The sequence below is a fragment of the Peromyscus eremicus genome, chromosome 2 (genome assembly GCF_949786415.1).
Source record: "Peromyscus eremicus chromosome 2, PerEre_H2_v1, whole genome shotgun sequence".
In the NCBI taxonomy this organism is placed as follows: Eukaryota; Metazoa; Chordata; class Mammalia; order Rodentia; family Cricetidae; genus Peromyscus; species Peromyscus eremicus.
The window spans coordinates 144,415,016-144,478,714 of NC_081417.1; the positions used below are offsets into that span (position 1 = coordinate 144,415,016).

At 48.6% G+C, this 63,699-nt stretch overlaps 3 protein-coding genes and 1 long non-coding RNA gene across 5 annotated transcripts; 3 read left to right on the forward strand and 1 right to left on the reverse strand.

Annotated features, from left to right (window-relative positions):
* The first annotated feature begins 14,670 nt into the window (after window positions 1-14,670).
* On the forward strand, window positions 14,671-25,053 carry Kdf1 (keratinocyte differentiation factor 1). 2 transcript variants are annotated; one of them, XM_059256162.1, is made up of 4 exons: window positions 14,671-14,710; window positions 22,235-23,299; window positions 24,079-24,153; window positions 24,562-25,053. In XM_059256162.1, exons 2-4 carry the CDS (start codon window positions 22,267-22,269, stop codon window positions 24,642-24,644), a joined length of 1,191 nt encoding a protein of 396 aa, XP_059112145.1. In that variant the 5' UTR covers window positions 14,671-14,710; window positions 22,235-22,266; the 3' UTR covers window positions 24,645-25,053. The 2 variants fall into 2 exon arrangements, with proteins under 2 accessions (XP_059112145.1, XP_059112146.1); XM_059256163.1 differs by lacking the exon at window positions 14,671-14,710 and having other exon boundaries at window positions 21,481-23,299.
* A 2,023-nt stretch (window positions 25,054-27,076) lies between these two features.
* On the reverse strand, window positions 27,077-42,405 carry Nudc (nuclear distribution C, dynein complex regulator). Its single transcript, XM_059255127.1, has 8 exons — window positions 42,203-42,405; window positions 37,308-37,385; window positions 30,511-30,714; window positions 30,353-30,418; window positions 28,995-29,309; window positions 27,965-28,048; window positions 27,753-27,871; window positions 27,077-27,334 (listed from the first exon to the last, which is right to left on the reverse strand). Exons 1-8 carry the CDS (start codon window positions 42,281-42,283, stop codon window positions 27,283-27,285), a joined length of 999 nt encoding a protein of 332 aa, XP_059111110.1. The 5' UTR covers window positions 42,284-42,405; the 3' UTR covers window positions 27,077-27,282.
* On the forward strand, window positions 32,081-42,866 carry LOC131904148 (uncharacterized). Its single transcript, XR_009377685.1, has 2 exons — window positions 32,081-32,236; window positions 41,735-42,866. It is a non-coding gene; the product is annotated as an uncharacterized LOC131904148 (long non-coding RNA).
* Window positions 42,867-50,085: 7,219 nt separating this feature from the next.
* Window positions 50,086-53,117, forward strand: Nr0b2 (nuclear receptor subfamily 0 group B member 2). The gene is made up of 2 exons (XM_059256165.1): window positions 50,086-50,737; window positions 52,606-53,117. Exons 1-2 carry the CDS (start codon window positions 50,197-50,199, stop codon window positions 52,845-52,847), a joined length of 783 nt encoding a protein of 260 aa, XP_059112148.1. The 5' UTR covers window positions 50,086-50,196; the 3' UTR covers window positions 52,848-53,117.
* Window positions 53,118-63,699: the final 10,582 nt, after the last annotated feature.

Genomic DNA, 63,699 nt, shown 5'->3' on the forward strand with positions numbered 1-63,699 from the left:
AGGTGCTCAAGCCACTGCAGCATCCATCAGATTTCTCTTGGTTTCCCAGCTCTCCTGGTTCATGGGCTTCTCCACAGATACTTCTGTGGGAGTCTGCCAGAGTCCAGCTCCAACCTGCTCCCACCTATCCAAGGGTTTTTGGGTGGAGGAGAGAGAAATGAGGAAATGATAGAAAGAGACGGTAAGAAAGATAGAGACACAGGATAGCTTCGGGAGGGTCCTGGGTCAATACCCAGTCGCCCAGAGTTTTATTCAAAAGGGTATTTTATAATATGCCAAGGGGAGAGGCAAAAGACTCTCCTTGCAAGATCAAAGCGCACCGTGCAGCCAAGTGTAGACCCTTCCAAACACCTGGTAAACATGCCCCTGGCCAAATCATCCTATTATGCAGCCCTGCTGGGTAAAGCAAGCTCAGATTCTCTGACCCTGAGTAAGGTCTCACTAGATAGCCTCTGTGGACCACCACACACTTCCCTTGTGGCCACAGGAGTACAGATCCTGTAGCTAGTTTATAGTCCATATAGTCAGCAGCTCCTAGACAGAGAGTTTCTCTTGCCCATTAGTTCCAGAAAACATCTTTGTATAGCTTCATTGGTCAGTTCAGCATGACAAGCCCATTCCTGAAGAAGGACTTGAGTTGGCCCCACATGCACTGAGTACGTTAGAGAGGTGGATCCTCCAAACAGAAAGACACAGGTATCAAAGGCAGGACAAATGGGGCTAGGGTGTATGTACCTCAATTGCTCAAGGCCCTGGGTTCAATCCCCAGCGTCACATAAACAAGAAGTGGTGGTGCACACCTGTAATCCCAGCACTCAGGAGGTGGAGGCAGGAGGATCAGAGGTTCAAGGTCATCCTCAGCTACCCAATGAGTTGAAGGTCAGCCTGGGATACAAGAAACCTGTGTCAAGAAAAGGGGGGTTATATTACCCCTCTGTGGCTGGGATAAAACTCGTAACTAAAAGCTACTTATGGAAGAAAGAGTCTCACATCTGGATTAAGGTTTGGGGAGGTGAGTTCACATCTGGATTAAGGTTTGGGGAGGTGAGTTCACATCTGGATTAAGGTTTGGGGAGGTGAGTTCACATCTGGATTAAGGTTTGGGGAGGTGAGTTCACATCTGGATTAAGGTTTGGGGAGGTGAGTTCACATCTGGATTAAGGTTTGGGGAGGTGAGTTCACGTCTGGATTAAGGTTTGGGGAGGTGAGTTCACAGTGGTGGGAAGCACGGCGGGAAGCGACGGGCAGGGCATCCGGAGCAGGAAGCAGAGCACTCATTTGAGGGGAGAAGTGATAAGACTGTGTAGTCACTCTGTAGCCCAGGCTGGCCTCAAACTCACAGAGATCCACCTGCCTCAGCCTGGGAGTGCTGGGATTACAGATGTATTCCACCATGCCCAGTTTTTGTTTTTCCTCTCCTCAAGAACGCTCACCTTTTGGTTTTACCGCTTCCCCTTGTCATGCCTGGATGGGAAGTGTTGCTATTCTTGTACCTTGGGCTGTAATTAAGTAAAAGAAGAACTATTCCCGCACAGACTCTGCAATATAGAGACAATAGATAAGAGGGGCTGCCGAGTGACTAAGGAGAGAGCGGCACACACACAGTGTCACAGGGCCAGGACAAAACACACTACTCAGAAGAGCACCTAACCCAGCCAGACAGTGGTGGTGCATGCCTTTAATCCCAGCACTCGGGAGGCAGAGGCAGGAAGATCTCTGTGAGTTCAAGGCCAGCCTGGGCTACAGAGTGAGTTACAGAAAAGGCACCAAAGCTACATAGAGAAACCCTATCTTAGAAAACAAAGAAAAAAGAAAACACCTAACTTAAATGTAGGTGGATTTTGTTGTCCTGCCTGCCAGCTCCCAAATAACCACACAGAGACTTATTATTAATTATAAAAGCTTGGTCGATAGCTTAGGCTTGTTACTAACTAGCTGTTATAGCTTAAACTGACCCATTCCTATTAATTTGCATTTGGTCTCATGGCTTTATTACCTTTACTCTGTACTGCCCACGCTGCTTCCTCTCCTTCTGGCAATGACTCTGGTGTCTCTGCCCTTCTTCTTTCCAGCATCTTCTGTGCCTGAAAATCCTACCTAGCTATTGGCCATTCAACTTTTCATTAAACCAATCTGAGTGACAAATCTTCACAGTGTGTGAAAAGATTATTCCACAGCACTTAAACTCATTAATTGGCTGGAGAGATGGCTCGGTGTAAGGGTATATAGTGCCCTTGCCGAGGACCAAAACTCAGTTCCCAGCACCCATGTTGGTTGGTGGCTCGAAACCACCTGTAAGTCAAGCCCCAGGATATCCAATGCCCTCTTCTGGACTCCATGAGCACCTGCACTCACACATGCACACACAAACACCCACACACGTATACACACTATTTAACAATTTTTAATCTTTTAAAAAATATTTATTATTTTAATTTTTAAAAATTTCTTAAAATTTATTTAGGTGCATTGTATTTTGCTTACATGTATACATCTGTGTATCATGTGTCCAGCAGAGGCCAGAAGAGAGCTTTGGAATTGCAGACAGTTGTGAGTTGCCATGTGGGTGCTAGGAATTGAACCCAGGTCCTCTAGAACAGCAGCCAATACTCTTAACTACTGAGTCATCTCTCCAGCCCTTAAAAATATTTATTTAATTTTATGTGTATGCATATTTTGCCCACACATATGTACGTATGTGCTCCACGTGCATGCATTGTGCCCATGAAAGTCAAAAGAAAGCATAAAATTTCCTGGAACTGGAGTTATGAATGGTTCTAAGAATGGGCGCTGGGAACTGAACCTGAGTCCTCTGCAAGACTAACCAGTGTTTTAAACCATTGAACCACCTCTCCAGTCCCAACATTTTAAATATCTTTTTAAAAAACTCATGGAATGTTTATTTCTAGAATTTGTTCTGTTTTTTGTGGGGGAGGTTGTTTTGTGTGTGAGTGTTTTGGATTTTGTTGTTGTTGTTATTCATTATTTTGGTTTGGTTTGGTTTCTTTTGAGACTCAGTCTCATGATTTAACCCTGGCTGATCTGGAATGATGCCGATCAGGCTGGGCTCAAACTGGCAGCAATGTGCCTGTCTCCACCTCTTGGGTATCCTGGGATTATAGGTGTAAGCCACCATACTGGGCTTTATTTCTGAATTTTCTCTGTGATATTGTAATTGACCACAGGGAACTGAAATTGTAGAAAATGGAGCCGCAAGCAGGGAAAGGCTAGCATGCTACCACTTTACAGATATGTCAGAGGCACGGAGAAGTTCAATAATTTAACCAAATTCACAAACCCAGTAAGTAATAGAGCTGTGCAGTGTAGGGCCCTCTGTCTTCAGAGTTCACACTGTAAACAATGTGCTGTCTTAACCGAAACTGAACTCGACTGCTATGAGAAGTACCAAGGTTCAAAGCCTGTCTTCACACAGCAGCTACATAGGTGTATACCTAGAAATCCAACTCAGAGCCTGTGAGCCAAGTCTGGGCATTTCCACTGTTGTGTGCTGCCCCCTAGTGCTGCTATGAGAGAATTACAGCAGAAGCAGGCAGCCCTCAAGGGAAATTTGCAGAGCTGATTATAGAGCCCATACATCATCCACAGTCCCCTGAGCCCCCAAATCGCTGTGTGTCAGCTTCAGAACAGTCATCCGCGTGTACAGTTGTAATGTGCTTGGCAGCCTCACGATGGCCCTCAAACCCAACAGGTCCAACCTAAGTCAGCATCGGTACACCCGAAGCTCTCTGTCCATCCAGGTGCACAAGGCCAGGTGCCGGAACTAGAGACCAGAGAAGGTGACCGGAAAAGCACAGCAGAACAACAGAGGGTCAGCACAATGCCAGCAGCCCAGAGGAGGTCAGGAGGCCCTGGCTACAAAGCCAGTGCTCCCAGGTGGACGGGATGGGAGTGACCTGGAGGGTCTGGATTCCATATCTGACATTGTAAAAAAAAAAAAAAAAAAGCAAAGTGATTTCAGTGCTGTGGTGTAGAAAGCTCACTTAGTGTGTGCAAGGCCCTGGGTTTTATCTCTAACCCTAGAAAAAAATTCTTTTAGTTAAAATAGAAAGGATGCTTTTGTTAGGAGTGTAGCTCAGTTGGTAGAGTGCTCACTTACATGAAGTACTAGGATCCATTCCAGTGCGGCATACAACAGGCAGGTGTTTAATCCAAGCACTCAAGGTGATCAGAAGTTCAAGGTCATCCTTAACCAAATAGAGAGTTTGAGGCCAGCTTAGGCTACCCGAGATTCTTTCTATAAAAAAAAAAAAAAAAGGTGTCTGTTGTTTTATAAACTATAAAACACTTAGGGCTAGAGAGATGGCTCAGTGGTTAAGAGCATTGACTGGACTGCTCTTCCAGAGGACCTGGGTTCAATTCCCAGCACTCATATGGCCACTCACAACTGTCTGTAACTTCAGTTCCAGGGGATCTGACACCCTCACACAGACATATATGCTGGCAAAACACCAACACACATGAAATAAAAATAAATAAAACATTAAAAAAAACACTCAAGGAAAAGGGTGTTAATCTAGGATCTTCCCCCAGAAGCCTCTTCTTAGCTTCGTCTTGCTGAATTCTAGGCCAATGAGACACTCTGTTTTGTTTTCAGGATATCCTTTTTTTTTTTTTTTTTTCTTGCTTTAACGAGAAGTAAAATTGTGCATATTCTTTTAGTTTTTGTTTGTTTATTCACATTTTTTATAGTTTTTGAGATGGGGTCTCATTATATAGCTCAGGCTGGCCTTGATCTCAAGATGCGGGCAGCTAGGGCTGCCCTCAGGCTTGAAATTCTCCTATTTTCAGCTGTCTGCACACCTGGCTGAAACCATTTTTTATTCGTTTTGTCCTGTGTGTGTGTGTGTGTGTGTGTGTGTGTGTGTGTGTGTGTGTGCATGCAGAGGGACCAGAGGAGATTTGAACTCAGGCCCTCGCGATTGTGCAATCAGTGCTCTTACCCACTGAGCCATCAATCACCACAGCCCCCTTAAGCCACTTTGAAGCATCAATTTAACTGCAATAATTACATTTATAGTATTACGCAACCTCTATTTCAAAAATGTTTTCATCATTCAAACAAGAACTCTGTACCTATGAAGCAATAGTTGCCTGTGACCTCCAACTTAGCAGTGAATAACATCTACTCTTTCTGCCTCTGTGACAAATTCACATTCACAAAAATTACTATTCTTAATATTTCACATATTCCTTTTATTTTCTTTTAGGCAGCACTGGAAATTGAACATAGGGCCTGGTGCACTTTGGACAAACATAATACTACCACTGAGTTACATACCCAGACTTCAATATTTCATATTAGTAGAAACATATAGTGTTTGTCCTTTTTTTTTTTAGTTTTTCAAGACAGGGTTTCTCTGTGTAGCTTTGCTCCTTCCCTGGAAGTCACTTTGGAGACCAGGGTGGCCTCGAACTCACAGAGATCCGCCTGGCTCTGCCTCCCAAGTGCTGGGATTAAAGGCGTGCACCACCACCGCCCGGCTTTGATTTGTTTTTTAATCACAGCAACAGGAAAATTAATTAAAACAACACTCTGTGAGGGAAATAAAATCGCCCCCTGTTGTTTTGAAACAGGGTCTCACTAGATAGCTGAGGCTCACCAGAAACCCATGATCCTCCTGCCTTACCCCCCTGAGTATTGGGGTTATAGGTATGTGCTACCACACTCAGTTATTTTCTCATCTATTTAGCTGGGCATGGCAATACACACTTTTAATCCAAACACTTGGAAGGCAGAGGCAGGTGGAACTTTGAGAGTTTGAGGCCAGCCAGGACTGCATAGTAAGACCCTGTCTCAAAAACAACAGCAACAGGGTTTGGAGAGACGGCAGAATTAAGAACAAGTACTGCTCTTCCAGAGGAGCAGCACCCAGGCCAGGCAGCTCACAACTGCCTGTAACTACAGCTTCAGGGGATTCCAACTCATCTGGTCTCTGTGGGCATCTGCATTCACATGCGCATACCTACACACACACACACACAATTAAAAACAACTTTTAAAAATTAAACCACTACTAACAAAATTCATTTACCTATTGATTTAGTCATTTAAGGGGTATGCCATGAAGCACATGTAGCAGTCAGAGGACACCATACTTCCATGGTTCTCTCTCCATGACTGAAATTCAGGTCATCAGGCTTGGCTGCAAGCACCACTGCCCACTGAACCATCTCATCTGCCCCATTGCTCCTGTTTGTTTTATTTATTTATAAAATAGGCTGGACTATATGAATTTGCTATTTTTTAAGTCAAAATAGCCCAAATAACAGAAACATCTTACAATTCAGCCTAATATTATGCCAACTATAGCAATTCTGGTTGGTTGTGGACTCTATGGAATGGACTCATTTCATATGGAATCTTCTAGTACATCCTTCTGCTCTCTACTTGTTTCCTATGCATACCTTTAATCCCAGCACTCAGGAGGCAGAGCCAGGCGTATCTCTGTGAGTTCGAGGCCAGCGTGGTCTACAGAGTGAGTTCCAGGAAAGGCACCAAAACTACACAGAGAAACCCTGTCTCGAAAAACAAAACAACAACAACTAAAAAAAACCTTCTCTGCATGAATTTTCTGCATTTCTTTATCTCCTGTCCATGGTGTTTGTATTTTCATTTTGAGGCTACCATGAACAATGTTTTTGTTTGTTTGGTTGGTTGGTTTGGTTTTTGAGACCGTCTCCTGTAGCCCATGATGGCTTTGAACTACTGATCTTCTTGCTAGGATAACAGGCTGTGGCAGTTGAATGGCTTCTTCCTTCCTTTCTTCCTTGCTTTTTGTTTTGTTTGGTTTGTTTTATTTGTTTGTTTGTGTTGCTTGTTTGGCTGGTTCTTTGAGCAGGGTTTCCTTGTGTAGCTTTGTGCCTTTCCTGGAACTCGCTCTGTAGACCAGGCTGACCTCAAACTCCCAGAGATCCACCTGCTTCTGCCTCCCGAGTGCTGGGATTAAAGACGTGCGCCACCAGACTCAGGTAGCTGAACAGTTTCTCCCAGCCCCCTGTCCACATTTCCACCTGGCATAGCCCTGCAGGAACATCTTGGGAATGTGGCCCAGAACTGGCCTTCCTGGTCGTAGAGTACACAGAAGTGCCACTGTACACCATGGGACTCATTTTCTGAGCTACAAATGGGAACACAGTGTGCCCCTTTCCCAAGAAGAAAATGTGGAGGAGCTGTGGTGGGAAGGCCTGCCATCAGGTCTTTGGTGGGAGCAGCACACCTCTGTGTATTTGCCCCAGTGATCTCCTCCTGAATCTTCTCTCTCTCTCTCTCTCTCTCTCTCTCTCTCTCTCTCTCTCTCTCTCTCTCTTCTCTCTTTTTTTTTTTTTTTTTTTTTGGTTTTTTCGAGACAGGGTTTCTCTGTGTAGCTTTGTGCCTTTCCTGGAACTTGCTTGTTAGCCCAGGCTGGCCTCGAACTCACAGAGATCTGCCTGACTCTGCCTCCTGAGTGCTGGGATTAAAGGCGTGCGCCACCACCGCCCGGCTTTATTTCTCCTTATATATCTGTTATCTTTTTTCATCCTCACCGGTCTGACAGAGGTTATCTTCTTTTTTTTCTTTTTCTTTCTTTCTTTCTTTCTTTCTTTTTTTATTTTTATTTTTATTTTTGTTTTTTTGTTTGTTTGTTTGTTTGTTTGAGCTGAGGATCGAACCCAGGGCCTTGTGCTTGCTAGGCAAGCACTCTACCATTGAGCTAAATCCCCAACCCTATTTTTGGTTTTTTTGAGACAGGGTTTCTTTGTAGCCTGGAACTTACTCTGTAGACCAGGCTCTGCCTCCCATATGCCTCCTAAAGCATATGCTACCATTGCCTTGAAGAATCTTATCTATGTATCTATCTGTCTGTCTATCTATCTATCTATCTATCTATCTATCTATCTATCTATCTGAGACAAAGTCTCTCTACCTACGTAGCTCTGGAACTCACTACATGGACCAGGCTGACATGGAACACACAGAGATCTGCCTCTGAAGTGCTGGGGTTAAAGACATGCACCACTATGCCCCACCCAGAGGTGGCCAGGGTACTTTCTTATATCTTGGTTTTGGTCTGGTTTTCGTGACAAAGCCTTGCTGTTATATATCCCAGGCTACCTGGAAATTCATGACTCTTCTGTCTCCTACTTCCCAAGTGCTGGAATAACAGGACTGCACCACGACATCTGGCTAGACATGTTCCATCATCTACAGAGGGAAACTGCAAGTTTCTACATCAGCAACGATGTGTGTGTGTGTGTGTGTGTGTGTGTGTGTGTGTGTGTGTGTGTGTGATAATCCCTCACTCACAAATACTTCCCACATTCCTTTTCCTCCTGTCAGTGGTATTTGTGTGGTTCTAGTTTGGGGCTACCATGAACAAGATTTCTATCTCATAGATTAGTGGAAGATTGAATAATACAATGCAAGTGAGGGGTTTAGCATGGACCTTAAAGATCCTCCTTAATGCTCCTGTCTATCAGCACTGTTGTCTAGTTATGGAGAGCAGGTAGTCAGGGAAGAGTAAGCCTTGACTTCTTGACACCCAATGCTGTCGCCATTTATGGGGCCTTCCTAGGGAAAGCAGTGGTCACTGTGCTTTTGGGTCTCTGCTCATCTCCCACGTGTCCCTCAGGGCCACACAGCCTGACCAACTTCTTCAGTCTACTCAGGGCCCAGGGTAACTGCCCCTGAGGTGCCATTTTCTGTGGTGATATTTTGTTGTACTCTAATAAAATTTGCTTGATGATCAGAGGACAGAGCCAGTCACAGAGTTAAATGTAGAGGCCAGGCAGTGGTGGAACACACCTTTAACCCCAGTATCTGGGAAGCACACACGCCATTAATCCCAGCACTAGGAAGAAAGTGAAATGGCTGGGTGGAGAAAGGCATACAAGGCATGAGGAGACAGGGACTAGAGACCCTTTCAGCTGAGGACTCAGAGGATTTCAGTCAGATGATTCGTGGAGTTGGTGAGGTGAGAAGTGGCTGTGGCTTGTTCCTTTGTCTCTCTGATCTTTCAGCATTTACCCCAATATCTGGCTCTGGGTTTTTAATTATAAGACCATTAGGATTCGTGCAACACCTGGCCCCCAATGTGAAGCACAAATCCACGAAAAAGCTGCTTGCCTGGGGCTCTGCAGCCACCAGCTCAAGCTAGAGCTACATGAGACCCAAGTCTCCACCCACCTGGACCAGAGTTCCTACCCTGCCAGCTAAGGTTTTGTTGCAGATTCTCTGCAGCAAACTCCATAGGTTTGGGGCTCAAAAAACCACAGGAGCTTTTGCACATTTTCTCTCTGCAAGACTCCACAAGTGCAAGCCCAAGCCCGGGCCCGGGCTCAGGCTCAGGTTCAGGCCCGCTCAGGCTCAGGCTCAGGCTCAGGCCCAGGCTCAGGCTCAGGCTCAGGCTCAGGTTCAGGCTCAGGCTCCAAACATGCCAGAATTCGCTGCTTTTCCATGTTCACCTGTGCAGATGGCTGGATCTTTTGCTTCTTTCCTCTCCCAGTTGGTTTTGGCTTTCCCTGGACCCCCTCCTCGGGCTGCTGCCACACTAGGTAGCTGCCTCACTTAACCATCATCTGAATCATCATTGTCAGCAGATTTGGTGAGTCAATTGGGATTTCTTAAAAGGGGGAATTAGTTAGAAAAAATAAAAGACAGAGAGAGTTTTTTCCCACATTAAAAAAAAAAAAACGGGAGCCAGGCGGTGGTGGCGCATGCCTGTAATCTCAGCACAGGAGGCAGAGGCAGGCGGATCTCTGTGAGTTCAAGACCAGCCTGGATTACAAGAGCAAGTTCCAGAATAGACTCCAAAGCTACACAGAAAAATCTTGTCTCAGGGGAAAAAAAAAAAGGGAAACATTTTTATAATGGGGGGAGTTTGGTCTATGTTTGATAATATAACTGACAGTCTGAAAATGGAACAATTAAATGAGAGGATAATTAACTTCAATGGGATTGATGTAATGTCAATTATAAACATTATCAGTTTGATCATTCTTATTTTATCCCTAAAAAAGTTGGTTTATATAAGTGCCAAGTTGGTTGATATGAGTGCCAAGACACAAGTCTTAGAAAAACTTATTAAAACAGATCATAGAGAAATTCAGACCCAGACAGAGGAATTTAAAGGAGAACCAATCTCAGCATTGCATTATAAGGTTACAGAGAAACCACTTAAGGCTTTCAAACAGCCAACCTTAATTTCTCCAGTAACCTTATAGGAACTGCCAAATGACAGATATCCATCCCCAAGACTGTATAAGAGCTGAACAGACTCCTATGCAAATTTTAGATTTGAGGAGATTCAAAGAAGTGATAGTCTCATATGGTATGCATTCCCATTTGTGAAGCAGATGTTAAATTCATGGTCAACTTGTAATAGAATTATCCCTCAAGACTGGAGAGATTTGGTTACAGCAGTCTTAGAAGTTGGTCCCCAATTACAATGGAGGACCTGGTGGAAGGATGAGGCTAAGACCATAGAACAATGAAGTAGGGCTAGAGATCTTGAAATCTCCCAAGATCAACTTCTTGGGGAGGGCAATTATGCTGATATACAAAGATAATCTTTATATGATGACCATGCCCTGGCATTATGCCACACAGCAGCCTTGAATGCTTGGGACAGAATTAAAGAAGTAGGAAAGAAAATTGAATCATTTACTAAAGTTATACAGGGTCTAAAAGAAACCTTCACTGATTTCTTACAAAGATTGACTTCAACAGTAAATAGAATGATACCAAATTCAGAAGCTAGACGAATAATAATTGAATCTCTGGCTTTTAAAAATGCTAATGCACAATGCAAAAGGGTAATTAGGCTGTTAAAGACAAGATCAGAACCCTCGGACGAATGGATCCAAGATATAATCAATATTGAATCTCATGACCATGATGATACTTGGATAGGAGAGGTGATTTCCAGAGGTTTGAAGAAAAATAGTAATGTCAAATATTTCAATTGTGGTAAACAAGGTCACCTAAAAAGGGACTGTAAACAGGGCATTTTTTTTCAAGGAATAATCCTAACAGAATGTCCCTCCCTTCTGAATTATGCAGAAGGTGTGGCAAAGGCAGATACTGGACTAACAAATATAGGTCAACAAGGGACAGACAAGGTAATCCCTTGCCTTTGCCATTGGGAAATGCCCTGAGGGCCTTTCACAGGCCCCCCATGTCAAATTCCATTCAGTCCTTTCCTGTCATTGTGGAAGAAACTCCTTCCCAGAGCAATTAAAGAACCTAATGCCTATTGTAAAACAAGCAAACAAACAAACAAAAACATACAGCTCTGGATGATAGAACAGCTATAGAAGAGAGAACAAAAAATTCAGGAGAAATCATAAATCAAAATTGATAAAGATTAGATTTGGAAACTCCCCAAAGTTAGGGTTGGGGAAGGGTTTTGTTTTTGTCTTTTCAGGAAAATAAAAACAACCACCTTGAAGAATTTAAAGATCTGGACAAATAAGCATCCAAAGAAGGGAGAACTACCCAGAAAAAAATTACCAAGAAAAGAAATAATCTGGCTTAATTTGATCTCTGATGTCTCCAAAAAGATGATGGGATCCCACAACATCGATTCCATCAGGACAATGATAACACCATTAAGCTGACAAACACCACCCAAAGATCAGCTTTGGACTACAAACTGTAGTAGAATATTTTAAGGTGTGTTACTTTTGTTTATGTTGTTTTGTTTAACTCTGTGAAGCTGTGTTACTGTGCCTGTCTAACATACCTGGTGGTCTGGCCAATAGCAAGGCAGGAGAAAGGATAAGTGGGACTGGCAGGCAGAGAGAATACATAAAGGGAAAATCTGGGAGGAGAGATATGATCTAGGAGCCAGAGAAGGAGGAGGACTCCAAAAGCCAGCCACCTAGTTACACAGCAAGCCATGGAGTAAGAGTTAAGATTTACAGAAGTTAGAGAATGGGAAAAATCCCAGAGGCAAAAGATAGTCAAGATAAGTTAAGGAAAGCTGGCTAGAAACTAAGCCAAGTTAAGGCTGGGCATTCATAAGTAAGAATAAGCCTCTGTGTGTGATTTATTTGAGAGCTGGGTGGCGGGCCCCCAAAAAAGAGCAAAAACCTCCAACAACAACAAACTGCTCAGGACAATTTTGAGATGACTAGCTGAGATGATCCAGCCTCACAGACTACTATATCCAGGACTTGAGACAAGCCCTGCACTTTCTCATTATGCAGAGACCGGACAACAAATAATGCAGCTACCTTTCCCAGGACTTGACAATTCACCAAAGTTTTCTTTTCAGGATCCCCTAAAGATGCCTTCACCCTCAGACAGCAGGAACTAAATTTAAGAACATGACACCCACATTCCCAAGAGGTGGGGTGGGTGTTTTTTTGTTGTTCAATGAGTTATAGATATTTGTCATTGTTTTGGTGGTTGATTACAAGTTGTTATTGGTAATGGTCAGGAAAAAAGCTAAACAAAGGAAATTAGATTTAGGGTTCTTGTTTGGGAAAAAAAGAAAAAGAAAAAGAGGATATAGATGTGATAAGATAAAAGGTAGATTACTGAATCTACTCTGGAAAAAAAAAAAAAGAGAGAAAGTAGCTGGAAATTTCTCCAGTCCCACATGGTCCCACAGTCCCACAGCCACTTATAATCACTCAGAGGCTTATATTCATTACAAACTGTATGGCCTATGGCTTCAGCTTCTTGCTAGCTAGCTCTTTCATCTTAAATTAACCCATTTGTATAAATCTGTATGTTGCCATGTGACCATGGTGTTACTGATCTGCTGACATCTCGTTGCTCCTTCAGTGGCAGGCTCCTGTGTCTCTCTCGACTCGCCCTTCTCTCTGTATCTCTGCTTGGATTTCCTGCCTGGCTGTAAGCTTTCTTGCCATAGGCCAAAACAGCTTTATTTATTATCCAATGGGGCCCACACGTATTCACACCATAAATATTTTACATTGAATTGGATTTTTGTATATTGTACACAAATTGTGTATATTGATACAAAATTGAGATTATTTTTGTTGGAACATACTGTACATATATTTCTACTCTTGTTCAAAGTACCTATACAGTTCATTTAACGATTTAATGCAAATTTCTAGTCCTTGAAAGTTATTATTACCAACTAATTAGGACATAAAGAAATGCAGGTTAGGGCTGGAGAGATGGCTCAGAGGTTAAGAGCACTGGCTGCTCTTCCAGAGGTCCTGAGTTCAATTCCCAGCAACCACATGGTGGCTCACAACCATCTGTAATGAGATCTAGTGCCCTCTTCTGGTCATACATGCTGTATACAAAATAAATAAATAAATCTTAAAAAAAAAAAAAAAAAAAAAAAAGAAATGCAGGTTAGTAGTTAGTCATCTATTACAATCAAACTTGTAGTCAGGTTAGGAGACAGGAACTAGAGAACCTTTCAGCTGAGGACTCAGAGGCATTCAGTCAGAGGATTTGTGGAGTTGGTGAGGTGAGAAGTGGCTGTTGCTTGTTCATTTGTCTCTCTGATCTTTCAGCATTTACCCCAATATTTGGCTCCAGGTTTTTATTATAAGACCATTTAGGATTCGTGCATATTTGCACACACTGATAAGAAGGTGAACTTACCAGCCAACCAGGAGCCCCCTAGCTCTATCCCACAGCAAAGAAAGAAAGCAGAGCCCATGTTGGGTGTAGCAGCGCATGCCTGGAATCCCAGCACTCTAGGTGTAACAGCAGGAGGAGCAACTGTTTGGGCCAGCCTTGGCTACATACTGAGTTGGAGGCTAGCCTGGGATGCATGAGACAACGTCTTAGAAAACCTAAACAGTCTGTGGCCATACGCTTGTGAACACATCTGGTCCAGCTGATCTCGAAGCTAAGCAGGATAGGGTCTGGTTATCCTAAATAAGTGGGGCTGGAAAGGCGGCTCAGCCGCTAAGAGCACTGGCTGCTCTTCCAAGTTCCAAGGACCCAAGTGCGGTTCTCAAGTACTCACATGACAGTTCATAACTGTAACTCCAGTTCCAGGGGACCCCATGCCTTCCTCTGCTCCTTACCCCCGAATGCACCAGGCATGAAAGTGGTGTACAGTCGTACACACGGGCAAGAAACTCATACATATAAAAAAAAAAAAATTAATGTATTAAAAAAAACCCTAAATAAGTGAATATGTAGACAGGCAGATAGAGCGACGACAGATCATTGCTTAGCTATTCAAACAGTGAAGACTGTTTGCTGAGTATCCGGTATGTGCCAGGCCCTGTACTAGGGAAATAAGACCAGACCTTACCCTCAAGGTCAGAGGCTAAAAAAGGGAGACAAAAGACCAGAAAGCAACAGCCTGCTGGGGACTATAATAAAGAGCAGAGAGAATTGTTCCATAGAACAGAGCTAGGGACTCCGGGGTCAGGGACGACTTCCCAGGAGCCATACTCTTTGAGTAGGAGTTTTGAGGCCCGGCAGGCGCTCCATGGCCTCTCAGAGACTTCCAGGACACCGGCCCACAGAGCAGAGGGCACCTGAGCACTGCTGCCTGGCGGCCCCTCTCTGGGCCTCACTCTCCTGGCCTAGGCCTGGGCTGGGCGGGGCCTCGGCCAGGTGCGCGGCGGCGCTTCGCGGAGCCAGGAAGTGTGTCCCCAGCGGCGACCCGTGCCGCGCTCCCGCGAGACGCTCACCTGCGACCCAGGTGAGTGCAGAGGGGGGCGGGGGAAGGGCTGACGGGAGGCGGCTCACCTGGCGGGGCAGGTAAGTCCGGAGCGGACCCGCGGGGGCGCGGAGCGGGGCAGCCCCGAGGGGGTGATCCAGGAGGCCGTGCCTGGACGGCAGCGGGGCGCGGGCCTGGCTCCTCGGGATCCGACGCCCACTTCCGGGGTGCCCGGGCCGGGCCCGAGCGGCCCGAATGGGAGCCGGGCTGGGCGGGCCGGGAGGCCTGGGGGCTGGGGCCGAGCACCTCGGAGCCGTGGCAGGAACCGTAAGGGGAACGGCGTCGGGACTCGCAGGCAATGGCGCTCGCGGCCAGAGAGGCGGTGCGCGCCGCGACGGCAGCGCGGACCCTGCCGCCCGGACTCGGTGCCTGCAGAGGGGGCGGCTGAGGCTGTGCCTGGGGTGGGGGTGCACCGAGCCCAGCGCTCGAGCTCAGCTGAGCACGGCTTGGTGACCCGAAGCTTGCTTGGGCAGAGGCTGGTGCAGCCGCCTTGTCCTGTGGACGCCGGGAGGACGGCCCGTGGAGAGCCCCGAGCGTGCGTGTCTGTTTGCAGGGACTGGCGGAAAGGCAATGAGAAGTCAGAGTCTGCTGGGGTCGCTAGACCCTGGAGCATCCTTGCGATGCTTTCCAGTGACTGAGCCAGTCTTCCCAGGCTCTCGCTGAACACCCAGCACCCCGACCCTCAGCGGAGGGCTATAAGGACACTACTCATCTCTGGGAGATGAGGTTTTCAATTTTTATTTCACTTTGGTTAATTTTTTATGTATTCATTTTTAATTATATTTAATTAATAAATTATATATTTAGTTTTTGGTTTTTGAAACAGGGTCTCATGTGGCCCAGGCTCCTAATCATAAGGTTTACCTATTTAAAGATGAGGAAACTAGAACGAAGAGTCTTGTTCCAAGCCAAAGCAGAGGCGAGAATTGGTCACTTAAGTGACCATTGTTACTGGATTGGAGGAGCAGGGCCGTGGTAGGGAAAGGAATATGTAGCCTGGAATGAATTGGCTGTGTGAAGGGGCACTGAGGCCAGACACTGTCCATACCACAAGTAGGGAGGCTGCCGGGTTGGTTGGTTTAGAGACAGGGTCTCTCTTGGTAGCCCAGGCTGATCTTGTTGAACTCAAGGGGGTCTGCCTGCCTCAGCCTCTCTAGCGCTGGGATGATCTGAGTGAGCCACCATCCCTGGCTTATGCTAGGCTTTGCTCCCTCCCTTTCTCTCCATTCTTCCCAGACTGGAGGTGTGGCTCAGAGCAAGGTGCCTGGGCTGAAGAGCCTAGCCCACCACACAACAAATCCTGCTCTTCCTAGCTCTCTCTCTTGCTCTATCCTCTCCCTTTTCTGAGCTTCAGATTCCTGGGCTGTGGAGTAAAGGTAAATTGTTCACATGGTAGTTGTAAGAACTACAACTTAGTTGTAAGAACTAATCGCTTTCACTGGAATGTAAGCTCCTGAGGCTAAGGAGTTAGTCTGTCTTACCACTGTGTCCATAGAGTTTAGGATGCACAGTAGGGGATTTAGCTCAGTGGTAGAGGGCTAGGCAAGCGCAAGGCCCTGGGTTCAGTCCTCAGCTCCAGAAAGGAAAAAAAAAAAAAAAAAAAAAAAAGAAAAGAAAAGAAAAGGATGCACTGTAGATCCTCAGTATTTGTTAAATGACTGAATGAGTCCATGCCCAACCTCACATTGATCAAATCAGGACAGACATTTAGTTGTCTCCCTCTGGCTTGTGAAGAACATTTTGTTTTGTTGAGATGGGGTCTTGCTACCTAGTACATGTTGGCCTCAAAGTCATGGTCCTCCTGCCTCAGCCTTTATGGTACAAGGATGACTGGTGTGTGCCACCACATTCAGGTGTGAAAAACCTTTAAAGTCACTTATTACAATTTCAGCTTGTATTCCTGCCCCCCCCCTTTTTTTTAAACAGAGCAGCTGGGTATGAGGTGTTCCAAGTGGGAAATACCTCCTTCAGTTTATAGACTTCCAAAGATGGGATCTCACATAGGCACACACCATTCCCTAAGAGTGCTGCTGGCTTCTGCTCTGGTCTGCCTGGAGCCTAAGTCCTTTGTCTTTCCACCCAGTGGTCTTGGTCCTACCATAAAGTCACATAGGATGTGTCTGTGCCACGATAACGCCTCCCCAAACTGACCCCGTTCTAGGCATTGAGACAAAGTCCCTGGGAAATTAGGCTTATCCTAAACAGTGGGTGCAAGGCTGACCCACATGAACAGATCTCAGCAGAAGGGGATGGAAAGAGGAGCTTCCATTTGGCTAGGGGTCCTCAAGATCCTTGGAGAAGGTGAGCTGAGTGGGCCCCAGAGAAGACTGTAAAGTTTCAGGAAGACAGAAATCATCCAGCGCAAGGAATATTCCTCGCCTCCCTGTGTGTCTCTACACAAGCTCTCCAGGCATGTGCTGGTTGGCTGGTTTGATGATCACACTGAAGATCTGTGTTCCTTTACCCCTAAGAGCTGTAGTCTGCTTCCTAAGCAAAGATACTAAGCTAATCTGTTTCTCATAGAAATGTGTATAACCGGGGCTGTAGATGGTTCAGCTGGCATACCTTTAATTCCAGCACTCAGGAGGTAGAGTCGGGCAGATCTCTTTGAGTTCAAAGCCAGCCCAGTCAACTTAGCAAGGACAGCTAGGGCTACCCAGTGAGACCTGTCTCAAAATAAATAATTAAAAAATATATAGTTAGTTAATTTATCAGTTAGTTAGCCAGGCATAAATCCCAGCACTCAGGAGGTAGAGGCACGTGGATCTGTGAGGCTAGCCTGGTCTACAGAGTGAGTTTGTTCCAGGATAGTCAGGCTACACAGAGAAACTCTGTCTTAAAAAACCAAAATAAATATAAAATTAGATATATTACATATAAATATATGATGTTTTCTACTTTCACTAGTTATTCACATTATCCAGGTTTCTATTTTTCCTCCTGACCCCTGGCCCACACTGGATTAGTTGACATGTCTCCGACAGCTGGGCTGTCAACCCCTTCCTCAAGGTCACATCCCAGTTATGCGTTTGAGGCAAGAATACTTAACAATGTGTGACATTGCTTTTGATCATTTGGTTAAAGCGGCACCTGGGAGGTCTCTCCAGCCTTGTGGGGTTGGAAACTGTCCCTGGCTGCAGCGTGTAGAAGAGACCAGGACAGGAGTGCTGGTGGCACTGGTGGTTTGGGGAGGTGGCACTGTTTTGCCCAAGGCATGCAATATTTGTCTGGTTTTGGTTTTTTTTGAGACCAAAAACAATCATACTTGTTTCTCTGTGTGTCCTGGAACTTGCTCTATAGACTAGGCTGGCCTCAAACTCAGAGGTCTACCTGCCTCTGCCTCCAAGTGCTGGGACTAAAGTCGTGCGCCTCCGTGCCCAGTCCTAAGCACACAATTTATAAGGACCAGAATGGGGACTAGAAGACAGAGATCCTGATGCCTACAGCTTTGTTCCTTTCATATTACTAACTCTTAGGACTCCGTGGTGATTCAGTCGAATACAAGGATCAAGTGTCAGCATCTCAAAGAAGGCTAGGAGGCTGGAGAGATGGCTCAGTCAGTGATTAAGAGCACAGGCTGCTCTTCCGGAAGACCTGATTTCCATTCCTACCTAGCACCCACATGGTGGCTCAAAATACAGGCTAAGGACAGTCACTGCCCAGCAAAGCCTTAACTGTGGTTAAGGCCCTCCTGAGTATGGCACTACATCATCCCTCAGGGTGTCTTGGTGATTTACTCAATTCCACATGCTTCATCCTAGGAGGTTTTTATGTTTGTTTGTTTGTTGTTTTGAGACCGAGTCTCACTATATAGCCCTGGCTGGACTAGGACCCTCTACATAGACCAGGTTGTCTTCAAACTCACAGAGAGTCCACTGGACTCTACCCCATGCTGGCATTAAAATTGTGACCATTACTGGGTGGTGGCACATGCCTTTAATCCCACCAGGCAGAGGCAGGCAGGTCTCTGTGAGTTCGAGGACAGCCAGGACTACACAGAGAAACCCTGTCTTGGAAAAAAACAAAAACAAAAACTGAGCACCATGCCTGGCTAGCTTGGTTTTTTTTTTTTTGGATAGGATCTCATGTACTGGGCTGACTAGCCTGGAACTCACTTTGTAGTACAGGATGACCCAGAACTACTAGTCCTGCCTCCATCTCCCAAGTGCTAGGTTTTCAGACGGGTATTGTTGCACTCTACTTGTCTCAGAAGCTTTTCTAGAAACTGAACCATCAAGTACAGCATGTACAGTTCATTTATCTTTGGTTTTGCCTTGCCTGACACATGGCCAGGCTCACTGTTCATCAGTAAAACAGTCATAGTTCTGAGATACCTAGCAAATAAACTCAAAGAGGAATGAAGATCAGTATTTCAGTATTACTTTTTTGGTTTTTCAAGACAGAGTTTCTCTGTGTAGCCCTGGCTGTCCTGGAACTCACTCTGTAGACCAGGCGGGCCTTGAACTCTGAGATTCGATTGCCTCTGCCTCCTGAGTGCTGGGATTAAAGGCGTGCACCACCACCGCCCAGCCAGTATTACTATTTTAAGACAACAATGTTTTCTTTTTTATTGACTTTATTTATTTTATGTCTATGTCTGCACTTGAAGGTGTACATGTGTGGAAGTCAGAGGACAGCTTTTAAGAGTCAGTTCTCACCTTCTGCCTTATAGAAGCAGGAGTTCTCAGTTCTGCTGTGCTGTGCTGTGCTGTGCTGTGTACTCCAGGCTGGCTGGCCTGTGGACTTCCAGACAGCTCTCTCTCGCTCTCCCCCATCTCACCGTAAGAGTGCTGGGATTCCAGATGTTCATCACGTATCCAGCTTTCCACATGGGTTCTTTTGTTGTTAGTACTCTCACCCAGTGAGCCACCTCCCTAGTCCATGAGGATTATGTTTGTGGCAAGGAACCAAACCTTCTCTAATCCCAGGACTTGAGAAGGAGGTAGGAGGGCCAGGAGTTTAAGAGCAGCTTTGGCTGCCTAGTAAATTTGAGTCCAGACTGGCTACATGAGACCCTCTTGTTTTAACAAAACCAATCCTTCCCTCACCAAAAAGAAAAAGAGAAACATACTTGATGGTAAACGTTTCTAGGGGCAAATCTGAATACGATGAGAGGCCCGTTCATGCCCGTGTCTGGGATAAAGGGCACAAAGGAAGGATAGCGGTGATGATTGTGGCCAGGCAGACAGAAAATGTCTGTTGATGATGGTGGGAAAGTGGTCCCTGGAGAGCCTAGCCTTCCTTCTTTGTGGTAAAATCTACATCAAAATTACCATTTTAATCTTATACATGCCATTTTTTAGCATACCATCCTGTGGCATTCAATACATCCATACTCTTTCCAGAGCTATGACGCCTTCCCAGCTGAAATTCTGTACCCATTCAACATTGCTCTCCCATGCTCCTCTGCTTCATCCCTTGGCATCCACCACACTATTTTTATATGTCTGTTAAATTGGTAGTTGTAGATATTTCATATTAGCTAGACAATAGAGTATTTGTTCTTTCGTATGTAGCTTATTTCATTTAGAATGTCTTCAAAATTCATCCATGTCAAAGCATAAAAGAATTTCATTCTTTTTAAGGTTTAAATTATAGCCCAAAAATGTTTCATATTTCATCCATTGATATACTTTTTAATATTTTGTTTGTTTGTTTTTGGGTTTTTTTTTTTTTTTGGTTTTTCGAGACAGGGTTTCTCTGTGTAGCTTTGCGCCTTTCCTGGGACTCACTTGGTAGCCCAGGCTGGCCTCGAACTCACAGAGAACTTTTTAATTTCTTAACCTTTGTTTTTATTTGATGTGCATGTTTTGCCTGCATATATGTCTGCACACCATGTGCATGCAGCACTTGTGGCAGCCAGAAGAGGATGTCAGATCCCCTTGGACTGCACTTATAAAAGGATGTTAGTGGTCATGTGGATGCTGGGAATCAAATCCGGGTCCTCTGGAAGGGTAGCCAGTGCTTTCAGTGGCTGAGCCATTTCTCCAGCCCCCCACTGATGAACTTTTGGGTTGTTCTCACTTTATGATTATTGTAAATAATGCTACTGTGAACATTGACATACAAATGTCTGTTTAAAGTTGCTATTTTCAGTTCTCTTGGGTATATACCAAGGAGTAAATTTGCTAGGTCATATAGTAATTTTGGGATGGTTTGGGGGGGGGGGGTTAAAAAAATTTTTTTTAAAGATTTGTTATTTTTGTTTTGAGACTAGGCCTCATTGTGTAGCTCTGGCTGTCCTGGAACTCACTATGGAGACCAAGCTGGCCTCAAACTCACAGATATCCTCCTGCCTGTGTACACCACTATTCCCAGCAGAGATTTTATTTATTTATATGTATGGGTGTTTGGATATACATCTACACACCTCATGTGTGTAGTGCCCACAGAGGTCAGAAGAGGGCATTGGATCCCCTAGGACTGGAGTTAAAGAAGGTTGTGAGTGGCCATGTGGGAATTGAACCCGAGACCTCTGGAAGAGCTGCCAGTGCTCTTAACTTTGAGCCATCTCTCCAGCCCCCATATACACATAATTTTTAAAAATAAGGACTGGAGGGGCTGGAGAGATGGCTCAGAGGTTAAGAGCACTGACTGCTCTTCCAGAGGTCCCGAGTTCAACTCCCAGCAACCACATGGTGGTTCACAACCATCTATAATGGGATCTGGTGCCCTCTTCTGGTGTGTAGATATACAAACAAACAGAACATTGTATACATAGTAAATAAATAATTTAAAAAAAAAATAAGGACTGGAAAGATGGCTAGGTGGTTAAGCTCACAGGTTGTTTTTACCGAGGACTCAGATTCGATTCCCAGCACCTACAACATGGCTCACAACCATCCATAACTCCAGTTCCAAGAGCTCCTACAACCCTCTTCAGACCTTGGGCACCAGACACATGTGGTACACACAGATATATACAGGCAAAATGTTCACACACATAAAACAAATTTTAAAAAGTTTTTAATAATTATTTGTACATGTATGTGGAGTGGGGAGAGAGGTTCCCTGTGAGTGCAGTGTGAGCAGAAGACATGAGGTGTCCCAGCCCTAGAGCCAGAGTTACAGGTGGTTATGAACTGTCAAGCGGTAACATTCTTAACTGCTGAGCCAGCCGTCCAGCCCGTTTGTGTTTTCTGTTTGCCGTACTGGGGATGAACTTAGGGCCTCCTTCATGTTATGTAGGCCACCTGTGCTACATTCCCTTCCTGCGTGTTTAAGTTGTGAAGAACTGGTCTCTTTCCCACAATGCCTACATCATTTCATATCCCCACCTGCCAAGCGCAAATGATCCCATTTCTCTGCACCCCACTGACACTTGTAATTGTCGGTTTTGTTTTCAACAATAGCCATTCATTGGGAAGTTCAGGAGATTTTAAAGCCTGAGGTAGACCACAAAGAGCACTTTCTCTTTAGGGCAAGAAGAGCTCAACGTTTGCAAGGGTTTTCGGGATGCTCCGTCCGTCCTCATCACAGGCTTCCCAGAAGTCTAAAGCTCTTCAGGTCAGCCCAGGAACCTGTCCCTGACCTCGGCTTCTGACCTCCTGGCTTCTCCCCTGCAGGTGCCTGGCTGCAGCAAGCCATGCTCTGAGCCATGCCCAGACCGGGACAGCCTCGCCCATCGTCTGGGCCTCCTCGCTTGGGTCCCTGGGAGAGGCCAACAGAGTTATGCCTGGAAACCAATGATGAGCGCTCCCAGCCCCCACCAGGCCGCCGCACCCGCAGGCCGGACCCCAAGGACCCTGGCCACCACGGGCCAGAGAGTATCACCTTCATTTCAGGCTCTGCAGAACCGGCCACTGAGCCCCCAACCTGCTGCCTCCTCTGGCGCCCCTGGGGGTGGGACTGGTGCAGGGCTGCCTTGTGCTTTCGCCGCTGCAGGGATTGCCTGCAGCGCTGTGGGGCTTGTGTGCGGGGCTGCAGCCCCTGCTTATCTGCTGTGGATCCCACTGAGGGGTCTGCTGAAGTCACCTGGGTCAAGGAGAATGGTGTGCCACCCAGCCCGGACTGTGCACCTCCCAGCCGCCGGGATGGCCAGCGGCTCAAGTCCAGCATGGGCAGCAGCTTCAGCTACCCTGACGTTAAGCTCAAGGGCATTCCAGTCTACCCCTACCGCCATGCCACCTCCCCAGTCCCTGATGCGGACTCCTGCTGCAAGGAGCCCCTGCCTGAGCCTCTTCCCACACGGCACAGCCTGCCAAGCACCCTCCCCAGCAGCCCCCGCGGCTCCGAGGAGTATTACTCCTTCCACGAGTCGGACCTGGACCTGCCTGAGATGGGCACTGGCTCCATGTCGAGCCGGGAGATCGACGTGCTTATTTTCAAGAAGCTGACAGAGCTGTTCAGTGTACACCAGATTGACGAGCTGGCCAAGTGCACGTCGGACACTGTGTTCCTGGAGAAGACCAGCAAGATCTCAGACCTGATCAGCAGCATCACGCAGGATTACCACCTGGACGAGCAAGACGCCGAGGGCCGCCTGGTGCGCGGCATCATCCGTATCAGTACCCGCAAAAGCCGCTCCCGCCCACAGACCTCCGAGGGGCGCTCAGCCCGCTCTACTGCCCCTGCTGCTGCCCCCGACAGTGGCCATGAGACCATGGTGGGCTCTGGCCTCAGCCAGGATGGTAAGTGGGCCCAAGTAGGAAAGCTCTGGCTATAGGAGGCCTGGGGTGGGTTCTTTGTGGGATTTACCCCTGGCCAGCCGACAATCTCTAAACTCTTGGGCACAGGGAAGCTGAAAACTATGGGGATCATGCAGACTCCAAGAGCTTTGGCCATTGCACTGTCCCCAGCATCCATCCATGCATGCATGCATCCATCCATCCATCATGTTGGCCATTGCACTGTCCCCAGCATCCATGCATCCATCCATCCATCCATCCTGTTGGCCATTGCACTGTCCCCAGCATCCATGCATCCATCCATCCATCCATCCTGTTGGCCATTGCACTGTCCCCAGCATTTATTTGTTGGCTTGTTATTGCATCTGTCGGGCTCCTTCTTTCCCCTATTACTTCTTGGCAAAGCAGCTCCCAAGCCTGGCCTAAATTAGGGCCTAAAGCTCAAGAATTTGGACCTGTGCATTAAGCAAGACAGGCCAATGATGGGAGTTCACGCTTGTATTCCCAGAACTCTAGAGGCTCAAGAAAAAGGTCTGCCAAGCATTCTAGGCCAGCCTGGGCTACAGTGACCTTGTTTCAAAAAACAAACAAAAACCCAAGAATTTGAGCCACTGACCTGGCCTAGCCAAAGTCCCACCTGCCCACCGCACACATACACACACCCTTGTTTTAAGCTTATTTCTGTAGCCTGTGTATAGTAGGCACCCCTCTTCACTGAGCTGCAATAGGGACTGAGCTCTATAAAATATAATGACTGCTGCTTATTCATACTTCCTCCCTAGAACTGACAGTGCAGATCTCCCAGGAGACGACAGCAGATGCCATCGCCAGGAAGCTGAGGCCATATGGAACCCCAGGTGTGGTCCTGACCTGAGCAGAGGGTGGGAAACTATACCAGGGGCCCTTCAGATGACCTTCCAGCTTCCTTTGGGGTGGGTGAGGTTGGGATCAGAAATGGAAAAAGGCCCGAGCAACCACATACCCAGTGCAGCCTTGGAGCTGGCTTGAAGCAAGCTTCCCAAATAGAACTCTTAGGGATCAGGGAGTAAGGTGGACAGAAGGCCATCCTGCCTGCAGCTACGAAGCTCCCTTGATTTCTACTGCCATCCCCTGGGCCTTCACCAGACAGCTGCTGGGGTTTGAACATCGGGAGTGGTTTGCCCAGGCTGTGATGGCTGACCAGGCTCACTCGGCAGGTCTCTCCCTGGCTGTGGGCCTTGGCTGAGCGCCTTCCCCTCTGAGCCTCTGCTTCCTCCTCCAACTAGGGTACCCAGCCAGCCAAGACTCGTCCTTCCAGGGCACGGACACAGACTCTTCAGGGGCACCCCTGCTGCAGGTGTACTGCTAACCCCCAGTGGCCCGGCACTCACAGCCCCTCTTGGAAGAAGCGTAGCCAGTGGAGTGGAAGAACCAGGACCCCTTTGTGTGGAGGCCAGACCCTGAGCCTAGCAGTGACCTCTGGCTGCTGCTTCTGCTGAATGATTTAGACCATGTACATTTCACAGGGCCATGGTGTCCCTGTCCTCTGCCTGTCCAGCTGGACTGACTGCTGCCTGGGCCTGTTTCTTCCTGTGGCCTGAAAGCACAGCCTTGGGAAGTAGTTTCCCAGTTCCATTCCCATGTCACCCCCAAGCAATTATGGAAACTATATAGGTAGCATGGCCTCTATATGTGATTCTCTGGGCAGCGCCCACTTGTTACATTGCTGAGCAGTTTGGATCGGATCTTGGATGTTCTGTATTAACATGACCATTGTTGCAAGTATATACACCTGCCTGTCATCAGGGTTACATGGTCTTCCTGTTCAGCATTGTGGAGTAGAAGGACAAGTTGGGGCCAGGCAGACTGTGGCTTCCCTTCCAAAAGATAAAGAACCACCTATGGTGGCTTTGTCTGGACTGCCAGTCCCGTCTTAAGGACCTGTCAGTGACCCCTCACCTCTCCCTGGTGCTGAGACAGCACTCCGGTTCTCACCTTTTCTTGCTCTCGCAGCTAGCACCTGGCACCAAACCTAGAGCCTGAGCTCACAGAGGCAAAAGCAGACTCCCCTTTTATGGGCACGGGGGCCAGCTCCATCCAGGGCCCTCAGCTGCTCTTACAGGGGCTGGATCTTGGTAGACCTAACATCACTACTTGAGAGGGTGAGGCAGAAGGGCTCCCAGGACAGGGCCCACTAGGCTAGTGGGCTTGAAGTTAGGCAGGGCAGTTCTTCAACCCATTACCACAAACAAAGGAAGGCCCATCTTCAGTTTCAGCAAGCCCTGGGCTGGCTAGCTAGCCCAGTGACCACAGGCTAGCAAAGGGGGCTATTCTTTCCCAGCTTCTTCCTTTACAGACCTTGTTTACTGTATGTTCAGGCACCCTTTGAAGTGGTTAACTATTATTTATCTAGTTTCCTAAGGGACAGATGGCCCCCTGGGGCTGTGACCACAGGACCCAGGTGGAGCTATAGCAATCGATCTGGCCCTTGGGAGCTGCTGTTATCCAGATTTAGGCATGAATAGAATGACCAGGTAGGGGTGTGGCTTGGTGTTGCCTAGCATGTGTGGGGTCCTGGCTTTGATCCCTAGCACTGTAAGAGGGGAAAATGTGTTCACCTGTAATCTCACCTAGGAAACTATCAAGAGGATTACTGAGTTCAAGACTAATCAGGGATACATACCAAGACTCCTCAAAAAGGGGTAAAGGGGTACAGTACCCACACAGTAGCTCACAATCATCCCTAACTCCAATTCCAGGCAATCTGATGCCCTCTTCTGACTGCTGTGGGCACCAGACACATACATGGTGCATATACATACATACAGGAAAACACTCGTTCACTTAAATCTATTTTTTTAAAGGAAAAGATTACAGGACAGGGAAACCACAGTGTTAACCGTCTTAAACTCCAGCCTCGGCCCAGAAACCAATTTCCCAGCAACTCTGTGAAGTACTATTTGCATTCCCAGAACAAGGTTTATCAAAACAGCTTGGTACTCACTTTAACCTGCATGGCTCTGCATTCAGTGGCCCTACCCTCTGGTGGGAGCAGAGGCTCCAAGGGCCAGGTGTGAGCACAAGGACCTCCTTGGCCTTTACTGCACAGAACAGGTCAAAGACAAACAGTGGGCTCCACCGGACTGTCCCCTGCCTTCCCAGCTCCCATACCTATGCACTGTCACCTGGCTTCAGCAGACAGTCCAGTCTGAATACTTAATTCTGGGACTGGGCTCCTGGTACTGTCCAAGTACAGCTGCTGTTAGGTCTTGTTGGCTCATGGGTCCCTTTGGGAGTCCGTAGCAGAAAGACTCCCCTTTGTGGCACCACATGTGGCAGGTGAGGTGGCTCAGAGTGGAAAGGCACTTACACAGCTGTGGCAATCTGAGTTCCATCCCTGAAGTCCATGTAAACATGGAGAGAAGTGAGCCACAGTTGTCCTCTGAACTTCATACATGTGCTGTAGCACATGTGCGCACACAATAAAAACTGAAACAGGGCCCAGTGGTGGTGGTGCACGCCTTTAATCCCAGCACGCAGGAAGTAGAGGCAGGTGGATCTGAGTTTGATGCCAGTCTGGTCTACAAAGTAAGTTCCAGGACTGCCAAGGCTACAGAGAAACCCTGTCTCTAAACAAATACCTAAAACCTGTGTTACAGTCCTCCCTAGTCATAAGGGGAGCGGAGATCCAGAATCAAGAACCTGCCCTAGTAGGTAGAATTCTACAGCAGAATCTGGGCTAGAAGCCAAAACCCCAGCTCCCAGCAGCTGCTAGGGAGAGCTAAAGGGAGGACACAGGAGGAGCAGGGTAAATAGTTTTAATGTGTAACAGGCCAAACAGGGAGGAGAGGACCCCCAAGACCCAGCCCTTCTCCAGTGAAGCCCCGGAGCTCACATGCCCGGGAAGTCCATGCCTGCCCCAGCCCTAAGGTTCCCAGGTCCCAGGAAAAGGTGGGAAAGGAAATTTAGGGGCCAATCCGAAGAGTTCAGGAAGGCAAACACAGGAGTTAGTTGAATTTAGCTTTGGAGAAATCCATCTCTGGGTGCTGATCCATGAACCTGGGAAACAGAAGTGTAAGAGTGAAGCAAGCTGTCCACCCCAAGCTAGCCGATTTCCAGTCCTGACACTGGGCCTAACCTCCTCAGAACCCTGAAGAACCCGGGGCCAAGCCTCGTGGGGCCTGAGAGCTGAAGCCCATTTGAACCCTCAAGGCTGACGTGGGAGTGCCAGCAGTGCTCCAGCTTCCAGTAGGTGGCGATGACCTCTTCTTACCTAGTGCTTCCTACTCTTAAGGTGGCCTTGTCCTGGAGGTGACCCTGGCAAGTGGTCAGGTTAGGCAAGCCAAGGCCACAGACCATGAACTTGGCTGGTTCATGCTGGAAGGGGGCAGGGCAGTCTAGAGTCCCATTCAGTGGCACACTGTCACCACCCAGGCCTAAGTCCTCAGGGCAATCCTCCTACCCCCAGGTTGCTTACTTCTTCAGGATTTCCTGCTTCTTCTGCTCATCAGAGGTGGGCAAGCCCATGGACTTCTGTCTTTGGTCATACATCATCTTCTCCACCATGCTGCGAGTCTCACTGTCCAGGTCTGACAGCTAGGGAGAGGCGGAGAGAGGAATGAAGGATGCACTGGCCTACCTATCCCCCCAAGCTCCACAAAAAAAGCTTCTGAGCCAAGTAGGACTCACCTTGGAGTTTTCAGGGTTAATCTTCTTGGTATTGATTTCAGGGTCACTGGTAACCAAGCGGTTCCACCATTCCATCTTATTGATCTGAGAGGAGGCGGAGGGAGACATCCATGGGAAGGAAAGCTCTATGACCCAGGGATTATACCTCAACCCTTTTAGAACTAAACTCTCTCCCATCCACATCTGTGTCCAAGCCCCATGCAGGCCTGTGCTGGGACCAGGGGTATAGAAGAACCAGACTCCTGTCCACCCAGTAGCCGGGGAAGACACACAGAGGCCAACAGTTAGAAATCAACGCACCACAGTAAGAAAATGTGCAGTGGCCACTCAGCGTGGAGCAGAGGCTAGAGTAACACGTGGCAGTTCACAACTGTCTGTAACTCCAGTCCCGGGGCTCTGACACCCTCACACAGACAACAGATGCAGGCAAAACCCCAATGGAGGATAAATAAGTCTTTTAAAAACTTAGGAAAAAAGCAAAGAACGAGAAAGGAGATTCTGGCTGGGAGGAAAACCAAGTACAAAGGCACAGGTGTGCGGGCGGCAGCCGAGCTACTGTCTGTGCCGGGGAAGCTGTCCTTGGGCTCTTGACCCTCTCCAGACACTGCCTTTATTTACCCCAGTAAACGTCCTACCTCTAGGAGACAATGTAGACTTCATGAGGGCAAACTACATTCTGCTCACTGTTCTCCAGTCCTTAGAACAGTGCCTGGCACACAGTAGGTGTTCAAGCATGTGTGGAACTGAACCCACGTGCAAGCATGATGGGAAGGAAGAGGCTTGGCGTACAAGACTGCTCGGCCTGCCTCTACCTACCCGGCGCCAAGGGAGGCACACAGCTGTTTCCTGACCGCACAGTAAGGGCAGAGAGAGGAGTAAGTCCCCAAGGCCTGCAACACAGCCAGCGGGGACGAGGGGACAGACAGACAGACAGACACACACACACACACACACACACACACACACACACACACACACATCCCACCCCCGCGCAGTCAGCACCCAGGCCGGGCCTCCCCTACCTTCTTACCTTCTCCAGATGCACGGTCACCACCTTGCCGTCCTCGATGAGCCACGAGCTCTCCTCCACCTTTACTTCGTTGTACAGCTCGCCGTCAATCAGCGGGGGCTGCCCTTTGAGGCCCACCCGGAGGTGCCGCCGCTGGATGTCCACCACCACGTCCTTCCCCTTCAGCCGGAAGCTGACTCGGAAGGGCACCGCCAGATCTAGCTCCGACAGGGTCTGGGTCCAGCGGTAGTTGGGCAGGTCAGCCCCGTTGCCTAGGTTGGGCTTCAGCTTTCCTCTGTCCTTCTCATCTTCCTCCTCTTCCTCCTCCTCAGCATCCTGCTCACAGTCAGGGGTGCTGAGTGACTTACCTGACAGACCAGACTTCCACCAGGCCAGGCCTGAACTGCCACTGGACATAACAGTCACGAGAGCAGACCTAAGCATGGCAGACCTACACACCCCGGACCACTGGGAATCAAAGTAAAACAGGTCCTGATCTCTGCCACAAGGGCTCAAAATGTATCATGTGACAAAGGATATGGCGGAGCCCACTGCCCCTCAGCCCACCCTTCAGTTGTGTGCATTTTTTTGTTTGTTTGGTTTTTGGAGAAAGGGTTTCTCTGTGTAATAGTCCTGGCTGTCCTGGAACTCACTCTGTAGACCAGGCTGGCCTCAAACTCACAGATCCGCCTGCCTCTGCCTCCCAAGTGCTGGGATTAAAGGCGTGCGCCACCACCGCCCGGCTGGACTTGTGAGCATTTTAAGGAAGATTTTAAGTCTATGAGTATTTTGCTTGTATGTATGTATGTGCACCATGTACATGCTTGATACCCACACAGTACAGAAGAGGGCATCTAACCGAAGTTAGAGATGGCTGTGAACCACCATGTGGGTGCTGAGAACCAAACCTGGGACCTTTGCAACAAGTACTCCTACCCACGAGCCCTCTTTTCAGTCCACCTGTGGGTGTTCTTCTCCCAGTCTTAAGGCCAGTTACCAAAAAAGTATCACCATTATCCTAAACAGTGTCTCACTACATAACCTGGCTGACCTAGAACTCAGAGATCCGCCTGCCCCTGCCTCCTGAGTGCTGGCATTAAAGGCTTGTGCCACTATGCCTGGGTTGAAAAAAATACATTGGTTTGAGATAGGTTCTCACTATATTGCCCATATTTACATCAGTTTTTCTGCCTCAGCCCCCCAGGTGCTGAGATTACGGTGTGGGCCACCACACTGACTCTGTTCTAGGTTTTCCATATCTTTGGAGTGGGTCCTTGAAGTATGGAAGAGTCCCCAAGGCTAGGGGCAGGGGAGGGTGATGAGGGAATTCTGTGGAAGGGAAGAAGGTGATGCCCACGCCTCCTGCTAGTCTATCTTACCTGCTTCCCTGGTGAGTCAAGGCTGCCATTCTTGAGCTGGACCTCATGATTCTCTGCATCCTTTCTCTGCAGCAAAAGGCACCCAGGTGGAACAGAGCCCTACTTCCCAGGGCCAATGCAGTCAGGGATGGGGGCAGAGGAGGGAAGCCCAGCCTGACCTGGTCAATCTCCAGCTGCAGTCTCTCTGCTTCCTCGTCCGTCAGCTCCTTGATCTGAGGCCCAGGGGTCTCTGCCTTGGCCTCCTTGGCCAGCCGGGCTGCCCGCTCTGCCTTCTCCTGCCGCTCAGTCTCCTGCCGCGCTCGCTTCTCTCTCCGGGCCTTCTGTGCCAGCTGGTTGTGGTGCTTAAATGTCTGTGTGATGAGCTAGGGAGGGCAGTGAACCGTCAGAGCAGGGACAGTGTTTTAAGGCCTAGGGACAAAGCCTTGCCCGCCCCTGGCTTGCAAATGCCGTCAGGTGTGCATCTGTGCCCCGTGAGGACGGTGCTGGTAGCTGCTTCTGCTATAAGCAGAACGCAAGCTCAGCCCTTTTAGGAAGCCTCCCTAGCACCCAGGTCTACACTGCCTGTTCCCCGACATTCTCTCTTCTTGCCTATGTCCATCTTGGGCATACAGTCCCAGATGGCAGCACTCAAAAGTCCCACCCAGAATCAGCAAGCAGACCCCTCCCAAGGGAAGAGGCCATTTTCCTTCCTAAACAGAGAGCTTCTGATTTCAAGTCCTTTCACGTCCACTGAGTGAGCCTCCCATGGTGCTTCAACCCCAGGACCTGCTAGATACCCCCCACCCCCGGCACCCCGGGCTAGCCCCATGGCACCTGACCCTGAGTCACCCCATCTCTCTCTAAACGCAGCCTCGGCGTATGCTGTGCTCACCTAGAATGAGGTCTTCGTCTTACTGGCCAGTCTCCAGGACCAGCTCAAATGTCTCTGGAATTTTACCTAGTGGACTCTGAACAGACCCTTGGAAAAAGCAAGTCTGGCCACCCACACCCATACAGAGTGCACACCTGCGGTCTCCCGGGGCAGCCACCTCACCTACCCCGGGATCAGTGCTCAATAAGCCACCTTCCAAGCATCTCTGACCCTAAGCTGGAGGGAGGAGGCAGTCACAGAAGTCACCCATGGCCTCCCACACCCAAGGGTCTGCCAAATTCTCCCAGTCTCTCATTCATCTGTGACTCTCCCTCCTGTTCCTCCCAACCCCCAGCCCCATGCCATGCTGAACAGCTTCAGACTCTGCAGGCGTAAAAGACACCAGAGTGCCAGCAGGTTTAAGAGTAATGCTGGGCCGGGCGGTGGTGGCGCACGCCTTTAATCCCAGCACTCGGGAGGCAGAGCCAGGTGGATCTCTGTGAGTTCGAGGCCAGCCTGGGCTACCAAGTGAGTTCCAGGAAAGGCGCAAAGCTACATACAGAAACCCTGTCTCGAAAAACCAAAAAAAAAAAAAAAAAAAAAGAGTAATGCTGGGAGTGAGAGGGAGGAGGCGCTCGGAGGCCACGCTGCTGTGGAGAGGAACGGCAGGCCAGGAATCAACTGCAGCAGGGCTGTTCCAGCACAGGGCCTTGTCCCCAGTTTCTAATCACAGGGACCTTGAACTCAAGCCATCTGACAATCACTGGCCAAGGAGGGGCAGGGACAGGGCCCTCTCCTCTTCCAGCCCATCAATCATGTCACAATCCACTTGTCCTATGACTTCCTAGCCGCTGGAGGTTAAAAGAGGGCAGATGAGCCACCAGCAAAGTCAGAGCCAAGCAGAGCAGCAGCTGACGCTTCTTCCCAGTCCCCTCCCACCAAAGGACACGCTAGAGGTGGTTTGTGCAGGGGCTGTGGGGGTCTCGAGTCGAGCTTTAGTCACTGACATGTGGCTGGGAGCCACAGGCTGGCAGGTGAGAAAGAGTGAGGCATTCTGGGCCTGGTGGGTTGAACACAGGTGTTTTCTTGTCAGAGCCGACAGGGACAAGAACGGTTCCTAGTCTGGCAGGGAGGACTGAAGTCACTTACACCCAACCCAGAGGCACCAGAGCCTGACCCTGACCGCCCCAGGGTCAGTAACACATTCAAGCAGTGGACTACGGAGGCACGCGGCTGCTCAGGGAGGGGTTCTGTTGAGTCTGTCTCTTGGCCCCGCCTAACCCCATCTTTCTCCCTTTTCCAGACTGGGTTGGAAGCGCATACCTGGCCCCTGCCCTCTGAACTTCCAAGATGCCCCACAGGCCCCAGAAGACTGAGGTCTCAGTGAGGAGATGTCTAGAGCTGGGGTGGGGGAGGTGCAGAGCCGGCTGGCTTCTTTCCACCCTTACCTGTTGTGGATATTTGTTTACACTGTGTGAAGATGTGTCACTGTGACTGGTTTAATAAAGAGCTGAATGGCCAACAGCTAGGCAGGAGAGACTAGGTGGGATTTCCAGGGAGAAAACTCTGGGAAGAAGAGAGACAGGGAGATGCCAGAGAGACCCTGAAGAAGTCTGTACAGAAGAGGTAACCGAGCCACGTGACAGAATGTAGATTAATAGAGACAGACTGATTTAAGTTATGAGAGCTCGTTGGGAAAAAGCCTAAGCTAAGGCCAAGCTTTCATAATTAATATGACAAGAAAGCCTGCTACACTCACCTACCCCACAAACCAGTACCCCAGCATCTTTCTCGTTGGAAGTTCCTCATTTTGAGTGATAGCAACAGTTATCCAAGTGACCAAGGCCAGAGCAAAGAGTCATTTATAAAGACCCACCTGGTACCAGCCTTAAGGCCATGGCTGCGTCAGGCTGAGTTGTTTCCCCTCCACAAGGTCTGGGCCTCCAGAAGCAGCCTTACACAGAATAGCCCACTACTCCCCAGCATGCTGCCTGACTCAGCCTCTGCCCAGCACCTTCCATCTGGCCTGCAAAGTACAAGTGTGCGTGCGTGCGTGCGTGCGTGCGTGCGTGCGTGCGTGCATGTGTGTGTGAATGCATGCAACTTGTTCTTTGAGTAACTTGCACAGCTCTGCATTTGCTATCTGCTGCACCTTTACCTGGGACAGCCTTGTTCAATCCAAGAACAAGGCCCTTAACTGCACCTCACCCAGCTGTCGGCACCTTCTTCACTTCAGTGGAATCACGAGGGCTGTGTCTCATGCCCTCGGAAGCCGGATCCTGCCTGACCTCTCTCCGTAGCATCTCAAATACCTCAACCATTTTTCTGAATGAAATTTTACAAAATTTCATTATTATTAAGCTGCTGACTGGGAAGCATATCTGTCCCAACATTCACAGAATTTAAAGACAGAATCAAGACCCTGCCAGGCATGGTGACTCCACTCCTGTAATCCCAGCACCCCGGAGGCAGAAGGGGAAGATCAAGCTTAAGGCCACTGTGCTCTCCACATCCAGACTTTGACTGGGGGCGGGGCGCGGATACACCTCAGTGGTGCCTAGCCTAAGGGTTAGTGCCCAGTACCACACACAAAATTATGAAATGACAGAGACCCGAGTATCCTTTACTGACAGCCGAAGACTAACGAAAAGGAGGGGAGAGGCTCACCTAAGCTAGGCTGAGGGAATCAGGGAAGCAGGTGACAATACCATGATAAACCCCAAGATGGAAGAGACAGCAGTTGACATGGGGCCTGGCATGGGGGCTGACAGGGAGTCTCACTCATGCTAGTATCAAAGCCAAACTGGCCTGTGTCCTTTGACACAGATTTCCCTCTTGATTGACTTGGTAACAAGCCTGGAACTCAAGTCCATGAGTTTTAACAGTAGAGGAAAAAACCCACCTCATGGGTCACCCTGGAAACACACTAGTAACAAACAATTCTGAAAGCAGCAGTATGGGATCTTCCTGCAGAGAAGCAAACAGTGATGGAAAGCTTTGTGGTTGGTGTTTTTTTACTCTTTGGGGCCTGCCACCCAGCTCCCAAATAAATCACACAGAGTCTTATTCTTTCTTATGAATGCCTGGCCTTAGCTTGGATTATTTCTAGCCAGCTTTTCTTAACTTATCCAGTCTACCTTTTGCCTCTGGGCTTTTACCTTTCTCTATTTCTGCATCTCTTTTCTTTCCTTCTTATTCCATGTCTGGCTGTGTAGCTGGGGGGCTGGCTCCTCCTTTTCTTGCTCCTTGATCTCCCTTCCCCAGATTCCTCCTCCTATTTATTCTCTCTGCCTGCCAGGCCGCCGATCCTTTCTCCTGCCTAGCTATGGGCCGTTCAGCTCTTTATTAGACCAATTAGGTGTTTTAGTCAGGCAAAGTAACACATCTTCACAGAGTTAAACAAATGCAACATGAAAGAACGCAACACATCTTTGCATCATTAGACAAATATTCCACAACGTAAACGAATGTGACACATTAAAATAAAACTCCCCAAGAAAGCTTCTACAAAGAAAGATGGCAGACTATCCTGAAGTGACAGGTCCAGACACGAGCACAGCTGACAGTGTCAGAGACAGACAGACCGCTGACTGCTTTGTACTTCTGTCTGTCTACAATAGAGTGCTGGGAAGAAAAGAAGTCAAGCCTGGAGTCCACCTGACAGCATCCAGTGATCCTACAGGGCAAAAACTCCAGCTACAACCCACAAGGTGGGTGTGACCTACAGTAAGAACCCAAGTCTCTGTCCCAGGTTCCTGACACGAAGCTCCTAAGTCCTTGGCATCTTCTGTTAGACTGAAACCATGTCTGTTAGAATCCTGTCTGGGGCCAGGCGGTGAAGGCGCATGCCTCTAATCCCAGCACTCAGGAGGTAAAGGCCAGCCTGGTCTACAGAGCAAGATCCAGGACAGGCTCCAAAGCTACAGAGAGAAAAACCCTGTCTCGAAGAAAAAAAAAAAAAAAAAAAAAAAAGGCCTGTCTCAGAGCTAAGGGCCTGTGGGTTGCTAAGAAGACTCAGCAAGCACTGAGGCTGGATCTTCTAACCCAGTCCCCAGTGGAGGACAGCAGTGGGGAGGACCTGCAGATTGCCGTGATCAACAGCCAATGATGGAGTTATCAACCATGCTCACACATAAGATCCCGGAACAATGAAGCCTGAACCATTCCCAGTTGCTGAACATGAAGATCCTGGGAAGAAAGCAAAACCAGAGAGAACATGGCGGCGCCACACCCTCACACCCTGCCATGTGGTGTATGGCTCTTCCTGTGTGTGTGTGTGTGTGTGTGTGTGTGTGTGTGTGTGTGTGCCATACCCTCACAACCTGACATGTGCATGTGCTCTGCTTCTGTATAGCTCTTTCTGTGTGTGTGTGTGTGTGTGTGTGTGTGTGTGTGTGTGTGCGCGCCATACCCTCACAACCTGCCATGTGCTCTGCTTCTGTATAGCTCTTCCTCTGTGTGTGTGTGTGTATATGTGTGTGTGTGTGTGTGTGTGTACTGGTCTAGAACTCACTACCCCTACTCTCAAACTCATGGAGATCCTCCTGCCTCTGCCTCCTGAGTGCCTCCCAGTAGCTCTCATAATAAAATAGTAAGAAGAGTACCTGAAGTGCTCCCCCAAGCTCTCAGTCTAATGAGCACTTAGCAAACCTAAATTTGAGTAAGTATTGGACTTAAGTGGTATGTCAAAGGATTGGGCTTTTTATTTGTTTTAAGATCTCATGCTGGGCATGGTGACACAGGCCTTTAATGCCAGCACTCAGGAGGCAGAAGCAGGGGGATCTCTGAGTTTGAGGCCAACATGGTCTACAGAGAGAGTTCTAGGACAGCCAGGGCTACACAGAGAAACCCTGTCTCAAAAAATGATGTGTATGTGTATCTCTCTGAGCTGGTGGTATACACATCTGAGTTCAAGTGGGCAGGAAGGCTAAGACAGGGCATCAGATCCCATGACGCTGGTTACAGGCATTTGTGAGCTGCCTGATGTGGGTTCCGGGAAACCTCGAGTCCTCAGCATCTGCGGCCAGCCCTCTTACACAGAGCCTTCTCTCCAGGCCCCTCCCACCTTTTCCTTATTCTGAATAATGTCTGTTATCAGGAACATAGGCACGTGCAAGCAAATCTTCCCGATCTTGCCCAGAAATGGAACTGCTGGGCACAGTGATGCTATTTTTATACTCCAGGAGCCACCAGGCTCTTTGCCATGGTAGAGGGACCACCTGACATCCCCACTGGCTGTGCCCAGTGATTCCAACTTCTGCACATCTGTCAACACTTCGTTCCTGTTGTTACCCTCTCTTTTCAAGTGTACCAGGCTGGTGTCAAACTTGCAGGCTTAGCCACCCTCCTGCCTCAGCCTCCACAGTGACCCCGTGTAGCACCACACACAGAGCTTTTCCTGTCTTTCTGATGGAAGCCATTTGAATGAGTCTGAGGTAGGAGCTCATGTGGAGGAAAGGGGTAGTAGCGCTGTCTGACACAGGATCTAGTGACATAGCCCAGGTTGACCACATAGCCAAGGATGGCCCTAAGCTCCTAATCCTTGTGCCACCACCTCCTAAGTGCTGAAACTACAGGCCTGAGCTGCTGTGTCTGTAGTTTTTTTAATTTTTGCTTTCTTTTGAGATGGGATCTCATACCATAGATCTGAATTCACTATGTAGCACAGGCTATCCTCAAATTCAGTGCTAGGGTTACAGGCATGAACCACCATGCCTGGTTTTCAGCTTCCAATTGAAATGTCTAGCCACTCATCCCCCAGCCAGATAATCGGTAAAAACCTGGTGGGTGGAGGATGACTCAGGCATGGATGCCAAGCCTACAGCAGATGGTCTCCATGGTGTTCTTCTACAACTCAGCTCGGGACTTTGCAGAGTGTAAACCACCCGAGCCAACTTCCTCATCCATACAATGATGGCTGATCCCCATGAACCTGCTCAGGGACCACAGGAAGCTCACAGGGCCCAGCCAGGGGCAGGGCCTCAGTGGCAGCTCATTCCCTTCCTTCCCCAGCCCCCAGCCTGAGTGCATTCGGCTTACACAAGCCAGGTGAGCCTTCCTTCCCAGCAACAAACCCACCCGAGGAGAAGGATCCCAGGCACTCACCTTCTCTGCCATCCCCTCTTCTCCTCCAACGAAAAAGTCTGTTTTGCGTCGAAGGAAGCTGAAGAAGGTGTTCACAAGCTGAAAGACAAAGGGGGAGGCTGAGGCCTGGGGCTCGGGACGGGGGCCCTCAACTGCAGACAAGGCCCTAGTTCAGGAGAGAATTTGAACTTAAGCATTACCTCTGAACCTCCTACCTGAACAGCCAGCCTACCTACCAAGTCCCTGAGTCCCTTCTGTCGGGATCTTCAACCTGAAACACAAGCTCATTTCGTGTGTGTGTGTGTGCGCGTGTGCGTGTGTGTGCATGCACGCACATCCACCTTCACAGTGGTGCCGGACCCAGCCAGCCACTCTTCCTCTACATCCGGGACTTGAATGCCCGAACAAAGCCTTCACCACTAGACAGTAAAGCCCATCTGAATGTCTAGAGATGGCTCAGTGGGTAAGAGCCCCTGTTGTGCAACCCTGACCACCTGGGCTGTTGCCCAGAACCCACAGTAGAAGGACAACTCCTGAGAGTTGTCATCTAACCGCCACACACACATGCTGGGGGGCACACCTACCCACATATAAACACACACATGCTGGGGGGCACACCCACCCACATATAAACACACACATGCTGGGGGGCACACCCACCCACATATAATCACACACATGCTGGGGGGGACACTCACCCACATATAAACACACACATGCTGGGGGACACACCCACCCACATATAAACACACACATGCACCGGGCAGTGTCAGAAACCTTTACTCTCAGCACTCAGGATTAAGCAGCACAGGACGGGACAGATGACTGAGCCACGAAGAGCACTCCCTGCTCTCGCAGAGAACCTAGATTCAGTTCCCAGCCCTGAGCTGGTCCTTCCTAATCATCTGTAACTCCAGATCTGATATCCTCTTCTAGTGTCCATGGCACCAGAAACACAGAAACACACACACACACACACACACACACACACGCGCACACACACACATGCACACACACGCAGGCAAACCCTCACACACATAAGGGAAAAATAAGTAAATCTTTTTTAAAAAGCAAGCCCTCAGGAGTGTCTGGAACACAAAGGCCAGAGTAGGAATCCCCTGAAACTGAAGTTACAGGCAGTTGTGAGGTGCCAGGAATCAAACTCGGGTCCTCTGGAAGAGCAGTATGTGCTCTTAACTCAGCCATCTCTCTGACCCCTGTTGTTTTTGAGACAGGGTCTTACTACATAGCCGTGGCTGGCCTCAAAGTCGATTCACAAGCTGGGAGGTGGTGGGACACACCTTTAATCTCTGTGAGTTCAAGCCAACCTGGGCTACAGAGTGAGTTCCAGGACAGGTTCCAAAGCTACACACACACAAAACGTCTTGAAAAAAAAAAAAAAGTCTGCCTCTGCCTCCCAAATGCTGGAAAAGTGCGCAGCATCACATCCAGCTAAATAATTTTAAAAAATAAGGATAAGTGAGTGTGGTAGCATATACCTGAGGCAGGAGGATCATGGGTTTTTGGTCACCCTCAGCTATCTAGTGAGACCCTGTCTCAAGAAAGCAGAGAGTGACTGTATCTGCCCAGTGGTGTTTTAGTTCTTCTCCCTGTTGCTGTGATTAAAAACAAAAAGAGAGCCGGGTGGTGGTGGCGCACACCTTTAATCCCAGCACTCGGGAGGCAGCGCCAGGCGGATCTCTGTGAGTTCGAGGCCAGCCCGGGCTACCGAGTGAGTTCCAGGAAAGGTGCAAAGCTACACAGAGAAACCCTGTCTCGAAAAACCAAAACCAAAACCAAAACAAAAAGAGAACACCTGAGAAAACCAACTCAAGGGAGAAAGGGTTTATTCTGGCTTATAGTCCGGGGTTCGGTCCATCAAGGCAGGCAAGAGCTGAAGCAGAAGCATGCGGCAGACCATCACATCGTGTCCTCAGGAAACTGAGAGCAAGGAATGCTGGTGCTCAGTAACCCCTTAGGAACATCTGACACAGAAGGGGAGATGGACTCATGGAAGACAGACTCTCCCCACAGGAGCCATGGCTCAGAGGACAGACGGTCGGTCACCACCTGATGATGGCAGGCACCTTGGGGTTTAGACTTCACTTTGGTACAACAGCAGTATGCACTGAGTAGAAATGCAATCTCTTTGGTCCTTCCTGGGCTATGTGTACAGATGATGTTGTCTTGCAATCCTGGGCAGCTGGAGTCAGCAACCAGCCCGACTGATACTCCACCACAAAGGCAAACGGCTAACACTCCACACTGCACTGTATCGCTCAGCTGTGATGTTCTGATGGTCCACTGTTACCATCCAACTTTCCGCTTACGTTTTCAGCTTTCTGTTGTTGTTTTGAGACTGGGTTTCTCTGTGTAGCCCTGGCTCTCCCGGAACTCACTCTGTAGACCAGGCTGCCTCTACCTCCTGAGTGCTGGGATTAAAGGCCTGCACCACCAAGCCTGGCGCCATTTGTCCTTTCTTACATGACTTATTTCACTTACCGTAAATGTCTTCAAGGTTCATCTATGGTTCTAAATTGGACACGAGAACTTACCCCAATGTGTGCAACCCCCACTACTAGGCACTTTCAAGTCACTCAAACAGAAAGTGAACTCACTTCCGAATCTATTTGTGTGTCAGTTTAGGGGAATGGAGACAAGGAGGCTGTTCACGTTTGCATATTTGACACACTCTCTCCCTTCAAGGGATCTAGAAGTCCTTGGTCAACACAATCACCTACAGGAAAGACTTGGAATGTGTCATGGAAGGTGTTTTATGTCAACTTGACACAAGCTAAAGTCATCTGAGAGGAGAGAACCCGAGTTGATAAAATGCCTCGGCAAGATTGGGCTATAGGCAGCCTGCGGAGCAGTTTCTTAATTAGTGACTGATGTAGGAGGGCCCAGCCCATTGTGGGATAGTACCACCCCCAGGCTAGTGGTCCCAAGTTCTTTTTTTTTTTTTTTTTTTTTTTTTTTTCTTTCCAAGACAGGGTTTCTCTGTGTAGTTCTGGTGCCTGTTCTGGATCTCGCTCTGTAGACCAGGCTGGCCTGGAACTCACGGAGATCCGCCTGGCTCTGCCTCTCGAGTGTTGGGACTAAAGGCGTGTGCCACCACCTGCCAGAGGCCCTAAGTTCTATCCAAAGCCGGCTGAGTAAGCCATGAGGAGCAAGCCAGTAAGCAGCACGCCTCCACAGCCTCCAGATTCCTGCACTCACCGCTTCTGATGAACTGTTATATAGAACTGTGAGTGAAATCAACCCTTTCCTCCCCAATTTGCTTTTGGCCATGGTGTTTCATCACAGTAATAGTAACGCTAAGACCTAATGGGAAATGACAGGAGCCTATCTAGGTCAGGGGCTTGAGGTCTGACTTTGGGTAAACTGTCACTCTCTGACCCTCGGGTGCTTATAGAATGTTAAGTTGTCAAGACTACTGTGGGCTTTTCCACCTCTACCAGTATTTGGGTGGGGGGGGGGGGCCAAAAAACAATTAACAGTGTATGCACCAGCTGATCTTTGTGGTTCATAAGCCACGCCCACAGTGCTAACTAGGTCTGGTCAGTCAACACCACCTATGGGTTATTATATTGGGGTCTCACTATGTACCCATGACTGGCTGAGACCTTGCTTATATAGAGCAGGCTAGCCTCTAACTTGTAGCAATTCTGCCTCTTCCTTCCCAGTGCCAGAATTACAGTCATGCACCATCATATCTGACTCCGAGTTATACTTCGGAAATGCTCACTGTGGGGCAGCAAGAAGGCTCACTGGGTGACAGGGACTGCTCCGAGGGCCTGGCAACCCAAGGTCATGAACCCATACAGGTGGCGGGAGAGAACTGGCCCCACGAAGTTGTCCTGACACAAACACACACACAAGAATAATAACAATACATTTCTTTCTTTGTTTTTGTTTCTTTCAAGAGGGGGTTTCTCTGTGTAGCCCTGGCTGTCCTGGAACTAGTTCTGTAGACTGGGCTGACCTCAAACTCAAAAGATCCACCAGCCTCTGCCTTCAGAGTGCTGGGATTAAAGGCACATCTGGTTCCAAATAATAATTTTAAAGCAAGAAGTTCTCTTTGCACATAAGTAACTCCATAAGGGCAAGGCCTGGTCTCCATCTGTGTCTTTATCCCCAGGATCCAGTCTTCTGTGTCTAGTACACGATAATGACAAATACTTGATTAACAAGCCTTACTATAATGAACTTGGTCTTTTCCCTTCAAAGTACTACTTTCCTAAAATTCAAGAAAACTAGGAGCCAGGCAGGGTGGCGCACATCTGAATCCCAGCACTCGGGAGACAGAGGCAGGAGGATGACCCTGAATTGGAAGTTACCTTGGTCTATATAACAAGTTGGGCAAGCAAGGGATACACAGCAAGACCCTGACAGAAAAAAACAAAAGTAAAAACCAAGAACTGGTATTCCTAAATTTCACCTCACAGACTAGGCAACTGAAGCTAGACCATGCGGGACGCTTCACCTAGTAGGAGGCTACTGAGAAGTCTACAGGTCTCCAGTTCACTTCCTCGACTGATGTTTAAAGATGCCACGTGCTGACCTCACCCTGGTTCTCACTACCCCACGCCGTATGTGATAAGGAGGCCCCACTCTGGTTAAGATGGAAATCACGTCTGGGAGAGTCGGTCCAGGGATGCTCTAGGAAGTAACCATTAAAAGGCAAGAGAAAGGACGCGTGGAACACAGAATGGATGCGGAAGCTCTGGGGTCACTCTGAGACAACAGAATTGCTCTTGGGGGCAAAGTGCCGGGCACTGATGGCGTGGGACTGAGACTTCGCCCGCGGGGTGGACGGGCCGGAAGCTGGGGCGCGGGGAGCCGCGCGGCCGGGGTGGGGGAGGTCTCGGCGATCCGCGGCGGAGAAGGGCTGGGGCGCGGGCCACGGCGCTTACCTCCTGCACGCCGCCCTCGTGCTGCTGCGCCATGGCCAGCAGCATGCCGTCGAAGCGCTCCTCCTCCTGTTCCCCGCCCATCGCGCTGCGCTCCGAGCTCCGCACTCGCGCTCTGCGATGCCCGCGCTCCGCACGGTTCGCGTCGGGCCCAACGGTTCCCCTCGCCGGCCTTCCGCAGCGGAGCCGGAAACACGCACGGTCCCGGCCGCCCGGGCCCGCCCTTCCCTGCTCTCTTCCCGCCTCCCCGCCCATCGGTGGCCATTGAGCTCCCGGAACACAGCCCGCTTCACCGGTCATTGGCTAACGGGAGGAGCAAATCAACAGGCGCGACCCGAAAGTGGTGGGAGGGGCTTGCGGCCGCAGAGTTTGGTTTGAGTTGCTATGGTCACCAGATACCTGGGAGCCTTCTAGAAAGCTCCGACCGAGCTCACGTCCTTGATAGGGCTGGTAGTTAGGAGAAGTTTTGATCAAGCACTGCCTTCAGCCGTCTTTTCCTACGGGCGGCAGTTGAGACCCAGGAAGAAAGTGCTCACCAAAGGGACGACCTCCTCCATCATACTGGGCTAGGCTTTTGGAAAAGTGCACAAAACCGTAGTTTGCATAGAGCCCCAGGCTTAGAAACTATTTGCAGCTGGATTAATGCTCTTCCCTTACTGTCTGGAAATTCTTAACTTTTCTGGTCTTTTGTTTTATTTTGGTGGTGGCTTGCTTTGTTTTGCTGTGACAGGGACGGGGTATCGGAGGCAAGGACGAACTTGAACTTCTGGTCCACCTGCCTTCATCTCCAAGTACTGAGATGGCCTGTGTGTATCACTTGAAGATCCCCCCCACCCGCGTGTATGCATTTATTTTTTTACTTTGTAAACCTGAAAGTGCTATACTGTTGGAAGATTATTACCAAACATTTCCTGAGAGTCAGGCTGTATCGCCCTCCGTGGAATAGGGACTCATGAGGATTGAACCTTACATGAACACACCCAAAGAGCAGGACTCCTCTCCCCTATCAGACTCAGGTCTCTGAGGGCCGATCTGTGTCATCTGCCAGTTAGAAGCGGTGCTCTTTCGTTTTATGTCAACTTGACACAAGCTGGAGTCATCAAAGAAGAGGAGCCTCCACTGAGAAATGCCTCCTAAGATCCCACGGAGGTAAACCTGTAGGACATTTTCTTAACTAGTGATTGATAGGAGAGGGGGCTCAGCCCAGTGCGAGTGGAGCCCCCCCTGGGCTAGTGGTCCTGAATTTTATAAGAAAGCAAGCTGAGCAAACCATGAGGAGCAAGCCAGTAAGTAGCACTCCTCCATGGCCTCTGCATCTCCAGCCTCCAGGTTCCTGCCCTGTGTGAGTTCCTGTCCTGACTTCCTTAGATGTGGAAGTGTAAGCCAATCCCTTTCCTCCCTTGCTTTTGGTCATGGTGTTTCATCACAGCAATAGAAACCCTAAGACAGAAGCCCTGGACTTCTCTGAGCAAATGGCTCCAGTCAGGCTCTGGCCTATAGCGATCCTGACCACAGCCTTCTCTCCCCCTCCAGGGATTCCAGAAATGACACCTGGCCTTAAGGTCCCCACAGTGAGAGGGACCTAGCTTCCAGTCTGGCAGAGAGACTCTACCTCCTCAGCTTTCTCTTCCAAAAAATGGGGATAGCGGCAGCAACAGGGACGAAGGCCAGCCTTAAGGAAGCGCCTGAGTGAGCTCTACATCCACTCTGAGCCCCACAGACAAGGGAAGCACTGTTGAAGCAGAGTGTGTGAAGCTTAAAAAAAAAAAAACAAGAAAAATTTTGATTCAATTTTTAGATTTATTTTATGTATATAAGTGTTTTGCCTGCATGGACGCCTGTGCACCATATATGTGCAGTGCCTGCAGAGGCCAGAGGGTGTTGGATCTCCTGGAACTGGAGTTACTGATATTTGGTTGTGAGCTACCACGTGGGGTGCCGAGAACTGCATCCTGGTCCTCTGCAAGAGTGTCATCAAGTACTGTAACTGATGAGCCATCTCTTCAGCCCCCAACATTCATTTCCTACACACACACACACACACACAAACATACAAAGAAACATGAGGGTGATTATCACCAATTCCTATCCAATATAATAGGGTTTGTGCTGGGGTTTGTCCCTTCTGCATTGACACCTTCCATCTCCCACTCTAAGAAATGTGTTTCTGGGCGGTGGTGGCGTATGCCTTTAATCCCAGCACTCGGGAGGCAGAGCCAGGCGAATCTCTGGGAGTTTGAGGCCAGCCTGGGCTACAGAGTGAGTTCCAGGAAAGGCACAAAGCTACACAGAGAAACCCTGTCTCAAAAAACCAAAAAAAAAAGAAAAAAAAAGAAAAAAAAGAAAAAAAAAGAAAAAAGAAATGTGGTTTCCATTGTCCTAACCCCCCCTCACTCGAGTTAAGCATAGAAGCCAGGACCTTGTAGATGGTAAGCAAGCTCTCTCCATTAACTACACTCTTACGCCAGAATCAGACTGGAGTACTGGCTGATTCTAGGAACTGGGAAGATTGGTGTCTTGTCAGAGCAGAAAACAAAAGCAATGTGACAGATCAAAAGAACACAGACACTAGTGTAAGCATTACAGCTCGGGTGGAAAGGGATCCTGGCAGTTGGGAGCCAAGGACTACCAAAGTCAACTTAAGCTTAGCAGCTTACAGCCCTGCTCCAGGGAAAGGCTTCCCCAATGTAACAACTCTGCTCTCCTCGAGGAAGGTTTCCCCAGCAAAAGTGTTAAGTTCTGCTCGGCTCTTCTCCACTCTGGCTCCTGTGAGTAGTTGTTACTTCTCTGTTCTACTCCATTCCAGTGAAAGAAGGTCTCACCCAAACCTCATTCAAGATATATTGGGAGGGAAGAATCCAGGAGGGTGGCTGCCTCTGTCATGGTGTTAAAAGGCAGCAGCAGGCAGGCGGTGGTGGCACACGCCTTTAATCCCAGCACTCGGGAGGCAGGGGCAGGCAGATCTCTGTGAGTTCGAGGACAGCCTGGTCTACAAAGCGTGTTCCAGGAAAGGCACAAAGCTACACAGAGAAACCCTGTCTCGGGAAAAACAAAAACAAAAACAAAAACAAAAACAAAAACAAAAAAGGCAGCAGCAGGAGCGGGAGGTCCTTGTTGGATCAGGAACAGAGTGGAAGAACAAGGAAAGAGATACCATGATAAATGAAGACTCCATGGGAATAGGAAGAAGCAGAGTGCTAGAGAGGTCCCCAGAATTCCACAAAGATGACTGCACTATAGACTACTGACAATAGTTGAGAAGGTGCCTGAGCTGACCTACTCCGGTGATTGGATGGCGGAACACCCTAACTGCCATGATAGAACTCTCTCATCCAGTGACTGATGGAAGCAGATGCAGAAATCCGCCCCAGGCAGAGCTACAGGAGTCCAATCGGTGAGAGAGAGGAGGGATTATATGAGCAAGAGATATCGAGACCATGATTGGTAAAAGTACAGACATAACTAGCCAAACTAGTGGAAACACATGAACTGTGAACCAATAGCTGAGGAGCCCCCATGGAACTGGACTAGGCCCTCTGGATAAGTGAGACAGTTGTTTAGCTTGAACTGTTTAGGGGGCCCCCAGGCACTGGGACCAGGACCTGTCCTTGGTGTATGAGCTGGCTGTTTGGAACCTAGGGCCTATGCTGAGACACTTTGCTCAGCTTCGATGCAGGGAGGAGGGGATTGGACCTGCCTCAACTGAATGTACCAGGCTCTGCTGACTCTCCAAGGGAGATCCTGCCTTGGAGGAGGTGGGAATGGGGGGGTGGGACTGGGGGGGGAGAGGATGGGGAGGAGGGAGAACAGGGGAATCCATGGCTGATATGTAAAACGAATAGAAAATCTCTTAATTAAAAAAAAAAGGCAGCAGCAAACTGAACAGGCATGGGGTTTAGATAGGGCTTCTTAGGGGCAGAGTTTTTCCAGGGAGAAGATTTCCAGAGTGGGAATTAGTTGGGTTTCAATCCCCTTGAGCTTGGACAAACTCAGCTTAGCTAGATTTCATGTTCAGGGGTTTATTGGTTTTCCTGCTCAGGGATTAGTTGGTTTTGTGCTCCGTTGCTCAGGGGCCTATTTGGCTTTGGTTTTAGGACCAAAGTATGTTTCTTTCACTGGCCCTTTTTAGCCTTTTGGTTCTAGTTTCAGGGCCAGAGTGGGTTTCTTTTACTTGCTCTGGTTCCAGGGTCAGGGTGGGTTTCTTTCACTGGCTCTGGTTCCAGGGTCAGGGTGGGTTTCTTTGGCTGGCTCTGGTTCTAGGGTCAGGGTGGGTTTCTTTGGCTGGCTCTGGTTCTAGGGTCAGGGTGGGTTTCTTTGGCTGGCTCTGGTTCCAGGGTCAGGGTGGATTTCTTTGGCTGGCCCTTTTACTCTACAGCCAGGACATAGACACATAGACCAGGCTTCTAGTTGCCAAACTGGCGACAACATGATCAGCTGCTCACCCAGTATAAATAACGATAGTAACAGTTTTTAAGCTACTAGATAGAGGGCCATGAGTTCAAACCCACATAAATGCAGACATTGGGCCAGTGAGATTTACTCAGCAAGTAAAGACACTTGTTGCCAAGCTGAATGATGTGACTTCAACCCCCAGGATCCACCGGTGGACATCTCCTCTGATGTCCGTATGCACACCACTATACGTTTTTAATCAGGCACAATGCATATACCTTTCATCCCAACACTTAGGAGGCAGAGGTGGGTGAATTCTACGAGTTCAAGGCTGTCTTGATCGACAGAATTCTAGGACAGACAAGGTGTCTTACTTAGGGTTACTATTGCTGTGATGAAACACCATGACCAAAAGCAAACTGGGAAGGATAGGGTTATTTGGCTTACACTTGCAGATCACTGTTCATCCTCAAAGGAAGTCAGGGCAGGATCCTGGAGGCAGGAGCTGATGCAGCCATGGAGGGGTGCTGTTTCCTGGCTTGCTCCTCATGGCTTACTCAGACTTTTTTCTTATAGAACCAGGACCACTAGCCCAGAGATAGCCCCACCCACAAGGGTCTGGGCCCTCCCCCATTAATCACTAATTAAGAAAATGACCTACAGGCTTGCTTGCAGTCTGATTTTTATGGAGTCTGATTTTATGATTTTATGCAGTCTCAATTTCTTTTTTTTTTTTTTTTTTTAAAAGCACTCTTTTTTTTTTTATAGATTTATTTTTTATTATTATTATGTATACAGAAGAGGGCGCCAGATCTCATTACAGATGGTTGTGAGCCACCATGTGGTTGCTGGGAATTGAACTCAGGACCTCTGGAAGAGCAGTCGGTGCTCTTAACCTCTGAGCCATCTCTCCAGCCCCAGTCTCAATTTCTTAATTGGGGTTCCCTCCTCTCAAGTGATTTTAGCTTGTGTCAAGTTGACATAGAACTAGCTAGCACACAAGAGTACATAGTGAAAGCTTGTCTCGGAAGAAAAAACAGAAACAAAAACTACCACCACAGCAGTGAGGGGATACAAGCCTACAGCTGATGCAGCTTCGAGGTTGAGGGAGGAAGGTCCCAACTTCAAAGCCTCCCTGGCCTAGGCTAATAGAGTGAGATTAAGGCCAGCCTGCGTAACTGTACTTGCTCTTGTGGAGGTTCCAGGTTTGGGTCCCAGAACCCACACAGCAGCTTACAGTCATGTGTCGCTCCAGTTCCATGACCTCTGAACCCTTCTTCTGACCTCCTTGGGCACCAGGCATGCACACAGGGCACATACTTATCTTCAGGCAAAACAAATACATGTAAAAAAATTAAATTGAAGTGGGTGCACTGGAGGGCTGTCTAGCAGGAGCAAAGCCCTCATTCTGCAAAAAGAGGAAGAGAAGGAGGAGCTGGAGGCAGTGAAGCAGGAGGAGGAAGAGGGAAAATTTTTTTTAAAAAAAGAGGAAGAGGAGGGGAAGGATTCGGGATGGAGTGTGGTGGTGCATGCCTGTTTTCCCAGCTCCTGGGAGGAGGAGGCAGGAGGATCCAAGAGTTAAAGGTTAATCTTGGCTACATAGTGAGTTCAAGGACAGGCTGGAGTACATGGAACCCTGTCTCCAAAAAACAAAATAAATAAAATTGTTAAAAATGATTGAGCAAGATGGGTTAGCAGATCAGGGCAGTTCCCCTCGACAAGCCTGGCTGAATTTGATCCCTGGAACCCACATAAAGTGGAAGGTAGAACTAACTCCAGTTCATACACACAAAAATAATATGTTTTTAATTTTTTCTTGTTTTTGTCAGCAGTCATCATATCCAACAAATATTTAAAAGCAGCAGCATCCAGCGGCAGGTGTGGTAGCTCAGACTTATAATTCTAGTGGGGGGGGGGGGCTGAGGCAACACAGTGCCAGTTCAAGGCTACCTGCTACAGAGAGAGCAATCAGCACAAAATAAATAATAAAAGAACGGAGCATCATCCTTCCCGTGTCATTCCTAGGAAAGAGATGAGACCTGAATGTAACTTGGAGGACCATGCGAGGACCGCCTCGCCCAGCTCTTTCAGTCCGTCTGCATCCTGTTGGTCTCCCACTGACTATACCTTGCCGTACCTGATGGTCTGTTTTTTTCCCGAAGGGAGCCTGGGCTGAGATCCACACCAACCACTACAGTGAAAGCAGTATGCCTGCCTGGCTGCAGGGATAGAGTGGGGTGCTCTGTCTTGAAGTCCACACCACAGGGAGACCTTATTGTCTCAGATAAGACAGCGAGGCTCACAGAACCCTGGAGACCAGCGGGCAGTCACATCGTGACTGGGAAGCATGGAGCCAAGACCAGGTGCAAGGGCAGAGGACGCCAGAGTCTCTCTCCTCAAGCAGAGCACCAGGTTGCCCAAGAGTGTGGTGACGGCAAGCCCGCTAGGCAAGGTTAGGCAAGGTCAGGAACCTGATACAATCGGGGACCTCCCATTCCCCTCGTCCCTCACCTCCAACCACTTGAGACAGATATCCAGGACAGAGAAGCCATGTGCTAGCAGAGATGTGTTTCCACCCACACCATAGGTGGGCCACACCTGCAGACTAGGCAGGGGATGGGGTTGGGGGCGGAAGCTGCTAGTCACCAATGCTGAGAAACCCTGCAGCTGCGCAGTTGATTCAGAGGACAAACAAGGATGACTTGGAGGTCAGACATATCTGTCTTTTCCTATTGGAGTGACTCTGAGCAGGTCACTTCACCTCTTCTAGTCTCACCAGGAAGTCCTCACCATTACAAAGGGAAGTGACCCCCATCTAGCCGGTCCTCAGTAAATGGCAGCCATGCAGTTTCCCAGTTTTGCCAGGGCCAGCAGGCCAGCCTCTCTGGAGCTACAGGAATGCAGACTGGGAGCAGGGGGCTCTGAATGGTCTTCCTCCAAAGGGGCCCCTGCACTGGAGTCACAGGAGGGGGGGGCCCTCCTAGACTGTACGATGATCAAAGTCTCCCAGGGACCTGGCTCTCTTCCCTGCAGCCTGTTCCTTCCCGACAACAGGAGCAGAGCCCCAAGGTTAGGCAAATACAGCAGAGATAAGGTACTTCCAGACTGGGTCATGCATTCAAGGCTTTCGCCGGCTCTCTCTGGCTGGCTCTTTGGCTCAGTGAGAACCCTGGTCTTGCATGCATGAAAGTGGGCACCAATAGAAAAGGCAGTCACAGCCACTGGCTGGTTGAGCGCCTGAGACCTTGGTGCCCTGGTACAGCCTAGGTTAATGACCTTGTTTATACACTTGAGTCAGCCGATAAAGGGCATCCAGGCAGCAGGCAGGTGGCCCTGTGCCCTGCAATGGCCACTTCATTGACTAAAGCGATAGCAACGCCACGTGGAGCTCCAGTGCCCCTCCCCCACCATTTCCTCAGCAGTCCTGCCAGGGTCAGTGCGTGTGTGCATTGTGTGTGTATGTTTTTTTTTTTTTTTTTCAATGAACATGACTTCTGGAGTCAAGGTTGCTTGGCCGTTCCCCCTCCCGCCCATCGAGGATATAAATAGCACCCACAGTACAGAGAGCCAGATAGCTGGGAAGAAACAGGAACAAGACACCAGCCATGAACTCCAGCCAGTCTGGGGACTGCCCATGCGAGGGCTCTGCAGGCCGCCCAACTATTCTGTATGCACTTCTGAACCCCAGCGTCAGGGCCAGGCCCATTGCATCCGCATCCCGAAGTCACTGCCTGTGCCAGCAGCACCGGCCTGTGCGGCTGTGTGCGCCACATCGCACCTGCCGGGAGGCCTTGGATGTCTTAGCCAAGACGGTAGCATTCCTCAGGAACCTGCCATCCTTCTGCCGCCTGCCCCGTGAGGATCAGCGGCGCCTGCTGGGGGTCTGCTGGAGCCCTCTCTTCCTGCTCGGGTTGGCCCAAGATACTGTGACCTTTGAGGTGGCTGAGGCTCCGGTGCCCAGTATACTTAAAAAAATCTTACTGGAGAAACCCAGCAGTGGTACCCGGGATGCCCCGCTACCAGACCGGCCACAACCCTCGCTGGCTGCTGTGCGGTGGCTCCAGCGCTGTCTGGAGTCCTTCTGGAGCCTTGAGCTGGGTCCCAAGGAGTATGCCTACCTGAAAGGAACCATTCTTTTCAACCCAGGTGAGCTCCCAGACTCTCCTGGATGGGGGCCAAGCTGGGAGGGGACCCATCCAGGGAACAAACCTTCTTGGAGCTTGACATCCACTGTCCCTTTGTATCTTCCTTAGACGCAAATAGATACCTCACAGGAGAGGCATAGAGAGATTAAGCAACTACCTGAAACCACAGAGCAGGCAGAGGCAGAGCAGGGCTGGGCGTGCTGGTCAAGCTAACGCAGAGGTTGCTCTTGCCGCTGGGCCTGAGAAATTTGTCCTGACTCTCAGGGACTGTGGGAGGGTGGAGGGGGTGGGGTAGACACAGCCACATCTTCAAGGGCAGGCTGTACAGTGAGGTTCTGAAGGTTAAAGTCCTCCGTGGGTTCAGAGAGGCCACACAAAAAGAATGAAAGAGTGAGAGCACTCCTTGGGAAATCTAGCCAGGAGAACAGTGATTGGGGGGTGGGGTGGGGTGTCGGGTTGCAGGAGGTCATGCAGAGAATTGAGGCAGAGTCTCACCATGTAACTCTGGCTGGCCTAGAACTCATTGTGTAGAGCAAGTTGACTTCAAACTAAGACCATGCCTGGCATGGGAAAACATTCTTTGTAGCTTTGAGGAAGACAAGAGACAAGCCTTGAAAGTTAAAGTATAATGCCAAACAGCAGAAACAGTACCAAATAGCCACATGCATTCGCCATATGTCAGGACTTAGTCTAAGGGTTTTACAAATATTGGTTTGGTTAAACCTCGTAACAATCATGGGTGATAGGTACTGTCATTCCCACTTGACAGATGAAGAAACTGAGGCATGAAATTAAACTACTCATCTACAGTCACTCAGAAAGATTAAACTGCTTGTCCAGGGTCATTCAGCTAGTAAGGGGCAGTGCTGGGATTCACATCCAGAGAGCCTGGTTCTGGTTTTGTATTTTTTTTTTCAAGACAGGGTTTCTCTGTGTAGTCTTGGCTGTCCTAGAACTCTTTCTGTAGACCAGGCTGGCCTTGAACTCACAGAGCTCCACCTGCCTCTGCCACCCAAGTGCTGGGATCAAAGGTGTGCGCCACCACCACCACCGGGCCTTGTTTTGTATTTTTTTAAAAATCCATTTAGTCAGGCACTGGTGGCCCACTGGTGCCTTTAATCCCGACACTGCAGAGGCATGGCAGGTGGATCTCTGTGAGTTCAAGACCAGCCTGGTCTACACATTGAGTTTCGGGACATGCGGGGCTACACAGAGAAACCCTATCTCAAAAAAAAATGTGTGTGTGTATATATATATATAATTTTATGTGTATGAGTTTCTACCTGTATGTATGTGTGTCATCTGGGTGGGAGCTCACAGAAGCCAGAAGAGGGTGTCAGGAATTGGAGTTATAAGCAGTTGTGAGCCACAGTGTAGGTGGGAACAGGATCCAGGTCCTCTGCAGTAGCAGTAAGTGCTCTTAACCACTGAGCCATCTCTCTAACCCGTATGTCTTTTTTACCCACACTATGTACTTCCTGTCTACAAGTAGATAGATCAATAAAATGAAGGAGATGGTGGTTGAAACCTCCAAGGTAGCAGAGTAGGCCAAGGCCTGTAACTCATTAGTAAAGTACTGCCTCCCGAGCTCCAGGTCCTGGATTTGATTCCCAGCACCACCAATTAGGCTCTTCTCTATCTTTAAAGGCTGGGAATGTAGTTCAGTGGTACAGTTCTTACCTAGCATGTTAAAGGAGCCATCAATATATAGTCCAGTTGTAGAAATCCTGCCAAGCAGACTCTGGCAAGCACAAGGCCCTGCAATTACACCCCAGCATACGAGGAGAGGGAACTGCTAACATTCCCCCAGCCTGGGCTAGCCTCCACGGAGTAGCTGCTCACCAGCCCTCTTCACTCTCTCTGCCCCAGATGTGCCGGGCCTCCATGCCTCCTGCCACATCGCTCATCTGCAACAGGAAGCTCACTGGGCCTTGTGTGAGGTCCTGGAGCCCTGGTACCCAGCTAGCCAAGGCCGCCTGGCCCGAATCCTCCTCATGGCCTCCACTCTCAAGAACATTCCATGCAGCCTTCTGGTAGACCTCTTCTTCCGCCCTATCATCGGAGATGTTGACATCGCTGAACTGCTCGAAGACATGCTTTTGCTGAGGTGACCTGCAGAATGAGGTCCAGTGCTTCCAAAGGGGAGCCTGAAAGGTAGCACTCAACTCCCCAGGAGCAGCCCTCACCTCAGCCACACCCCCAGCTTGGACTTCCTTGGTTTGAACACAGTGTACTACTAACGACCTAATAGGCCCTTGGTGGCCCCCAAAGCCTCTGGGCCAGGGACAGGGAGGGAGCATGAATGAGGCTGTATATCAGACCAGAATTCCTCCTGACTTTGTATAAAACTAAATTAAGTTATTGGTTTTTTTGTAATAAAAGGTATGACTTGCTGACACCATAGTTGCCTGTGGAAGGGATCCGCCAATCTCCAGGGTACACCCTACTCTTGCCGGAGGGGACCCCTAGAAAAGAACCCGAGACCAGCTCCTTGATGTTCTAGAGAGGGATGGCAACATCAATGCTGAGGATAAGGTTTATTTTACAAGTGAATGAGAAGCCACCAGAAAGCATCCTCTCACTTCCTGCCACCTTTATACCCTTCTCCCTGAGCAGAGGGACTTTCTGTCCTTGCCTCCAGAGCCTTTATTGTCCCCTCTCAGGTTACTGTCCCCTAGAGGCTGTCTCTCCCTCAGAGGAATTGGGATAGCAGCTAATCACAGAAATGCCCCATTCTCAAAATAGACAAGGCCATTTCACTTTCAAGGATTTTTGACCCTCGGTGATTCCCCGCCTCCTGCAATTGACAGAAGATACTGGTCCAATGCTCTCCCAGCACCAGGGACAAAGCAGCAGCCAGAGCAGCCCTGGAAGCAGCTTAGAGGCAGAGCCAGGCAGAGGGTTAACTATGGCATGGCCACCCTAGTTGTTAAAGTCTGAAACCACTGTGTCCTGCGTCCCTGAGCTCCCTTCCATCTCCCCTCTGCCCTGCCACAGCCCCCTCAGGGGGTCCTTCCCATTGTCCCAGCCACCTAGCTGTGCTTGGTCGGGCCACAGCCTCCGGTCCTGCTCCATTCAGAGCCTGGCTAGAGTCTGTTTTGATTGGCTAATGTCTGTGCCTCCATGTTTGTTAAATATTTTGACCCGGTTACCCTGGGTCAGGGTGACTGACCTGAAGGGTGGCCAGGAGGAAATGATAACAACACAGTTGCCCATAGGGCTTTCAGACCTCCTCCTGGGCTGATCAGGCTCCACCCCTTTCACCTCCACAGTTTGGATCCTTCTCACGGGGGCCAAGTTAATCATTGCTCAGAGAGAGGTCACTCTTTCAGGGGCAACAGCCGAGGAGTCACCCCTCAGGCCTGGCTCTAAAGCTTCCAGCTTAGGACCACACCTCCTCCCCATTATAGACACCGAGTGCCAGCACCAAGAACACCCCTGTGCCTCCCCCAGCCCCTTATTATAGAACCACACAGCTCAGACGCCACAACAAGGATTCACAGAACTCAGATGTATAGCTCAGGGTCACCCTCACAGAAACTCTCTCTAACACACACACACACACACACACACACACACACACACACACACACACAGACCCTCAACCGACCCCCACATAGTACTGTAAAGCACGTTGCAGCAGATTCCCCCAAAACCATTTATATGTACCCAAGCCACACAGTCACAATGCAATGCACCTGTGCACCCAAGAGTGGGCGTACTGCTTGGAGACACCTTCAATCTGCACATGTTCTTCTGTTTATTTTACTTTATTTTTTTATGTGTGTGGATATTTTGCCTGCATATGTGTCTGTGTATATGTCCATGCCCAATGCCCTCAGAAGCCAGAAGAGGGCATAGGATCCCCTGGTACTGGAGTTACAGATGGCTGCGACCCACCATATAGGTTCTTGGAATTGAACCTGAGTCTTCTGGAAGAGCAGCCAGTGCTTTTAACTGCTGAACCATCTGTGATGGTTTGAATGAGACTGGCCTCCATAAGCTCATGTTTGATTGTATGGTCCCCGGTTGGTGGAACTGTTTGGGGAGGATTAGGAAGTATTGCCTTGGTGGAGAAGGTATGTCACAGAGTGGGCTTTGAGGTTTCAAAAGACTCACCCCATTCCCAGTTAGCTCTGTGCCTGCTGCTTGCAGATCAAGAAGTGAACTCTCAGTTGCTGCTCCAGCTGCCAACCTCTGTCTCCGTCATAAACGTCAAGCCTCTGGAACCATAGAACAATTAAATTCCTTCTGTTATATGTTGTCTTGGTTACAGTGTTTTATCACAGTAGAAAAGTAACTAAGACACCATTTCTCCAGCCCTATGCCCTTCTTATTTTTATAGATTATCTATTAGGTATACAGTGTTCTGCCTGCATGAATACTTACACACCAGAAGAGGGCACCAGATCTCATTATAAATGGTTGTGAACCACCGTGTGGTTGCTGGGAATTGAACTCAGGACCTCTGGAAGAGCAGCCAGTGCTCTTAACCTCTGAGCCATCTCTTCAGCCCCCCACCAGCCCCCTGCCTATGCCCCCTCCATTTTTTTTAAAAAAAGAGACAGAATCTTATTACTTAGTCCAGGCTGGCTTTGTGATCCTCCAGCCTGCCATGTGCTGGGATCACAGGTATGCACTGTTACACCTGGCTGTGGGATGTGTTGCTCATCCTCTCCTATGTCACAGTAAAGAGAGATGTAGGCAGACCTCACTAAACATGGAAGCTCATGCCAGTCACCCCAGCACTCAAGGAGGCAGAGGCAGAAGGATTGCCATGAGTTGGAACTACTTGGTGAGTTCAAGGACAGCTTGCCTTGTATAGTGAGATCATGTCTGGAAAAGAAAAAAAAAGAATTTAGGGAGCCAGGTGTGGCAGTGCATACCTTTACTCCCAGAACTTGGGAGGCAGAAACAGGCTGATTCCTGAATTCGAGTCCAGCCTGGTCTATAAAGCAAGTTCCAGGACAGCCAGAGCTACACAGAGAAACTCTGTCTCAAAAAACCAAAACCTAAATAAAAAATAAGTTAAATTAGGGATGGAGAATGTAGCTCAATTGGTAGAATATTTGCCCAGCATATGCAAAGTCCTGAGTTGACCTCCAGCCCTGTGAGTGAGGCTCATCTCTAATCCGAGCACCTGACAGTGGACACAGGATAACCAGAAGGTCAAGATCATCCTAGGCTACATAACGAGTTCAAGTCCATCCTGGGCTACAGGAGACCACGTCTCAAGAGATGAATGAATGAGTGAAGTGATAGACCTATGTCTATACATCTTCAGGTAGTTCTCAGAATCTACAACCCAGGCCAAACTGCTCTGCCCAGCCAGCACTCAGGACTTTAACTAGATAATCACTTATAGTGACCTTTAAGGTGACCTGAACATTCACTTTCTCAGCCATTCCTAGAGAAATCTTCTAGTGAAATCCTTTAGAGCTGAAAAAGCCCCTCATTCCACACACCCCCACCTCCCACCAGACCTTCAGACCTGGCCTGAACCACTGACCTCTGCCTGCCTGGCCTCCATCTGGCACACCCCAGCCCCTCCCACGGTGCTGACACAGCAAGTGTTTCCTGCATGTGACCTGATCAAAGGGATTCAGGCACTTGGGGCCATCCTCTTTTGATGCCTTTTCATCAATGGCCTCTGTTAGTTACTGTGACACCACCTCAAATCCTCAAGCCCTCTTCCTGTCTCTCCCTTTCCTCTTCCAAGGCCACCAAGTATTAGGGGACATTCTCCTCAACACCCCACACCAGTTTCCCCCTCAACTTAATCTTTCCGTCATCCATATAGCTTTTCTTATTAACTCTGTCTTGGTCCTTTTCAAAAAATTACTCTTTCTAAGTGATCAGGGGGTATGACCTCTCCCCCCTGCTTTATTCCTTTTTATTTATTCTATGTGTGAGTGCAAATGTGTTTGTGTCTGCTTGCTCACCCTGTGGAGAGCCATCAAGGACAACTTTCAGGAGCTGGTTCTCTCTGAACCAGGAGAGTGACACTCCTTCCAAGTGGGTTTTCCAGAGCTGGGAGACTGTCTCTATTATCAGCATCTCGGACTGGGCCTGTGTCTTGGGTTCGGGCCTCTCTTCTGGGAGAGGAGGAAGCAGCAGGCCCAGCGGGGGTATGGAACTTCCTGGATGTCTAAAGCTAATCACTGTCTGTGCGGAGACTTGAGCTCAGGCTCCTGTGATGCTAGAGGTGAAACTCTTACCATCATCCCAGGCTGCAGTGAGTCACAGACAGAATCGGGTAGTCTCTGTCAGTTCAGGCCCTGCTTACTGACCATCTACTTCTAAGACAGGATCTCTGTCCTCAGGCTCAGCCTGGGATGACTCACTGGAGAGCTGCAGAGTGACTGGCTTCAGGGCAGCTTAGGGTACTGGTTTATGGCCATCATTAGCTCTATCTTCATTAGCCAAATCACTGGCTGTGCATCAGGCAGCCTACAGCTGTCAGCTGAGGTGCTGTGAGCAGCCATGAGCCACCCTGCCCTCGGGGCCTTTGTGCACCCTGGAACCTTTGACACTGCTGCAAAAAATGAGGTGTTCATCCATGATCTGTCCACCCATTCACTCACCTATTGTATCACTCAGTGTCTCCTGACATTTACTCAGGCCAGACTCTGTGTTAGGTGTCAGGGGAAAGGACAGAGAATGAGTAAGACCCACACTCTTCCCCTGGCAGATGAAGATACCTAAGTAATTAGGCTACAGTGATCTGAACTGCGTGGGAGCAGCAGTTACAGAGATGATTAATTGTGCCCAGAGGTGGGGAAAGTGCTTCCCTGGAGTGCTGATTACTCAGAAATGTTTGAGAGTTTGCAGAGGTGAGGCATTCCAGAGGGAAGGGAATATGCGTAGGTGCCAGAAAGCAAGGGGTGTTTCCTGAATGTGACCAGAGACCTGTGGGTCTGGGAGCAGCAGAAGATGGAGCTGGGGATGTGAACGGGGGTTTGTATCACAAAACAGAGCAATAGAGAAAGGAAACTCCAAAGAATCTGGTGGAAGAGACCCCGTGACAGCCTGAAGGGAGTCACAGTCAACAAAGAGGAACTGACATTTGTTCGTGGCAGGGCATAGCTAGAGGAAAGCCAACCTTGCGTCATCTTTGAGTCAGGGCAAACCAGGTGTGGTGGTTCACACCTGTAGTCCCAGAACTGGGGAGTGGAGGCAGGAGGACCAGGAATCTGAAGTCAGTCTCTGCTACACGACAAAGTTCAGGACAGACAGGGATGCATGAGGCCCTGTCTAAAATAGCTTCTCCAAATGCCTGTGCAATGGGACACACACAGTCAGGCTAGGGGTGTACGCAGAGGGGTAGCTCACTGTACATGAGGCCCTGAGGTAAATCCTCAGCACAGGAGAAAAAAATCTAATAACAACATCCCAGGACTTGGTGGCGCACATCTTTAATTCTAGCACCAGGGAGGCAGAGGCAGGTGGATCTTTGTGAGTTCAAGGCCAGCCTGGTCTGCATAGTGAGTTCCAGGAAAGCCAGGGATACGTAATAGAGACGCCCTGTCTCAAACAAACAAACAACAACAAACCTAACAAAAACACAATACCCCAGAAAACTCCAGAACTACACTCTTCCTCGGAGTTTCCCACAATCCTGATTTCTAAAATCGTAAAGGAACTAGGAGGCGGTACACGTCAATAACCCCAGCGCTTAGCGGGTGTGACGGTGCATGCCTTTAGACTCAGGAGGTGTGAAGGCAGGAGCATCAGAAGGTCAAGATGCTTCGCTGGGTAAAAGTGCTGACTGTGCAAACTTGATAACCTCAGTTCCATCTCTGGAACCCTGGGGTGGAAGGACAAAAGCAGTTCACAAGGTTTTTGACCTCCGTACCCTCACCGTAGCGTGTGCGTGCCCACACTTCCCCACACACATAATGACAATAAATTAAAGATTAAGTTTACTCTCCCACCCACATATCCGTGTTTATGCAGACAACCCTAATAAATGAAATGGGTCACAAATACATACATATGTACATACACACATACATGAAAACTCACAGAGAGGCTTGGAAAGGAGAAGGCATTTGGCGGGAGGGGTAAGGATAGTAGGATAATGGACTCAGAAAACAACAACAACAAAAAAGGTGGATTTTGCTCAAAGAATACTATGCATATATGAAATCGTAAAAGAAAATAAAGAATTTTGGAACTGAAGAGAAGGCTTAGAGGTTAAGAGCACTGGCTGCTCTTCCAGAGGTCCCAAGTTCAATTCCCAGCAACCACAGGGTGGCACACAGCCATCCATGATGAGATCTGGTGCTCTCTTCTGGTGTGCAGACATATATGCAGGCAGAACACTGTATATATAATAAATAAATAAATCTTTTTTTAAAAAATGAAAGGCCGGGCAGTGGTGGCGCACGCCTTTAATCCCAGCACTCGGGAGGCAGAGCCAGGCGGATCTCTGTGAGTTCGAGGCCAGCCTGGTCTCCAAAGCGAGTTCCAGGAAAGGCGCAAAGCTACACAGAGAAACCCTGTCTCGAAAAACCAAAAAAAAAAAAAAAAAAAAAAAATGAAAGAAAAAGAGCTGGGTGGTGGTGGCACACACCTTTAATCCTAGCACTCGGGAGGCAGAGGCAGGTGGATCTCTGTGAGTTCGAGGCCAGCCTGGGCTACAGAGTGAGTTCCAGGACAGGCTCCAAAGCTACACAGAGAAACCCTGTCCTGGGGTGAGGGTGGGAGGATGAAAGGAAAAGAAAAGAAAAATTTTGGGGAAAAAAAAGCTGGGCAGTAGTGGTGCACACCACTATTTTAATCCCAGCACTCAGGAGGCAGAGACTGGTGGATCTCTGTGAGTTCGAAGCCAGCCTGGTCTTCGAAGTGAGTTGCAGGACAGACAGAGCTGTTACACAGAAAAATCTTGTCTCGAAAAAACCAAAAAAAAAAAAAAAAAAAAACAGAGCTTGAAAAATGGCTCCAAAGTTAAGAGAGTATCCTGCTCTTCCTGAAGACCTGAGTTCAGCTCCTAACACTTAGGTCTGGTAGTTCACAACTGCCTGTAATTCCTTCTCCAAGGATCTGGCACCCTCTTCTGGCCTTCACTGGCATCCACACACACACAGACACATACACATACACAGACACAAAGGTTTAGTTGTTGTTTTTTAGGTGTGTGCTACCATACCCGGCCAGATTTTATTTATTTTTATTGTATGGATCTTTTCTGTCTGTATATTTGTGCAGCATCCATGGAGGCCAGGAGAGGGTGTCAAATCCCCTGGACTAAAGTTACAGGTGGTGAACTGCTGTGTAGTGACTCAAACCCAGGTCCAGTACAAAAGCAGCTAGTGCTTTTTTTTTTTTTTTTTTTTTTTTTTGGTTTTTCGAGACAGGGTTTCTCTGTGTAGTTTGGTGCCTGTCCTGGATCTCACTATTTAAAGACCAGGCTGGGGGCTGGAGAGATGGCTCAGTGGTTAAGAGGACTGACTGCTCTTCCAGAGGTCCTGAGTTCAATTCCCTCACAACCACCTGCAATTAGATCTGGTGCCCTCTTCTGGCCTGCAGAGACACATGCAGGCAGAACACTGTATACATAATAAATAAAATAAATCTTAAAAAAAAAAAAAAAAAAAAAAAAAGACCAGGCTGGCCTTGAACTCACAGAGATCTGCCTGCCTCTGCCTCCCGAGTACTGGGATTAAAGGCGTGCACCACTACTGCCCGGCGCAGCTAGTACTCTTAACAACTGAGCCATCTCTCCAACCCCCAAAACAGTAAAGTCCAAGATCCTCCTCAGTTACATAATGAGTTCGACACCAGCCTGAGTCAGGTGAGACCATCTCAAGAAACAGAGAAGAAAGAAAGAAAGAAAAAAAAAAAAAAAAAGAAAGAAATTGTTTATCTTATATGCTTCTGTGTGATTCTATATGAGATATTTCCTGTTTATCACTTTATTTTATTTCATTATTTATGTGTGTGCGGGTATTCTGCCTGAATGTATGTCTTGTGTACCACTTGAGTCCACGGTACCCTTTGAGGCCAGACGGACTTCAGATTCCTTACAGAGGACTGTGATGTGGGTGCTTGGAATTGCACCCAGGTCCTCTGGAAGAGAGCCAGTGCTCTTAACCTCTGAGCTATCTCTCCAGTCCTCTGTTTATCTTTTTTCATTCAGTAATGTCTCCAGGTCATCCAGCTGTTCTGTGTGGCAGGAACAATTAACTGTCATTGTTGTAAAGTACCTCATTATGCCACAATTCATTTATCTATTATGTCGATGAACATATGGTTTGCTCCACATTTTATGAAGATTACAAATGACCTTGCTTGAGTGACTGTTGCTTTCTTATTTATTTGTGTGTATGTTGTGTAATGTATACACATGTACGCAGGTGCGCTAAACAGTGCGGGTGTGTGTGGAGGCCAGAGATCAGAATTTGTTTATTTGTATTTTAGGTGCATTGGTGTTTTGCCTGCACGTATGTCTATGGGAGGGTGTCATAGCCCCTGGAGCTGGAGTTTACAGGCAGTAATGAGCTGTCATGTGGGTGCTGGGAATTGAACCCATGTCCTCTGGAAGAGCAGCCAGTGCTCTTAACTGCTGAGCCATCTCTCCAGGCCTGTCTTCAACTTTTTTTTTTTAACTCAGAGTTTCTCTGTGTAGCCCTGGCTGTCCTGGAACTCTCTCTGTAGAACAAGCTGGCCTCAAACTCAAAGAGATCCGCCTGTCTCTGCCTCCCAAATTTTGGGATTAAAAGCATGCATCACAGCTGGGCAATGGTAGCACACACCTTTAATCCCAGCACTCAGGATGAAGAGGCAGGCAGATCTCTGTGAGTTCAAGGCCAGTCTGGTCTACAGAGTGAGTTCCAAGACAGCCAGGGCTGTTTCACAGAGAAACTCTGTCTCAAAAAATAAAACAAAACAAAAGAGCATGTATCACCACCGCCTGGCTATGTATCATCATCATTATTATTATTATTATTGGTTTTTTTGAGACAGGATTTTTCTGTGTAGCTTTGGAGCATGTCCTGGAACTCACTTAGGTTGGCCTTGGACTCACAGAGATCCGCCTCCCTCTGCCTTTCAAATGCTGGGATTAGAGGTGTGTGCCACCACCGCCCGGCTTAGAGCTTTTTTTTTTTTTTTTTTTTTTAAGGTTGGGCATGATGGTACACATCTGTAATCCCAGCACTTAGGAAGCCGAGGCAGGAGGATTGCCATAAGTTCCTACCAGCCTGTACTACATAGCAAAACTTTGTCTTAAGAATTTTTTTTTTGGAGCCGGGCGGTGGTGGCGCACGCCTTTAATCCCAGCACTCGGGAGGCAGAGCCAGGCGGATCTCTGTGAGTTCGAGGCCAGCCTGGGCTACCAAGTGAGTTCCAGGAAAGGCGCAAAGCTACACAGAGAAACCCTGTCTCGAAAAACCAAAAAAAAAAAAAAAAAAAAAAAAAAAAAAAAAAAAAGAATTTTTTTTTGAAGCAAGGCTGTGGTAGCACACGCCGTAATCCCAGCATTTGGGAGGCAGAGGCAGGTGGGTCTCCGAGTTCAAGGCCAGCTTGGTCTACAAAATGAATTCCAAGACAGGCAGAGCTGTTACACAGAGAAACCCTGACTCAAAAAGCCACCACCAACACTAACAACAAAAAGAATCACTTTTTCACTCTGGTCAGTGGTAGCTAATCCCAGCACTCCAGAAGTAGGTGGATCTCTGAGTTTGAGGCCAGCCTGGTCTCAGAGTGAGTTCCAGAATAGCTGGGGCTACACAGATAAAACCTATCTCAAAAAAAAAAAAAAAAAAAAAAAAAAGGGAATCATTTTTCACCCACTATGTAATTCCATGCGATTAACATGGGTCCCCATACTTATTTTTGTTTTTTAACTTTAAATGAACTTTACTGGCAAGATAGTTTTGGGGTTTTTTTTGTTTGTTTGTTTGCTTCATTTTTCTGAGACAAATTTCTCTATATAGTCCTAGAATTGACTTGTAGACCAAGCTGGCCTCGAACTCACCTAAATCCACCTGCCTCTGCCTCCCAAGTGCTGGGATTAAAGGCGTGCACCACCATACCTGCTTACTGGCAAGACTTTTAAGATGAATCTTGAGTTAAAATAAGAATGATATTGGGAGCCAGGTGTAATGATGTGTCTTTTTTTTTTTTTAATGTGCACTGGTGTTTGGCCTATACATGTGTCTTGTGTGAAGAGGTTAGACCCTCTGGAACTGGACTTACAGACAGTTGTGAGCTGCCATGTGGGTGATGGGAATTAAACCCAGGTCCTGTGGAAGAGTAGCCAGTGCTCTTAACTTCTGAGCCATCTCTCCAGCCCATAATGACACGTCTTTAATCCCAGCACTTGAGAGGCAGAGGCAAGAGGATCTCTGTGAGTTCTAGACAAGCCTGGTCTATAGAGTGAGTTCTAGGACAGCCAGGACTACACAGAGAAACCCTGTCTCGACAAACCCCCAAAATAAATAAAATAAAATACACAAACAAAGAAATCACAAAAACCAACAGTTTATACACTGTACCTACGAAACACAGAGTAACAGCATGTGGACCTCACCATAGCTGCATCAGTCATCACCAACCCTGAAAGCTCCTTCTCAGTCCCTCATCCCCCCAGAGCTAACGACCACCCTGGTTTTCAGTTAACGACTTCTTTGACTTCTGCATTCTTTCTCTCCTTCCCCCCATTCCCATGTTCGAGACAAGTTTATGCTCTGTAACTGAGCTTGGTCCTGGACTTGTGGTAAACCTCCTGCCTCTCCGTCTAAGGTGCTGAGACTACTTGAGTACCCAGGACTTTTTCTGATTTAAATACATCCCTAAATTTTGTTTTTAGTTTGCAAGTTTGACCTTTATATAAATGAGACGATTCTGGCTTCTGACCTCCTTTCTCTGCCTAGAGCTGAGATTATTAGTACAAAATGCTAATGTTTTACAAAATCTCACGAACACATGAATATTGGCATAGACTGTCAAGCGGAGAAC

Excerpts from the sequence above, each read along its gene's own strand:
- Nudc (XM_059255127.1), bottom strand. The coding sequence starts at position 42,283 with ATGGGCGGGGAACAGGAGGAGGAGCGCTTCGACGGCATGCTGCTGGCC. Across the intron at positions 30,419-30,510 it reads TGCAGCTGGAGATTGACCAG|AGAAAGGATGCAGAGAATCA; the intron begins GTCAGGCTGGGC and ends CTTTTGCTGCAG. Across the intron at positions 27,872-27,964 it reads TTAACCCTGAAAACTCCAAG|CTGTCAGACCTGGACAGTGA; the intron begins GTGAGTCCTACT and ends GCCTCTCCCTAG.
- Kdf1 (XM_059256162.1), top strand. The coding sequence starts at position 22,267 with ATGCCCAGACCGGGACAGCCTCGCCCATCGTCTGGGCCTCCTCGCTTG. Across the intron at positions 23,300-24,078 it reads CTCTGGCCTCAGCCAGGATG|AACTGACAGTGCAGATCTCC; the intron begins GTAAGTGGGCCC and ends CTTCCTCCCTAG. Across the intron at positions 24,154-24,561 it reads GAGGCCATATGGAACCCCAG|GGTACCCAGCCAGCCAAGAC; the intron begins GTGTGGTCCTGA and ends TCCTCCAACTAG.
- Nr0b2 (XM_059256165.1), top strand. The coding sequence starts at position 50,197 with ATGAACTCCAGCCAGTCTGGGGACTGCCCATGCGAGGGCTCTGCAGGC. Across the intron at positions 50,738-52,605 it reads AACCATTCTTTTCAACCCAG|ATGTGCCGGGCCTCCATGCC; the intron begins GTGAGCTCCCAG and ends TCTCTGCCCCAG.